Source organism: Vigna angularis, chromosome 10 (genome assembly GCF_016808095.1).
Source record: "Vigna angularis cultivar LongXiaoDou No.4 chromosome 10, ASM1680809v1, whole genome shotgun sequence".
NCBI lineage: Eukaryota > Viridiplantae > Streptophyta > Magnoliopsida > Fabales > Fabaceae > Vigna > Vigna angularis.
Genome location: NC_068979.1, coordinates 10587135 through 10651322, shown reverse-complemented (window position 1 = coordinate 10651322; position 64188 = coordinate 10587135). Strand labels below are relative to the sequence as shown.

Below are 64188 nucleotides of genomic sequence, written 5' to 3'. Positions count from 1 at the left end.
TAACTGAAGAGGGAGATAATGTTGAGGTTAAGGAAATTCAAGGTGAAGGTGACGGTGGAAATGTTGAACTAGTTGAACTAAATTCAACATGTCCAACTTTAGATGCACTTGATCTCGATCATATAGTTTTTTTGTCAACATAGACTATGCAGACTTTTCATTGCAGGAAGTATTGGATGGTGAAGATGATGATGATGATCTTCGAAACGATGTGATTAGAGGATGGAAGACAAAATTTTGACTAATCTATTCGGTATAGTTTGAGCCTATATTAGTCATGCACTACTAAGCCAAGTTAATATATAGTCATAGAATTATTGTGTACTATTTTTGATTAGTTATGGTGTTCAAATGTTGAATTAGCATGGTATAATTATTTTTCATGATAGACTAGGCTCTAGAGTATGATAACCACGACATTTCACCACTACATAAATCATAAAACATGACATTATCAACATTTATCATATATAAATCATAAATCACAACATCAAGACATGTAACATTCTAATCACCCTATTCCTTCTTAACATTCATTGCTTTAGCTTTTCTTTTTCGTCCTATTGATAGATCAACTTAAAATGTCACGTTATCCCCTCTTGTTTATGCCACATCTTTCCCTTGTAGAAGGACATTGTTGGAAGTCGCAATATACGGGAGATAAGGTTAATTTACTGTATATGATTGGGTGAAGACCTCACCTTACAAGCCAGTTTTATAAAATTGAGTTAGGCTTAAGCTCACTTCATGATATCAGAACCCTGGGCTAAAATCTATCTTAGCAAAATTTGTTATTTGTTGCATCTATTGTTCCACCCGCTTTCGGACCACCTATTAATGTCTAATTTCATACTCGAAATACATGTCTCGACATGAGGGTTAGGGTGTTGGAAGTCCTACATCAACTATAAATAAGACCAATCTATAGTATATAAGTGGTTGCAAACATAACCTTACAATTCAATTTTGTAAGATTAAGTTAGGCTTAAAGTCTACTTCTTTACCGGCATTAAACTAACTCTTTGAGAACCAAAGGAGACCTATATTCCTCTTTGTCAAAAGAGATATTATGTTTTATCATTAAAATTTATCTAAGCCTGCCATATTTAACAAAACATGCAATTACCATATCATCAACAATAATATTACAATAATCAATGCACAAAATGTAGAATATTACGTTGAATATTCAAACAAGAAAAAAATAGGCTAATAAATCATAAAGTTCTTTTATGGTCATTAAAACCTTCCAATTATGAAAAAGAATATATATATATATATATATATATATATATATATATATATATATATATATATATATATATATATATCTTCTAACAAATTAAAGATTATAAAATTCTTCAACAAAATCATCAACTATGTATGAATTTTACTTCAATCCCAAACTATATTTTAGGTTCAAGGTAATAAGTTAATGTGACGAATAGGATTATAGTTTTATCTATTGGGTATCATGACTTATCATATTGGGCATCTCATATTCAAATAATTTTATCACTTTACATGTTAAGGAGTGGACTTTAAGTCTAACTCAACCCCACAAAACCGACTTGTAAGGTGAAGTTTGCACCCACTTATATACTCTAAATTGACCTTATCTCTAATCAATGTGGGACTTCCAACATTACTTATAATTTTCTTATATTTAAATATCTTTATCTTTTTCTGTCTCATTTATCTCATACACTAATATTCTCATTAATATCATATTTTACTCTCTTTATCCTTTGATTAAGCTCATATTTTAATATCTTAATTTAACTCATTCTAACCTCTTAGGATGTAATTGTTTACATCATTTAATTAAAGTTCTTCCTAATAATATAAACATTCATAATAGTTGTTCATTTATTTTAGCGGCATGTTTTACATCTCTCCACTTCTAGTCCCAACCCATTTTATCCACTTTAAGAGTTGTCCTAAATGTAAAACAATGCTAGGGTTGCAAAATCCTATGAATATGAACAAAGGGTTTATTGTTCTATTGCCCCTCAATTCCTCATTTTTTATTCTGAAGGTGTTCAATCAGTCAAATGAAACTAGTTGGAAATAGCTATGAATATGATTAAATGGTTTATCGTTCTATTGCCCCTCAATTCCTCCTCATTCTTTATTCTTAAGGTGCTCTCAATCAATCAAATGTAACTAGTTGCAAATAGCTACGAAAATGATTAAAAGGCTTATCATTCTAGTGCCCCTCAACTCCTGCTCTTGTGATTCTAAAAGTGTTCTATCAATCAAATGTAACTGATCAATATTTGACACATACCTTCCAAGTATCCTCTTCCACTGAATAAGTATAATACTCTCCATGTTACCAACTAGAGTAATATACACATACATCCACTAAACCATAATTACTCCTTTGCATTATCTTTATATGAATAATTCCTGTAGAGGATGAAATGCACATTGTAACCACCACTGGGTGCGTTGTCACTGTCCCTAGAGGAAGTCCGTCCATCACACTCTTTATCAACCATCTCTCAGGATAGGACCCAGAAAAACAGTCAGAATTGAATGCAAACAAATTAAAAAGTAGTAAACCCTGTATCACTCAATCAGGACCACATCTTTCTATTTAAGTAAAAATCAAAATGAGCCACAAAAGGTAAACAAATACATAATCATATAAGAGCAAGTATTAAAACCTAACAAACCCTTTCCTACTAAGTGAAGAATCAAATAAGTAAAGAGTCAGCTCCAAATAAATGATAACAGTGCTTCTTTATTTAGTTCTATTCAGCAAATTGTAACCATATAAAAGTGCAATCAAGTAGAGTTCCTACCAAAATTTAGCAACCTAATTTAAAAATACGTATATGTAATCCATAGAGATGTAGATTTTAAGGCAAAACATATAGTATAGGTATGTGCTCAAAACATACAGTATAGGCAAAAGATATAGGTGAGCAATCGTGTAGGCAAAAATTGCAGGCACTCTTAAATAGCTAGATAGACAGATGGATGGATAAACATATAGATACCAACCAAAAGAGAAATGAAAATTGAAGCAACAAATGAATAGGAACATATAGATATCAGGAAAAACAGACATGCAAATCAATGAAATCAAATTTGAACACAAGTCAACAAAATAAAAAAGACATGAGAGCAACAGAAATGAACCTGGCATGAAGGGTGTGCACACACAGCTCTAAACCCAGATGCAGAAAGTGTGAAGGAGTGTAAACAAGTGACAAAGGGAGGCACACATGTGACCAGCAGTGAGAATTTTGATTTCTGAATTTTTTGTTGGCATTGAATTTCTAATGTTTTTATTAATAAATATATAAAGATAAAACTACTACAATTTCAAATGCATTTTAAATACCCTATCCAGACAAATTATTGTACTGCCCAACATTCCAAGTGCACTAAAACATTAATTACTTGTTAAAAATTCCTCATCCAAACAGTGCATATAAATTAAAGATCTGATTTAAACTAAAATACATAGTACACTTGTACAACGTAACATTTATGCACAGACCTAATAGTTATTAATAGGTGACTTCATTGGTATGACAATGGTTGACCTCTAAGAAGGAAAAAGCCATGCTTCCACGAGAGGATGAACAAACCAGGGCCACATTATATCTTGATACAACTAACCACAGTTCTCTTCTGCTTTCACATCTACATTGCCTTCATTAAATGGATGAATTTCAACCGGAATGTGGTCCATTGATGGTAAAACTTCCATGCTATTAGACTCGTGGACTGGTTTCTCAGATGAAGGGTGAGCAGTCATGCTACCATGGGCAGAATGTAGTGAATCTATATGCTCCAAATACAAAGGATCACATTCAACTGATTTATCTCTCTTCCATCCTAAATCCTGTGGAGCATCATTTGTTTTAACCTTTTCTGGAGCTGAACACATTAAAGTTAAATCAGGCAAGGCTAGTTCACGCAATTTCGCCTTTAAGGTAACTTTTCCAGCATAATCAAGTTCCTGAAATTGCTTGTGCAAAGCATCAATTTCACGTTGCAATGATACCTCAGACCCCTCTTCGTTCATTACTTCGAAACTGAAGTTTAACCTCCTCCAATGAATATGAATTGCCTGCAATGGTACTGGTTGAAATGATACTTCATACCCCTCTTCATTCATTTCTTGGAAACTGAAATTGAACCTAGTCCCATGATATTGAACTACCTGCAAGGGTATATTGTAACTAGCAAGTTCACATGCACAAGGTAGACCATGTGTAGTTCTAATTGTGCAACCACATACAGAACTATCAGTGCCAACGGTCTTAATTCGGTCATATTGGTCAGATATATAACCCAATGCACTCCTTGATACAAATCCCACCAACATTTTGTAGAATGGAGTATTGTATTCCACAGTGTTTATGCTTTTCTCAAATGACAGCTTAATCTCGTTGTGTTGCAATTTAATCATGTTGTTCATAGCATCCCAACAACTACAAATGTCTGCCCCACTATCTTCAAGCAAGTTCTCCAACCTCCAATGTGCTGTTTCCACTCTGTATAGTAACACATAAGAGTTACCATTTATATATATATATAATCATATTAATAATTAGCATACTAAGTAGCATATTGGCACATAATAACTAGCATAATCATAATTAAATTAATATTTAGCATAATAGTAGTAGTAGTGGTAGCAGTTGTAATCCACATAATTATAATTTTAAAGCATACCTGTTGAGAGTTGTGTTACCCAAATGCATCACTCGATCTATCCATGTCGTGACAAATTTTTCCTTGTGAGGAGTAAGCCAAGTATTTTTCACATAATCACCAAAATTTGGAAAATCGGAGCAAACTCTGTCAAATAGTGCCAAACGTTGCATATACTCACCCTCGTTAGGAGAATTCATAACATTGTGCCATGCATCCATCACCAAGTCATATTGCTCCTTCGGATGAACCATCATCTTGCATTTGGCCTTCACATTCTTGATTATATGAAAACGACATAACAAATTAGAAGAGCTCGGAAAGACTGCCTGCACTGCATTCATCAGAGCAGTGTCTCTTACAGTTACAATTACTGGAGGCATCTCACTGTCTTTGGCAATTAATCCTCTCAACTTCTGCAGTGCCCAAGTGAAGTTATCAACTTGCTCAGACTCTAGATAAGCAAATGCCACAGAGAATGTTAACTCTGTCGAAGTAACACCAACAATCTCAAGTAGCGGCAATTTATACCTATTGACTTTATAAGTATTATCAAGGAGCAAGACAGTATGGAAAGCGCTTAGAAGTTTGATGGCATCTGGATGTGCCCAAAATATATCCCTGATAGCATCAGAACCATCCATCTTTCTATTCCAATATACATAATGATCATATTCCAATAACTTTTGTAGGTGTTGCATTTCTGTCCTAGGACCTTTCTGAGAAGATCGATAAGCTTGTCGAGCATTATAAATATGCCTAATAGTAGTCTCATTATTATGATCTTTCAAAGTTAGTAGTATGTTTCTCGGCTCCACCATGTTTTTTGTCATATCAATGACTAAAGACTTCTCTTCAGCACTTAATCGGCCAGCATATGAATGTCCTACCACTAATGTTTCCCCTAAGTCGTGGTTGTGGTGACCACACATTACCTTAACAACCCATCTTTCATTCTTTTTCAAAGCTTTTGCCCTTAGCTTGAAGGGACACTCACATTTTTTGGTACTAGTCACCTTAGATAATGTATTCTTATATGGTCTATATTTTCCACTCCTTTCACAACCCATTATTACATATGTCTTCCCTTTGTTATTCTTTTTATTAGTTCTTGTACTTGTTTCTGACCTCAAAATAGTAAGAACAAATCCATTCTCTTTTGCTACTTCTCGGGCCCAATTCAGCATCGCATCTCGAGAAGGGAAAACCTGAAATATATATAAATTTTTAGATTTTTATGATCACATGCTGGTAACAAAAGAAGATTAATTAACTCTTCAGATACCTCCGTAGTATTAAATGGGTCATTAGAATCACGGGTCTCAATAATTCCTCCATCATTCAGATTCGACCACTCCTTATACCTCTCACGAACATGGTCTTCTATGTCTAGCCACAAGTTAAAAAGAAAAGTAAAGTTTGCAAAATATTAAAAAAAATTAAAATATATTTAAACCAGACTTTATGTTGGTCAACTATAGGTAATACGTTCTTACATAGACATGGACTACTATGTGAAAGTGAAGAAAGAATTCATTTTCTAGGAACAAAACAATTGCATAAAATCTCATTGAGTTCCTGAACAAAAATGAAGAAGCAAAATTGCATTGGAGCTACATTCAATATAATTGAACTTTTTGTTAGAAAACCACCAGTTGCTTTTGATATATGAACACCAACAATTTATACATTTCCCATTACCTAAATAAAAAATTGCTATTGACAATGTATGAAGATGTGTCACCCGAAATAACCTGACCCAAAATCCATGGAACAACTTAAGATTCCACTCACCACTTCTCCATTCAGTGAAATCCCTTTCTGTTCTCTTGGGTCCAGAAACCTCTTCCGCATCAGGAATTGGAATTGCACTTTCTGCCAAAGAAAATAGCAGAAACACTTTGATTTAGAATGACATTTTAGGATCTTTGATTGAATGATGGATACAATTCAATGTAAAATGCAACATAATTTGCACAATAAAACAAATTAGTCAGCCTTCACTCCACTCAGACGGGAAGAAGAACTAAAACCCACGCAAAAACTCAATTCAGAAAATTGTCAACTGAGGGAAAGAAACCAATGGCCAAACAAAGACAAGGAAACTAATGCACAGAAATAGTAAGGTGAATATTCAAAATACAAAAAATCAACATATTAGATCTCAAAAGTAGGATTGTCTGGAAGACAAACAAAACTACATAACACTGTACTAAAGAATAAAATGCAGTAACAGCAGAGAAAATGATGGTCAAGAAAATAAGAATAGATACAACACAATCATAAGTACATATATACATTCATAAACCAATCAACTAAAATATTAGAATAAGCACATACCCAAGCGGTCCTTGTATTGCTTCTCACTAGTAGATACTAGCTTCAACACCTCATCCTCGGAAGGCAAGATTAGTTGCAGAACTTCTCCATCAGTTCCCCATGTATCAAGCTGTTTATAAAACATGACCATACAAAAATTATGATCAAGCCGTTTATTCTCAATAAAGGATAGAATGAAGCACATTTTTTACAGATGCTTTCTATACATGAGTTTCAAAATCATTGAAGTGTCATCTCACAGAGACATACATACCATTGCACCCCCACCCAGCAATAATTGAATATGCAGGCGTCGTTTAGGCCTTTCCCATGATCCTTCCGTTTTGTGTACACTCACAGTAACAACTGATGATTTAAGATTAGCCACATAATGTGTTAATAAATAATTGCCTTCTGTGAATCCGTATCCATCACCATCATCCTCAAAGAGAACACCTTCAGCTTTTCCTGCCAGTGATTAAGAGTTCATTTGGATAAACAACTTAATCAAACACTGCTTATCCCATAAATTTCTCCATCAAATTTATTTTCATTTGTTAAAAAGAGCTTATTTTGATAAATTGCACCAAGAAGCATATCTATATAAGAAAAAACTTCTAGGGATAATGTTAGGTTTATACTCAAGAAACCTCTACGATCAATCTCAGATCACACCCAAACACACACCGAAACCAAAGAATAACCTCTTCTTGTATTAACAGAACAAGAATGCAATGTACAGAAAAACAATGAGAGCCTAACCTCCCCCACAGGATTAACAATTCCTGTTAGAAAACTCAACAATCAAAACTCCCGCCTAACAACTATACAAAAGCTATTTATACAATCTTATTCCCGCCTTTCCTAACTGCCAAGGCAGTTAGGCAATACTGCTTAATGTTTATTCCTTCTCTCGTATACTCTCCATGTCCTAACAGATAAACTGTTTTCACAAGCTCAAATTATCCCCCTATAATTTCTTTGAAACGCTCAGTTAATTATATCTGTACTTCCTTAAATGAGCAAGGTGTTATATGAAGAGTAAAGACCAAACCAAGATAGTTGTGTTTGAAGCGAAAATTTAATGCATTGACTTACCATTTTCGTCTAAAGCCAAGAGAAGAGTCAAATCATCTGAAGGGTTAGCTTCTTCAACATGCTGAAGAGAGAGACCCACAGGAATGATAGAGCCACCTTTTAAGTATAAGGCTGGCAAATCCTGACATGCCCCCAACAGAAACAAAAATAAAAATGAAAGAAAATCAATTAAAATACAACAAAAGTAAAATACAAATAAAAGGTGCAGGAAAATTAAAGTACCGGATGTGCATCATTGAAATCAAAACGCAACCATATCCCCTTAGGCAAAGTAATCTCCAATTTATCCAACCCCTGTGCATGTATGGTGCTGATCAAGATAAAAACATGTTAAATCAAGCACAAATTGCACAACATGGGGTGTGATAGCCTTTTATCAAACTTCTAAATATAATTAAACTTGAGGGCTGTGAAACAAATAAAATGAAAAACCAGAGATCATAAGACCACGCATACTCATAAATACGCAGCATTAATGAATAAGAGAAAATATTACACAATTTTAATATTTACATCACCTAGAATTGCTTAACTTGTTTGAATAGGTTATCACCTGTGCGTAGTATTTTCAAATCTTCTGTGTATATCTTATGGAAGGACTTCTATAGATCATGTTAAAAGATATGATATCAAAGGAAAAATTCATTATATTACATCTCGATTTCTCTATTCTTAACATGGTACCAAAGCAGTACCATCCTCCATGACCTGTTTTGTCACCAATCCTTTCAACCAATACATGAATAAGCTAATAGATGCATTGATCTCTAGATGGTATCAAAGCGAGGCCATCTAACTCTGTCTATTATAATTTGGTGACAATAGCAACCATAGGCATACATCCTAGGCCAACATGATTTTTCTTTGACAAGCACCAAGTCATCTTTGCCTCATTCCACAATAGAGATCCCACAATTCACCACCCATAGCCACAATCAGTTTTCTCTACCAGGCACCAAATTTGGTGTCTTGTTTGGTGACAAAGAACCTAGCTCATCACGGATTGCCTTCACACACAACATCTTTTAGCACCCCAACCAAGAGTGTGAAAGCCATGCATAGCCTTTCGTCACTAGAACTATGTTGCCAATGTCCATAGGGTTCACTAGCTTCCCTTGTCCCTATTTATACCCTTGGTTCTTGTTTTATACTGGTGTGTTAGAAGTAATGGGCTTAGGCCCATCCCCTTGTATATTTTTATTTATAAACACATAATCCTATATGCTCTATACACATTAGGGATATGTGTCTCTCTTTATCTCTTATTTTAACATGGTATGATGGTCATTTAAAAGTTTTGGAGAATTAAGAGAAAGAAACTCTCTTTTTCTTATTATTATCTTCACACTAAACACATACTTATACAATAATGAAAAACAGTAATCAACAATAAACAGTAAACAGTAGGCTCCTACAGAGCCTATATCTAAAAACATATTACATTTCAACACTCCCCCTCAAGCTGGAGCATATAAGTCATATGCCCCAAGCTTGGAACATATGAATTGAATTCTAGGTCCCCTTAGAGATTTGGTCAACATGTCTCCGAGTTGTTCATTAGAATTGACAAATTCAGTAACCAGTTCCTTTGACAACAACTTCTCTCTAATAAAATGACAGTCAATTTCTATGTGTTTCGTCCTCTCATGAAACACAGGATTGGAGGAAATGTGTAGAGCTGCTTGATTGTCACAGTACAGTTTCATTTGCTCATTTGCACAAAACTTCAATTCTAGAAGAAGTTGTTTAATCCACACAAGTTCACATGTAGTCAGAGCCATAGATCGGTATTCAGCTTCAGCACTAGATCGAGCAACAACGTTTTGTTTCTTACTTTTCCAAGATACAAGATTCCCACCAAGTAAAACACAATATCCTGTAGTAGATCTTCGATCAATTGGACTACCAGCCCAATCTGCATCACAATATCCTTCGATCCGAGTGTTTCCCTTGTTCTCATACAATAGTCCCTGTCCTGGACTTCCTTTTATGTATCTGAGAATGCGAAGTACTGCATTCCAATGATCAACATGTGGATTTTGCATAAATTGACTCACAACTCCAACTGGATAAGAAAGATCAGGTCTTGTTATGGTAAGATAAATGAGTTTTCCAACTAGTCTTCTATATCTCTCTGGGTCTGAGAAAGGTTCACCCTGATCTGTCATTAACTTTTGATTTGGGTCCATGGGATTGTCAATGGGCTTGCAATTTGTCAGACCTGTTTCCTCTAAAATGTCAAGAGCATATTTCCTTTGTGAAATGATGACACCTTCTTTTGACTGTGCCACTTCAATACCAAGAAAATATTTTAGACGACCCAGATCTTTAGTTTGAAAGTGATTGAACAGATGATTCTTTAACTGATTAATTCTAGTGATGTCATTCCCTGTAATAACAATATCATCAACATACACCATGAGATAAACACATTTGTCAGGAGAATAGTGACCATAAAACACTGAATGATCCGCCTCACAACGTTTCAGTCCAAATTTTTGCACCACCTGACTAAATTTACCAAACCAAGCTCGAGGTGATTGCTTTAATCCATAAAGGGAACGACGCAACTTACAAACTAATCCAGACTCCCCCTGAGCAACAAATCCAGGAGGTTGCTCCATGTATATCTCCTCTTCCAGATCACCATGAAGGAAGGCATTTTTAATGTCTAACTGATAAAGAGGCCAATGACGAATGGCAGCCATAGCAAGAAAAATACGAACGATATTGGTTTTAGCCACAGGAGAAAAAGTATCACAATAGTCTTGGCCATAAACTTGAGTATAGCCCTTAGCTACCAGTCGAGCTTTAAGGCGATCAATTTTACCAGTAGGACCAACTTTAACAGTATAAATCCATCTACAACCAACAGGTTTCTTATCAGGAGGAAGAGGGACAAGATCCCAAGTGCCATTGTGTTCAAGTGCCTTCATCTCATCAACCATGGCTTGTCGCCATCCAGAATGAACAAGTGCCTCATGAATATTATTAGGAACCTTAGTCGATGATAATGAGGAAACAAAGGAGAAATATGTAGGAGACAAGTTATGATAACTCACAAAATTATAAATAGGATATGGATTGCGAGTAGAACGAATACCTTTACGGAGGGCAATGGGCCAGTTATCATCTGAATCAGTAGAAGGTGAAGATGATGAAGGATCCATGGTCTGAGGATCTGATGCAGAAGGATCTGAGTCTCGAGGATCATCAATGTTAGGAGTTCGAGATTGGGTTCGACGTTGATATGTGATAAGAGGTGGAGGAACAATGTTATTTGGATTTTGATTTTGAGGTACAGAATCAGGAATAATTAGAGGATCACATGTTGGTAAAGGAAACATTTGTTGAACAGAGGAACGATCCTCCATGGAGGAAGAAAAAAAAGGTGTATCCTCAAAGAATGTGACATCAGCTGACATATAATATCTCTTTGTGGAGGGAGAATAACATCTATACCCTTTCTGAAGACGAGAGTATCCTAAGAAAACACACTTGATAGCTTTTGCTGAGAGCTTATCAAGACCTGGAGAAACATTATGAACAAAACACATACACCCAAATACACGTGGGGAAACATGGTATAAAGTGTCGTTGGGAAAAATGACAGAGTGAGGAATTTTATTATTAAGAGAGGAAGAAGGCATCCTATTGATAAGAAAACAGGCAGTGAGGACTGCATCGCCCCAATGATGTACAGGAACATTAGTATTCAAGTACATCGAGAGAATTCATCAATAAAGGTTACAAAATAATTAAAACCAAATGAAGTAACACGACTTGGTCCCCAAATATCTGAATGAATTATTGAAAAAGGAAAATCACACTGTGTCTCAGATCTTTTAGGATAGGAAGATCTAACATGTTTTCCTAATTGACAAGATTCACAATCTAAGACTTGGATGTTTTTGAGACTTGGAACCATCATCTTCAACTTGAACAAACTTGGATGGCCTAGACGATCATGCAGAAGTTTGGGGGATGAAGTGGTAAAACAGGAAACTGAGGAATGAGGTTTTAAGAAATAAAGTCCTTGAGACTCATGTCCTTCTCCAATCAGACGACCTGTCCCATGTTCCTGTATAACAAAAGAATTGGCCGTAAAGGTTATGGAACAATTTAAGGTACGAGTCAACTGACTCAAAGAGATTAAATTGTATGGACAATTGGGAACATATAACACAGAATTTAAACTTAGTGAAGGAGATAAGGAAACTGTTCCAATTCCCTGAGATTTCACTTTTGATCCATTGGCAACGGTAATGAGATGAGGAATTCTTGGAGAAGACAATGAAGAAAATGAAGCAATGTTACCAGAGATATGGTCTGAGGCACCTGAGTCCAGAATCCATGGATTATGACCTTCCACAGATTGAGATAGGCTGGCTGTAGGCACACTAGTCATGACAGAGGATTGGCCAGGATTAGACGGTTTTCCAGACTTGTAACGTAAAAATTCTTCATATTCTTCATTTGAAATTCTGGATTCTAGATCACCAGATTTAGACACATGAGCAACTTTGTCTAGATATCCATGTAGAACATAACATTTGTCTCGAGTATGGCCTAGTTTCTTACAGTATGTGCATTGAGGAGGAGGACGTATGCTACGACCACCACGTCCTCGCTTGCTTCTGCCTCCTCCTCTTCCTTGTGGCACTCCTCTTCCTTGTGGCATTATCATAGCTGATGTTCCAATAACATCGATTGAATTCTCATCTTTCACCAATGGAGGTACTCGAAGAAGTCGAGTAACCAACCCATCCATTGAAGGGATTTGATCACCAGCTAAAACTTGATCACGTACATGATCATAATCGGAGTGTAAGCTTCTCAGAATTAGGACCATGTAAAACTTGTCAAGCTTTTTATTGATCCCTTCTAATGAATCAGCTACAAAGAAGTTCTTTAATTCTTCTACAGCAGCCCGAGCCTTTGCTATATGAGAAACCATGTCATGGTTGACTTGTTTTAGAGAAGCTACTCTTTGGGTTGCATCAAAAAGACGTTGTACGTCATTAGCAAAAATATCTTCTGCCCTTTTCCAAAATGATGAACATGTTTTATAGGGTCTCAAGATATCTAAAACCTCTTGCTCCACTGACTGCCACAAAATTGCACATAACTGAAAATCCAATTTTTGCCATTGAGATTTTTCTTCATCTGGAACCATAGAGATATCTTGTTCTAGATGATCATGGTGTCCTTGACCAAGAAACCATAATTCCACTGCAGAAGACCAAGATAAATAATTTTTCCAGTTGAGTTTTGCAGATGTGATGATAGGAGTTGCAGATAGAGAGGAATTAATTGCAGTAGATGCCATTACAGATCAGAAAATGAACCAGACTTGGAGAGATATTCAACTATTCGGAGAGAGAAAACCCTAGGTATCAATTACACCCACTGAAACAGGGAAGTAAGGTCAGATATAGGCTCAGGAGAGTGACGCGAGCGGAACCCTAGATGCGCGGTGAAATTCCGACCAGCGTAGGGCGGCGCGTGAACAGTACGCGCGCGAGATCTAGCGGGCTGCGGCGGCGCGTGACGGCGCGTGAGGGAGATGCAGGGACGGCGACCACCAGGGTTGGGTCGCGCTCACGGAGGCGCACAAAACCCCTAAATTTTCCTGAGAAAATGGGGTACCGGCGACGGCGAAAGCGGCGGCGACGACGGCGAAAACGGCGGTGGCTGGTGGTTGATGGCGTCTACAGAAGAGAGCCCCGGTGCTTGGCTCTTGATACCATTTTGGAGAATTAAGAGAAAGAAACTCTCTTTTTCTTATTATTATCTTCACACTAAACACATACTTATACAATAATGAAAAACAGTAATCAACAATAAACAGTAAACAGTAGGCTCCTACAGAGCCTATATCTAAAAACATATTACATTTCAACAAAAAGTTTATCTTATTATTTGTAAAGCCTATCAGACCATCTATTAATATTTAATCTCACACTCTAAATGTATGTCTCAACATGAAGGACGGGTGTTAAAGATTCTACATAAACTAGAGATAAGGTAAACTCACAATATATAAATAGGTGCAAACCTCACCTCACAAGCCAGTTTTTTAAAGTTGAGTTAGACTTAAAGTCTATTTCCTAATAGGGCTTAAGCCCATCACTTTGTATTTTCATAGTTATAAATAGATGACCCAATGTGCTCTATACACATTAGGGATTCAACCTATGTCTCTCTTATTTTAAGAGTTTGTTTCAACCAGTAGGGGGCAGCACCTTGTCCCCCTCAAATCCCTTTTTTTTACCTTCTTCCCTCAAGAATGTCTTTAGGATTTCTTGATCTTTGCTTTCTTGACCAGGTCTCCATGATCACTTGGAAGATGCCAATAGTAAAATACCCTCAAACAATGTTGCACACCAGAAGAAAATAGATTTTCAGCTTTGGGTTTAGTTGTGGTAATTTGAAAAATCCAATATACAAGGAAATATCAGAGCATTCAAACCTTGGGACTCTTTCTGGAAGAAGTCCAAGAGTATTTTCACCAATGATACTAAACGCCTTAACGATTCTGCTCATAAACTGACAACTTTTACACAAGCAAATCACAACATGACTTGCTTCACTGTTGCAGCAGAATCATTTGTTGAGAAGATAAAGTTTATTTTAGGAGTTGATTCGTCGGAGGCAACTAAACTTGGATAGGTTCTATACGGTTATGATCCATATTGCCAAGACAAGTTTAAAGGAAATGGGTGAACTTCAGGCAACCCTAGAAGGTATCATAACTAAGACAGTAAACCAGAAATGCAAAAGCAGGGATCCCAAGATCAGGGAGCTTTAATACCAACTAGAAAGAATTAATATGAAAGAAATGTTAGTTTTATTAAATTGATTAATTTGAAACAGTACACCAATCTCTAGAATCTTCTAACAACTTCTATTAGCTTCTAGTAATACATTTAGTATTCTACCAACCTTTAGTAATGCATTTGATATCCTACTTACAACAAATAGTGGTGGGCCAAGAAGGTATGTCCCACTCGTCGCGCAATAGCCAGTGTTGTTGAGACCTCCTAAGCCCATTACAAGGAGTGGTGACGCCTCATTTGACTTCAACTTGAGTACATTTAAATTTTTTTGGTTCATTTGCCAAACCAGTTCTCTTTGTTAAAAGTCAAAGCAACAAGGGATAATCTTTTTTTTTTAATATCTACTCTAGCGAGATTTATTAGATCTTTATTATCGGCTCACCATCAAATCACCAAAAACATATAGTCACCCACGCAAGATGTTTAATCCTTAACATAAAGGGCCACATTAAAGATTCCGCATCAACTAGCTATGTGACCAAATTATAGTATTATAGTATATAAATGAGTGTAAATATCCCATCACAAGACAATTTTGTAGAGTTAAATTAGGCTCAAAGTCTATTTTCATAAGATGGTATCAAAGTCTATCCAAATGAAGTTTGTTGATCCTATCATGTCATCCTCCTAGCCACTATTTCAAATGCACAGAAGCAACAGGTAGATAATATCCATAAATAGAGAATATAAAACCTCAACAAACATATAGATTGGTGGGGCTTTATATTACAATTATTTACTTTTGCTTTGCTTGTGCTAACTAATACCACTGAATATCCATACTAATAAATTTAATGTTTCCTGCTTATTTAAATATTCGAAGGAGGAACGTTAAAGGAGATTTACCATGAGTAGATTTAATTGTTTTACAAATTAGAAAAGTAAAATGTTAAAAAATATTATCATTCACCCTTTGTGAGTGACTAAAAACTACATCAAATTTGCAGCCAGCATGCATAGCAGCACTAGGATAACCAGCCTATTCCATGAAAAGGCATCTCCAAAAAAATAATGGGGGTATCTAAATTGGTGATAGTCAAGTATAGTAAAAGAACCTTGCATACACTAAGACTGGACCGAGCAAAAATGAATTTTCAAGCTTCCTCAGACTAGGATCTTTTGGATCTGCAAAAGCATAATAAATAAGTATATAAAAATCGTGCAGATGAAGAAAGATCAAATATCAAAATAAAACCAACGACATTAGAAGTAGTAGACAGAACATGAACGCACCAGCAAAGAAAGTAGGGGTTGCCACTGGTGTGCCCCGTGTATGAGCAAAATAAAAAAGAGTGTAGATAAGTGGGATTAGGCGGTATCGCCTCTTCAATGCCAATCGGCAAACTTCTTCACACTAAGTTAGAGCTGAGGTTAGTGAGGCAGAAATTACAGAACACCATTGCAGTATGCGAGAATCATAAGGGCTGTAAATTGTCACATCTTCTCATTGATCACATAAATGTGTTCTAAACCTTTATCAGACAGTGCTAGGTTTCCACAGATTAGAATTAAAAGTTTTCTATTAAAGAAATATACTAGGCATGCATAATATAGTCAGAAGGTCCTAGCAAAATCTAATAACAAATTACCACTACAAGAATAACATCCGGATTAGGCAAGTAACAGGAAAAAATCACAGGTAAATGCTCTTTAACAGAATTCACGATGATGAATGTGGTATTTTTTCACATCCTCCATCCTAGATACTTTAAATAGAATTAAAATATATATATATATATATATATACACATCCAATGGATACCAAGCACCAATAAAGGGGGAAAATAGCCCTAGAAAAATTTGAAAGTTCTTGGAATTATTGTTATGACCTAAATCAACCTCACAAACAAGTTTTCAAGACAAGGGTTACTCAATTTTATTAAGGCTTAACTCTAGTTGGTGTGGGAACCCACACTTGAGTTTGCAACTATGGCTGGCTACAAGGAACCTCAAGGCAGCTTTAACACTCTGAAGCGTGGATGCAAGTTGCTCAAAAACAGATCTGAGAAATATTGCGATACCATCTTGGAATTTGGGTTTAGCACCAAACTTAGTCGTACAAATCTAGCTTGAAAGGTTAGAATTGTCCAAATATTTTAAATTTTATGCAAGTCATTTATTTAATGTGAGACTCAACTGTAATTCAGGTAGCCACCAAAAAGGCAGCAACTAAGGTAAGCTTGGGTTGCCCTCGATTAAGACAACTTTTCAATAAAAATAAAAGTGAAATAAATTAATAAGAAATGCACACCTATAGCATAAAGCATGAAATGAAATGTGAGATTATGTAACTTTCTTCCCACTAACTCAATCATTAAGTTGATACAAAGGTAATGATCAAGCTCAATATTCTGCCTTCATCATTTCTTCCTCCGAGTGATACATATTAACATGAAATTTCAACTTAGAATTTAGATAAATATCCAGCATACAAGTTGCAAAGCAAACTACATGAATATTGATTTTACAAAGATGAACTAACCTCTTCCCCAAAAGCCCAAGGTACATGATCAGTGGTGCAAGCTTCAGAATGCCCTCGACAAAAGGGAAACAAGGAACCAACACCCATCCACCTTCCAAAAAGTTTAGGTGTAGCATTTCCAGCAAATCCACCAATATCAGCACCTGAAAATGGCTGACCACTAAGTCCCTGAATAAAAGAAAAGAATATTATTAAGGGAAACTAAACATATATACTCAAAGGAATTATTTAATGTCTTGAGCCAACAATTACAAGAGCTTAAACTACAAGGTGAAGACAAATGAACAAGTTTATAGTATATATGTCTAACAAACAGACCACGCAAATGTCCTTTTAGACTTCAAGTGTAAACAACCTTTTATTAGAAAAATAGGGCAGTAAGGTTTGGACCATATACCACTTGATGTCAGATACTTCAATACCAAGCCATGAACCAATGTTAGTATACTATCGTTACCTATAGTTGGCTTGTATGAGTTATTTTTCAATTGTACAGTTGTAGGCTATCTTCTATTGTATCTTTTTCATTTTCATGTACGGCTGTCAGTATATGACAGTTGTCAGTAACTGAATGTATAAATAACTCAGTGTACATATAATTCTGAGTGTGATGCTAATAAAATAATTTCAGTTCATTCTCTCCCTTTCCTCTGCTTACTTCATCTAATAACCAATAATCCCAAATCCATAAACTAATACACGAAGACACACCATGATTTTGTTTCACTAACACATACACCCCAATGTCAAGAATTGAACATCTCTAGTGTGGGACTAAATATTGTGAGGGGTCTGATAGTGGCTGGAAAGCCGATGGCACTATAGGTACAACAAGCCTCACTAGGATAGGATATAATATCATCTTAGGAAGTAGACCTTATGCATTGCTCAAACTCACAAAACCTACCTGTAAGATGATATTTATACTCACTTATATACAATAATTTAATCATATTTCTAGTCGATATGAGATCCTTAACACATCTCATAATGTCAAGGATTGGACATCGTGAGCGTGAGCCTAGATATTTGTGAAGGTGGCCCGATAGTGGCCTGATAGTAGGTCCAACAAATTTTGCTAGAGTAGAAACTTGAAGCTGAACTTTAAATCTACTTAGAATTGAGAGAGAAACTAAAATATTTTATTATTATTGTCTCACTTTTCCCTAATACACATACTACCCTATTTAAGGGACAGTATATCAACATAAAAAAGGAAAAACATAAGACTCCTAAAAAGCCCACTCTAAAAAGCCCACTAGAAAATATATTATATTTCAACAGTCCCCCTCAAGCTAGAGCATATAGATCATATGCACCAAGCTTGAAACATAAAAATTGAATTCTAGGCCCCCTTAGAGATTTGGTCAGAATGTCTCCGAGTTGTTCATTAGAGTTGACAAACTCAGTAACAAGTTCCTTGGAGAACAACTTCTCTCTAATAAAATGACAATCAATTTCTATGTGTTTTGTTCTCTCATGAAACACTGGATTGGAGGCAATATGAAGGGTTGCTTGGTTGTCACAGTACAGTTTCAACGGCTCATTTCCACAGATCACAGTACAGTTAAAGCCATAGATTGATATTCAGCTTCAGCACTAGATCGAGCAACAACACTTTGTTTCTTACTTTTCCAAGATACAAGGTTCCCTCCAAGTAAAACACAATATCCTATAGTAGATCTTCGTTCAATTGGAGAACTGGCCCAATCTGCATCACAATATCCTTCGATCCGAGTGCTTCCCTTGTTCTCATACAACAATCCCTGTCCTGGGTTTCCTTTTACGTATCTGAGAATGCAAATCACTGCATTCCAATGGTCAACATGTGGATTTTGCATAAATTGATTCACAACTCCCACTGAGAAAGATCAGGTCTTGTTATTCTAAGATAGATGACTTTTCCAACCAGCCTTCTATATCTCTCTGGGTCTGAGAACGGTTCACCTTGATCTCTCATTAACTTTTGATTTGAGTCCATAGGACTATCAATGGGCTTGCAATTTGTCGGGCCTGTTTCCTCTAAAATATCAAAAGCATATTTACTTTGTGAAATGATGACACCTTCTTTTGATTGTGCCACTTCAATACCAAGAAAATATTTTAGACGATCCAGATCTTTAGTCTGAAAGTGGTTGAACAAATGATTCATTAACTGAGTAATTCTAGTGATGTCATTCCCTGTAATAACAATATCATCAACATACACCATGAGATAAACACGTTTGTCAGGAGAAGAATGACCATAAAACATTGAATGATCCGCCTCACATCGTTTCAATCCAAAAATTTTCACAACCCGACTAAATTTACCAAACCAAGCTCAAGGTGATTGCTTCAAGCCATAGAGGGAACGGCGTAATTTACAAACTAACCCAGACTCCCCCTTAGCAACAAATCCAGGACGTTGCTCCATGTATATCTCCTCTTCTAGATCACCATGAAGAAAGGCATTTTTAATGTCCAACTGGTAAAGTGGCCACTGACGAATGGCAGCCATAGTAAGCAAAATGCGAACTGTATTGGTTTTAGCCACAAGAGAAAAAGTACCACAATAGTTAATGCCATAAACTTGAGTATATCCTTTAGCTACTAGACGAGCTTTTAGACGATCAATTTCACCAGTAGGACCAACTTTAATAGCATAAACCTATCGACAACTAACGGGCTTCTTAACAGGAGGAAGAGGGACAAGGTCCCAAGTACCATTGTGGTCAAGGGCCTGCATTTCATCAACCATGGCTTGTCGCCATCTAGGATGATCAACTGCCTCATGAATATTATTTGGAATCTTAAGGGATGATAAGGAGGAAACAAAAGAGATATAGGGAGGAGACAAACGATGATAACTCAAAAAATTATAAACAGGATATGGATTACGAGTAGAGCGAATACCTTTTTGAAGGGCAATGTCGTCTGAGTCAAGAGAAGGCGAGGAGGATGAAGGATCCATGGTCTGGGGAGCTGATGGAGGAGGATCTGAGTCTTGAGGATCTTCAGTGATTTGAGTTCGAGATTGTCTTCGACGCTTATATGTGAGAAGAGGTGGAGGAACAATGTCATTCGCATTTTGAGTTTGAGGTACATAAGCAGGAATAACCAGGGGATCACATGATGGTAGAGGAAACATTTGTTGAACAGATGAACGATCTTCCATGGAGGACAAGAAAAAAGGTGTATCCTCAAAGAATGTGACATCAGCAGATATATAATATATCTTGGTGGAGGGAGAATAACATTTATACCCTTTCTGAAGACTAGAATATCCCAAGAAGACACACTTAATAGCTTTTGCGGAGAGCTTATCAAGACCTGGAGAAACATTATGGACAAAACACGTACACCCAAATACACGTGGGGAGACATGGTATAGAGTGTCGTTTGGAAAAATGATAGAGTGAGGAATTTTATTCTCAAGAGAGGAAGAAGACATCCTATTGATTAGAAAACAAGCAATGAGGACTGCATCACCCCAGTGATGCTCAGGAATATTAGTATTCAACATCAGGGAGCGTGCAGTTTCAATGAGATGTCTATTCTTTCTCTCTACAATACCATTTTGTTATGGAGTGTGAGGACATGTTGACTAATGTAAAATTGCTTGGGAAGATAAGAATGAAGAAAACGCTGTAGAAAAATATTCCTTAGCATTATCACTACCAAGGATCTTAATTGTCTTCCCAAATTGGTTCTTAATTTCATTAAAAAAGGACATAAATATGGACAAAAGTTCAGATCTCTCTTTCATTAAATAAACCCAAGTACATCGAGAGAATTCATCAATGAAGGTTACAAAATAATTAAAACCAAACAAAGTAACACGACTTGGTCCCAAAAGGAAAATTACATTGTGTCTAAGACCTTTTAGGATAAGAAGATCTAACATGTTTTCCTAACTGACAAGACTCACAATCTAAGACTTGAATGTTCTTGAGACTCGGAACCATCATCTTCAACTTGGACAAACTTGGATGGCCCAAACGATCATGCAAAAGTTTTGGGGATGAAGTTGTAAAACAAGAAACTGAAGAGCTATGTTTTAAGAAATAAAGTCCTCGAGACTCATGTCCTTCTCCAATCAGACGACCCATACCATGTTCCTGTATAACAAAGGAATTAGTAGTAAAGGTTACAGAACAATTTAAGGAACGAGTCAATTGACTCAAGGAGATTAAATTGTAAGGACAATGAGGAATATACAAAACAAAATTTAAATTTAGTGAAGGCAATAAGGAAACTTAGCCAATTCCCTGAGATGCAACTTTGGATCCATTGGCAACAGTAATGAAATGAGGGTTTTCAGAGAAGACATGGAAGAAAATGAAGAAATGTTACCAGAGATATGGTCTGAGGCACCTGAGTCAAGGATTCATGGGCTGTGACCTTCCACAGATTGAGATATGCAGGCAGTTGACACGTTGGACATGGAGGAGGATTGTTCAGGATTAGAAGATTTTCCAGACTTGTACCTCAAAAATTCTTGGTACTCTTCATTTGAAATTCTAGATTCTAGATCATCAGATTTAGAAACATGAGCAACTTTGCCTGGATATCGTAAATGGCCTATTTTCTTACAATATGTGCATTGAGGACACATACTACAACCACCACATCCTCCTCGGTTGCTTCTACCTCCTCCTCTTCCTTGTGGTGCTACCATAGCTGATGTTTCAATACCATCAATTGAATTTTCGTCTTTAACTAATGAAGGTACCCGAAGGAGTCGAGTAACTAGGTTGTCCATTGATGGGACTTGATCACCAGCTAACATTTGATCACGAACATGATCAAAATCTGAGTGTAGACTTCTTAGAATTAAGACCATGTAAAACTTATCAAGCTTCTTGTTTATGCCTTCTAAAGAATCAGCCACAAAGAAATTCTTCAATTCCTCTACAGCAGCACGAGCCCTTCCTATGTGAGCGACCATATCATGATTGGCCTGTTTGAGGGAAGTCACTCTTTGAGTTGCATCAAAGAGACATTGCACATCATTAGCAAAGATATCATGTGCTTTTTTCCAAAAGGAGGAGCACGTTTTGTAAGGTCTCAAAATTTTTAAGACCTCTTATTCGACATATTGCCATAGGACAGCACATAATTGAAAGTCAAGTTTCTGCCATTGTGATTTCTCTTCATCGAGTACGGTGGAAATATCTTGTTCAAGATGATCATGGTATCCTTGACCAAGAAACCATAACTCCATGGAAGAAGACCAAGATAGATAGTTTTTCCAATTGAGTTTTGCAGAAGTAATGGTAGGGGTAGCAGATAGAGAAGGTGTTCCAAAACCAGAAGCCATTCTAAAGCCAATCAGAAGAGGTTAAAACCGATTTGAGAAAAGAAACCCTAGATCGGAGCTACTGTCAACGGAACAGCAAAACAGTGACGACAACACACTCAGGAGACTGAGGCAAAACGATCAGCAGTGATGCGGTGATGTTCCGGCACAGGAAAGGCGGCGCGTGAAGCCCACACACCCGAGACTGGCCGGAAAGAAGCGGCGTGTGACGGCGTGTCAAGAGAAGAATAAAGTGGTGACCAACAGGGATGGGTCGCACTCATCGAGGCACACCTAACCCTTGACTTTGCCGGAGGAAAAGCTGCGACGGCGGCGGTGGAAGACAGCGGCACTGGACAATAGTAGAGAACGGCAGCGGACAACTAAACCTAACTAGCTCTCGATACCAACTTAGAATTGGGAGAGAAACTGAAATATTTTATTATTATTGTCTAACTTTTCCCTAATACACATACTACCCTATTTAAGGGATAGTAGATCAACATAAAAAAGGAAAAACATAAGACTCCTAAAAAGCCCATTAGAAAATACATTATATTTCAACAAATCTAACTCAACCTCACAATTATAAAATGATGTTTTGATAGGAACCCAGAATTGAAAAGAGACAAAAGAGTAATATTATTTATTGTATAGAGTGTATAGAACACAAAATAGGAGAGCACTCTCTCCTCCAAGGGTTTCCCCTTCACAAAGAGCCAAAGCTCAATCTACAAGATTATCCCAAAAGTGTCCTGACAACAAGAGCTCCCTACCTTCTTATAAAGGCCCCCCAACCAACTAACAATTAATTCCTAAACTGTTTCCTCTACATCCATTACCCATTATAACCTATCACATTATATCCTATCATGTTTGCACCCACTTATATATTATAATTTAGTCATATCTCTAATCAATGTGGACAATAATAATAACATCTTAATTCTTCTGAAACTGAACCACATTTTCAAATATTACGTGCAAGTTGAAAAAATTCAATTTCAATAGCACCATAAAGAATAATACACATCACAACTCAAAAAATGGAAAAGGATGATCCACATCATTACGAAATGCAGACTTCATCATCAAAACAACTACTTGTTTATCTTATGAAAGCACTATCATGTAACACTAATGAAAAATATCATTTGCAACAAATATTTCCAAAACTTAAGCAAACAAAATTTGTAACAATCTTGCAACATGTATACTGTGTATCTAGAAATGTTTCAAAAGAAATTACCGAAGTTAATTAATGGAACAATGACAACATAAGATCGCAATGCTAATCAAGGGAAGTAGCATTCATGCTACAATTGTAACCATACCAGCTGAAGTACCATGGAGATACTCATATGAAGATGCTCCCAGGTCGAAAGATTATCACCAGTCCATGTTGCTGCATACCGTTGGCTGCCAATAAATCCAGCTCTTGTAAGAACAAAAGGACGTTTCTCTTCACTAGCTAGTTTCATGCCTTCATAGGTCGATCTTGCCATCAGAAGACCATACACCTATAGTGAAACAATCATAATAATTGACATAAATTCATAACTAAACAGTAAGCATCAAAACACTCAACTTAAAACTCAAACACTAACAACAGAATCAACATGCAGACCATATCTAATTATATAATCCAACAGAATCAAGACTCGAAACACTTTATATACATTCTCCACAAGTTTATGGTAAAATAACATGTGAGTCCAAAATCACAAAAAGGGTAAAATATATTACATTGTGATAGAAAGAATGATTCTGACAGCCACCAAGTTCACTATCTCCTCTATGAACATTGCTATCAGGCATTGTATTTGTTTCAACCTGGAAACGGAACAAATCAGGAGTCACAAAGTGGGATTTGTATCAAAATATTGTTGCATATTATTTAATGAAAAGAAACGAAGGATATTAGAATTACCTTAAAAATAGTCGGTTCGTTCATATCATTCCAAATACCATCAACACCATTGGAAATGAAATCTTTGACTAAATTTGCCCACCATGCACGAACTTTTGACTGAGTATAGTCGGGGAAGACACAAGGGCCAGGCCACACCTCCCCTGAGAATGCATATACGGTATCATGAGACACGCAGGAAGGACAAAAATATTTGTGTAAAAGAAAAACAAAAGGCATACCTATGAAAGGAGTTTGATCTTCATTTTGGATCCAAACATCACATTTAGAACCACTGTCATATACAAAATAACCCTCTTCCAGCTTAATTCCAGGATCAAGCATCCAAATGACTTTACAACCACTACTTCGGAGATCTTTCACCAATGACATGGGGTCTTCGAAACGCTTCTGAAAGATATCACAATACTTGCTTTTCTAAATTAAAAACTATTGCCAGACTTTAAAATGGCTAAGCCAAAATTTAACTAAGTATTTTGAAATCAAAAGTGCAGGTTACAAGCATTCAAATGACTTTACAACCACTACATTACACCAAAAACATGGGATCTCGGAAACGCTCCCGAAATATATCATACTACTTACTTTTCCAGACAAAAAAACTATTGCCAGACACTAAAATGGCTTGGCCAAAATTTTACTATGTATTTTACAAATCAACAGAAATAGTGCAACAATAATGCACTGATACTTCAATTTATGTCACGTATCCATATCCAACACGTATTTGTATCCGATACTTTACCCAATACTTATCAATAAATCATTCAATGATTTAGAAATTTTTATGTTGAAAACATTTAATACATTTGATTTTAATTTGGAATCACATGATAGTAAACATATATTTATCATGTTTTTAAGAATTTTGTACATTTTTCAATATGCATATATCTCGTATCTTGTCCTATTATTTTCAAAATCAGCATATCAAATACATGTCGTATCTAATACAAGTATCGTATTTGTGCATCATACTGCTGGTTACAAGCTATGCAATACATCACTTTAACATATGAAACACAGGACATGGAAGACGTGTACCAAACATTAATCAATTCAAGTGCATAATTAGAAAGATCTGAAGTAAAAAAGTATGATAATGTAAATTAATAATTCATCATTTTCCACAAGTAAAATAAACCTGCCTTGTCAAATGTGAAAACACGAAGACCATCCATGTAATCGGTATCCATCCATATCACGTCACATGGTATGCACTTCTTCTGAAACGTTTTTGCAACCTGCAAAAATTTAATTGTTAACATATCAAAGACTTAACATGCTTTGGGATAATTGAACCAAGTGTTAGAATGAAATGAATGAAACTAAGTTGATACCGATGCAGAATTCCTAAATTCCTAGGTATTTTGAATGTCTGCATAACAATAAAATTATCTGTGATACATGAAAATTTGTCATTGATGTTAAGTATGAAAGGTTAAATTTATTACAGATGCCCTAAATGATGTCATGGTGTAATGACAACGCTTTTCAGTTTCTGGATTTTCATATTCAAATACAAGTGCATTAGCTAAAATAGGTTTATATCCAAACGATTCCTAATCATCTCAGATTCCCTTGTATATTGGATGGTATACCCATAAATGAAGAAATCTGATATCCTACCACATTCTTCTGCTTGTGTCAAGCACATGCATATTATCATCTCATCCGAAAATCCCAGATATCTTATGCATTAAAATACAGGTTTACTAAACAAAGTATAAAAGGATTTTCGTTTTTTCATAACCAAAAAAATTGAAAAAGCCAAAAAGCATATATAGCAATAAAAGGCATAACTGGGGACACGTGTCATATTCAGAGTATTGCACTTTAACTTCGAAAATATATGAATGCAACTAATACCACAATCATCACTATAGATAAAGAAACAAGTACCTCCAGAACTCCCTGATCAGATAAATAACTCGAATGGCACTGATGATAGCCTAAAGACCATTTCGGGGGCATAAATACAGTTCCTGACAAAGAAAAACTTTTAAGTTTTGCAGAATAATGTTCATATCCTAATACATGCATGAAATTTTAATTTGAAAACGATCTTTTCTTCAATCTTGTACATAAATTTTAGTTATGCAGATAAAAAATGGAAGATAATAGTAAACTCACATTACTCGCCTTCTAAATTTGAAGAATATAAATAAATAACCATAATATTATGAATACAATTGATTGATAATGTCATTATTTTTAGACATAAATTTAATTAGGTCCAAGTAAAAGCATACTACACATATTACAAACAAATGTTTATGTACACACATAAAACATTAACATATGCTATATGAAATCAATAATTGTGGGTCAACTACAGGTAATAGGTTCTCTATAGATATGGACTACTCTCCATGAGTAAGGACGGACTTCAATTTTTACACATAAAATAATTGCAGAAAATCTCCTTATGTTGAATCCCTCGACCAAGATGAAGAGGCATAATTTCCATGGAGCTAAAATAATTATAATTTGATATTTTTTATTAGAAAATTACCAATTGCTTTCGATAGAGAACTTAGCACTGCAGTGGGTGAAGCAAAAGGACCAAATGTAACGACAGGATATGAAGATGGAGAAACAAACTGTATTGTTGATTCTTTCCTCAGATCAATCTGCTTACAAACAAACAAATGATCACCAAACAGATTAATATAACAGCATAAACATCTCTTCAAGGTTATAGATGAAAAGAAGCCAAATGGTACAGCACCTCACAGCGCCTTGTAGTGTCAGCAAGGATTCCTAGTCCCTCACCACTTGGAAGAACAGCTAACACCCACGGATGTGATTGGTACAAGGATGTATTTCCAGGTCCATAACCCCATGCATCAGTGTTCCATGTGAAAACCTGCAAATGAAATTTAACTGATAAGCACCTAGATAATAAGTAAATATTTCTAACACAAAAATTCCATGAGATTGACTAACTCTTTGGCCCGTCCTCTCAAGCTGTCCGCTAACTTCTCCAGTTCCATAAAGGGAGGAACCTACAGGCAGCTGGTACAAAAACAAATTCAATCAATTTCTGGAGACAAGAAATTGGCATTAACAGAAAATTACGCCAGGAAAAAAAAAGATAATTAATAAACACCTCTTAACAAAAAAGATAATCAGCACCGGTAAGATGAAAAGTTGACAACCAATAGATATGAAGATATACGCTAATAAAGTAACTGACCTCAAGTTTTACAATCTGCTGCTCTAATCGTATCTCAAACGTAGGGTTATACAGAGGAACCTTCTCAGTAGAGATAGGTGTGTCTCTGTCCTTGCCGTTCACAAAAGATATACTAGGATATGCTGCTTCTCTATCCTTTACAGAACAATCAAAACGAAACACTCCATCCTCCAGAATAGGCTGAAAAATCATTTTCGGTCTGATATGGCTGGCAACAATGCCCGAACGTCGTCGTTTAGATCTAGCCATTTACGATACGGCCTCTCAGAAACCCCCTTTCTTCTGCACGTAAGAAAAATTGCCCTAGTGACAACCAAGCAAGTGTTGAATACAGTTGTTTAATCACGAAAGTACTTTCACTGCCATGAATGAAAATCGGAAATAACAGTAAGCAGGTAAAAGCAGTAAGCGAGGTCGAATTAGATAGCTCGCTCCCACTCAATTCCAAGGAAATTTCTTAATGCTAAAGAACGATTGGCGACTAAATAGGGAAGAACTAAAAACGACGCTGACATTGCAAAGAGAAATTACAGTTCCACAGTGTGACGCGGAAGAACGATAGAGCAAACGAACCTGAGAGAAATTGTGGTAGATGAAAATGGAGTGTTCGGAAGAAGAATGTGACGGTGAAAGTAAAATTGAAGGGTAACGGCTTCGGCGATGCTGCTACTCCGCACCACTAGGGCTGTTCCTGGTTTGCTCTCGCTGATTTGCCCGGCTCACAAACTAATTTTGACTGGTTGGGTTTAGAAAAAAAAACAATAATATAAAAAATTGTATGCTAAATATTTTCTTTTAATAAAAATTTACATATCTATTAAATTTCAATAATATATTATGTTGGTATTACTCTTGTAACTACTTAAAATTAGGCCTGAGCATTTTGGATGGATTCAATTCGTATCCCAACAAAACAGTAAATTTAAGTTTAATAATTTAAAATTTTATATTTAATTATTTAAATTATCGAGTTAGTTGAATAAGAGTTGTTCAGATAACGAATTAATTTAGCTGGATTATTTAGATTGCGTGTTTATATTAAAAAATAAATAAATATTTTTAATAAATAAAATAAATATAGTAAATTTTTAATACAAAACCTGTGATATATGTAATTTCAATAGTAATAGTAATTATTATAATGAATAATGATTTTAAATAATATATTATTATATTTCAAAAAAGGATATATGGTTTCAAGAATGAAACTTAAAATATAACTATAAATTTATATTTGTTAAAAAATTAACTTAAGTTAGGTCGAATATTCATAAAATTGTAGTATTTTATGTATATCCTACTGTATTTATCTATTTTATTCAATTAAATTTTTCAATATAATATCTTCATCCTATTCATACCAAGTATACTCGAATTTATTTCATTTCTTTTTTAATTGGATATGAATATATATAACCTCGAAAGGTTTTAGGATTAAGAAATATTTAATTAATATATTTTTAATATTATTTTTTTATTCTAAACCAGAAAGATGAGACTTCTTTTGTCAGACTTCTCTTCCTTCCGACTCATTCATTTCATTCGCAATTAGTATTTCTTTATTTTTCATTTTCTCCCTTCTCTTCTGTTTTCATCTCACATCAAATAATTCCTTTTCTTTCCTCATCCCACATCATTCAACTAAAACAAAGAAAGAAATGGTTTATGGTATGAATAATAATAAAAGCTAAATAATAACATATTTACTAAAATAAAACAAATTTAAATCATAATTATTTGTAATATATATATATATATGGGAAATGATATTTTGACAACAACAACATTTTGACACGGGCCACGTGTCAAAATGTGAGTGGTGCACATGGAAAATAATTTTAAAAGTTGAGAATGACGTGGCAATAGAATTGGGGGCGGGGATTTTCACTTTTGGTTCATTTTCTCTGTTCAGATTTCGAATTTGAGGAAGCTTTGAAATAAAACCGAGAGCGCGAAACCTAGAGAGAGAGTCTCATCTTCCCTCCACCCATTGTCGTCGGAGTGTCATCGTGGTGTCGTTGTGTCAAAGGCAAAACCTAGAGAGTCTTCTCTTTCCTCCACCCAGCCACCCATTGTCGCCGGACTACCGTCGTTCGTAAGCGAAACCTACAGAATCTCCTCTTCCCTCCACTCACCCACTCATTGCCACCGGAGTGCTGTCGTAGTGTCGCCGTTCCTACACGAAACCTAGAGCTTCCTCTCACCCACTCATTGCCGCCAGAGTGTCGTCGGAGTGTCGCCATTCCTAGAGAGAGTGTCGCTTCCTCCCACCCACCCATTTTCGTTGTCCGCCGGAGTGTCGCCTGAGGATTTAGGTGATTGACAATGCAAAGAAAAGAACATTTATTACACAACTAAGTAATCCACTGAAGTGGTGGACGACTACCATTAATGGGTTTTAAATTGAGCATCATTGATGGCAATAAAAATTTAAATTAACCATCATTTACGTTGAACATAATTTTCATGGTCTAGTAACAGAATTGGTACCAAAGGCAAAATAAGTGGGTACATTAGGTTTTTTGCACACGAAGTTAAACTATGAACATGAAACTCATTTTGGAGTGCCTAATTTTGTTGTCATCATTTTTTTGCACTTCTAACTAATATGGAACCAATTTTTATACGATTTATGAAGAAATGGGTGGCAAAGGAACCATATTTACTAAGTCATGGTGTAGGAACAAAACCGGTACCAAAGACAAAATAAGTGGATACTTCAGGTGAAGGTTTTGCACAACAAGGTCAACTATGAACATGAAACTCATTTTGGAGTGCCTAATTTTTTTGTCATCATTTTTTGTACTTGTAACTAATGTGGAACCAATTTTTATACAATTTATAAAGAAAATGGTGGCAAAGGAACCATATTTCCTAAAAGTCATGGTGCAGAAACAGAACTGGTATCGAAGGCAATCAAAAGCTTCCAACAATGTCGGTCACCGGAGCAAGATGTGTGGGTGGGAGGAACACTCGCGAAAATGTCTCTTTTTCGGTGGCTGTTGTAATCAAAGCTTCCAACAATGTCGGTCACCGAAACGGACAATACTTCCTCAGGCGGCACTCCGACGGACAACGAAAATGGGTGGGTGGGAGGAAGCGACACTCTCTCTAGGAACGACGGCACTCCGGCGACACTCTGATGGCACTCTGGCGGCAATGGGTGGGTAGGAGGAAGCTTTAGGTTTCGCGTACGAACGACGGCACTACGGTGGCACTCCGACGACAGTGGGTGGGTGGGTGGAGGGAAGAGGAGACTCTGTAGGTTTCGCCTATGAACGACGACACTCCGGCGACAATGGGTGGCTGGGTGGAGGGAAGAGGAGACTCTCTAGGTTTCGCCTTTGACACGGCGACACTATGGCGACAATGGGTGGAGGAAAGAGGAGACTATCTCTAGGTTTCACACTCTTGGTTCTCTCTCGAAGCTTTCTTAGATTTCAAATATGAAAAGAGAAAATGAACCCAAAAGTAAAAAACTTTGCCCCTAATTCCATTACACATCATTCTCGGCTTTTAAAATTATTTTCCACGTGCACCGCTCACATTTTGACACGTGATATGTGTCAAAATATTGTTGTCAAAATATTATTTCCCTATATATATATATATATATATATACTGAATTGAGTATCTATCAAAGTTGATTGTCTAAGCATGAAAGAGTTGATTTTTTGAATTAGAATCAATTAATCATTTAATTAATTTAAATATGTTAATAATCAAATTTAAATGGAATTGAACTGTGATTAAATTAAATTAAATAAAATATTTATGGAAAAAATTATAAATACAAATCAAATATATGGATGTTATAACTTTTATTACTCCTTTATTACATACTGATAATTTAACTAATTGAATTCAAATTGATTTTAACTGTAGCAAGTATCTTTTATATGTTGGAGAAGGATTTAACTGTAGCAAGTATCTTTTATATGTTGGAGAAGGATTTACCCAAAGAAGGAGAAGGATTTACCCAAAGAAAAATAATATAACATCAGAGCACGTAACTGGAAACTATTTTAAGTGAATGTCTGATCTTCAATTAATCATTTATTTTACAAATGCTTTAGCATTTGACATACATTTTCTTCTTCTTTAGAAACAAATTATTTAAAATTTAATTTCAGGAAAGAGTTGTATATACAATATATTAACTTTGTTTCAATGTTTCATGAGCACTACGGAGTCGTATAAAATTTTGCAATATGATTTTCTTTTTAGAAGAAAAATGTGTAAAGTTCATCGAGGACTCTTGACTTGATAAAACTATTTATCAAATAAACAAACAAATGAAACATTTTGAAACTTAAAAAATGTAATGTTGTAACCAAACATTTATTTTGGTTACTTTTAAAATGATATGTCTAATAATTTTGTGAAAAGGGCATTATATAATTGGACTATGTCTAATGCTATTTTCTTTTCTATTTATTTATTGTTTGAAGAGTTGGAAAAATGTGAATTTTGTTCTTTTTTTTCACATCTTTTGCGAAGATGGAAATGTGCGAATTTGCAAAATAGGTGGAAGAATGGATTTGCACTAAGGTGTGAATATTTAAATGTGTTTACCGTTTAAGAAAGTGTTTTTCTAGTCCCACATTTTCAGAGGTGTTGATGGAAGGGAGAAAGGTGCATTACGAACAAATAAGTGTAAGGTTGGAGTTTTGAAACAGTTGGGAATCGGTTTTGAATTGCAGAAATCGATTCTTCGTCCTTCAAATTCATTATTTGTGTGTTAGTGTTTTGAAGGTTTTAGTAATAATAATAATATGTTAATTTTAATTATTGGAAAAAAATAATAAATTTTTTTATCACATCACTCAAGTCACTCATACTTATAAACTTTATTTAAAATTCACTTATTTTTACTTTAAAATTTCTAAAAAAACACAAAAAAAAAGTGGGAGCATAACATGTCAAGTTAGTCAATAAAAGGATAAAGAAAATCATGACTCAACCTATTAAGTGTGACTACATTTGAAAATTGTGCATTTCCTAAAAAGGAAGAAGTTTAAACTTTGAGGAATGAGATATGGATCTTTTAAACATATTGGAGATGATAAATGATAATATGAAGTTTGGGAAGATCTTAAAATATTTTCTCTTAAAACTATGTGCTATAAAATTTTAAAATTAAGAGAGACATTACTTGATTGACTCAAATTCAAATGACAATTGCAGCCTATTACACCAAGTTAAAAAAAATATAGGATGAGTTAAATTTATATGGTAATGCAACTTGCATTTGTGTAGTAAAGAATAAAATACGCAATTTGATGTAGTTTCTTATAGAATTGAATGACTCTTGTAGTGTTATTTGTGGCCAACTCTTCTTATTGAATCCATTGTCTCATCTTACACAAGCTTGTTCTTCTACCATTTAAGAAGAAAAACAACAACATTTGGACACCACATGTGACAATAGAAGCTTCAACTATGGTTGTTCAAAAAAAAGAACCAACAATCCTTGTTATTCGACGCAAACAAAGTCTTTATTCTTGTTACCTTTCATCTAATCAAAAGTCGCTGCATTGTTCTCTTTGTGATAAAAATCATCATACAAAAGAAACATGCTCAAAGTTGCACGGTTATCTTCATGAACACACAAAGCACGAAGCAACTGAGAATGCTTATTCTAAGCACAATGGGAGTAGTTAATTTTCAACTAATAATGTCACACCGACTCCAATAATGCAATACGATAAATAGATTAACTGAATTACAACTTTAAGAGATGTTGTCTATCATACATGATAATGAATTATCTCATTCAACTAATCCTAAGACCAACAACTCTGGTCACCAATATTTTTGTCATTCCTAGTCACATCACATTGTTACATTACATTAATAATGTCACGTGATAGAGTCTCGATTTAGTTTTTATTTTTTTTTCTAATTCAATTTAATCATATTTTTATTAAAATAAAAAAATGTAATATCCTTTCAAATTGAGACAATTTTTTTTGTATAAATCTTATAATACTTTTTTTATTAAATATTTTTAAACTAACTTTAAAATCTATATAAATTTATTTAAAATAGCTTTAGTTAGAGTTTAAATGTGATTATTAAATCTGACATGAAACATAGATCGTACAATTAAAAACAAAAAAAAAACAAAATAAATTAATAATTTGAATAGTTTAATTTCTTAATATATATATATATATATATAACTCTAACATCTCAAAATATAGTATAAATACTATAAAAGAGCTATCACAATTTTAATAAAATAAACCAGTCGATAAACAAAAATATTAAAGTTATTTACGATCATGAGTAACCATAAAAAAAAAACTTTATATACAAACTAACTAAACACAACTACATACATGGCAGCTAGTTTAAGATAACTAAACATATGTAGATCCTCCCTTCAAAGCTTGCTCCATCATGACCTCATCACCCTCTACTCACACTCATAGGATGATCACAGTCAAGACATGTATGTAATGCACAAGAACATATCACAAAACATAAAGAAAATGGTAAGCTAGTATTACAAAACAGTTCATAATATACTTATACATTTCATGCATGAATAGTATATCACATAACACAAACCAAACATCTTCCGCATCTTAGGCCATACTGAAGCACCTTCTGTTACTTTCACCACATGTGTCAATCCTCTCTACTTGAGAATGAATGACCATCAAAATGTCAGGATACCCCCCAAGATTGAACTCCCTACATTCATACTAATAATACTTGAAACCATCACCAAGAAGCTTTTCCTTAGAACTTATTTCCACAACTTTTAAAACCATAAATATAACTTCACATTTACATTGCATACTAACACATGAAACCACTGTGTAAGACCCAAAAATAAATTAATACTATAAGATAATTTATTTTGCAACTAATATTTAGCTAGTAATAATTTCTTATTTTGTGATGGTAATTGTGTATTTAAGTGTTTAAGATGTAATTCTATTATATTACTTACTTTGTTAAATTAGTATGGTTATTGAATTAAATGGCTTTAGGATTCTGTAAAACTTGTCTTGCTTTTCTTAATTTAATTGCATGCGAGAACTTTGCCTATTTATGGTTGTCATAAAAGTTTGGAGTGTGATGGTTAGTCAGATGATCACGTGAAGTGTTAAGGATTTTGTGCCATATATGAATAAAGAGTGAATAAAAATAGCCACATCAACATACAGTCCTTTCGGGGCACATTTAAATTTTTTTTAGTAAAAAGACATACTTGGATGAAACAATTCTTGATGCACCAAAAGTTTGTTCCTGCTTTTGTTTATTTTATTTTATTTATTTTTTTGACAAAGGTTGGAAACTTTTCATTCAATTCCTTTAAATTTTATATTTTTCCACTTATTTGAAAGTAGTCCATTTTGTCTGCCATGCGGATCATGGGTTAGATTACTTTATGTCTTTCAAATATGAAAAGTTTGTTATTTCAAGAGTGGAACAAATTTCTTATGCAATAATTGTCTTAATACGTGAATCTGGTTTCATTTTTTTTTTGTTGTTCTAAAAGCTTGAACTATGATGTATATACATTAGCCACATGAAGAATTTATATTCGTGCATACTAAGGGCCATATTGAGTAGCATGAATCTTTTCTTCTTCAACCATGATCAATCTTTTCCCCCACTTCATCTGATAATTTTTTTATTGTTGTTGCTTTCTCCACTCTTCACGGTTATGGTCTATTTCCTTTACCCTGGGGTCACTTTTGTGAAAGCATAGCACAATATCTTCTTAAGTGCACACATCAAGACAAAACTTTCATCATGAAACGACTATGTGGGAAACATTGAACGAAATTTTGACCTTAAGAACCAATATTATCCTTTTCTAGTGACCAACATGATTCCTGTCTAGAAATCGAGGGACCGTCTGTTTGTTAATAAATCATAGGATTTCATTAGGAAAAGGAAAGAAAATAAAAATAGCAAGAACTGAAAGAGTGAATGGGAGAGATATCTGAAATTGGAGTGTTGCCGGAGAAGTTGAGAAACTAAGGGAGAAGGAGACTTAGATCAACAAAGTAAGGGCTGAAAAACTTAAAGAACTAACCAACCTCTGCTGGAGAAAGAGGTAGGGGAGCTAAACCATTTCTTTTATTCATTGTAGAAATTGTATGATTACCTTGAATTGTATTCTATTGCATCTTGATTGATCGGTAGAGATGCATATCGTATCTTGAAAGCTGGTCATGAATCTTTTTGCTGTAAGATATACTCGTTATCAACTCTCATAGCAAGAACTGAAAGAGTGAATGAGAGAGATATCTGAAATTGGAGTGTTGCCGGAGAAGTTGAGAAACTAAGGGAGAAGGAGACTTAGATCAACAAAGTAAGGGCTGAAAAACTTAAAGAACTAACCAACCTCTGCTGGAGAAAGAGGTAGGGGAGCTAAACCATTTCTTTTATTCATTGTAGAAATTGTATGATTACCTTGAATTGTATTCTATTGCATCTTGATTGATCGGTAGAGATGCATATCGTATCTTGAAAGCTGGTCATGAATCTTTTTGCTGTAAGATATACTCGTTATCAACTCTCATAAATATGATACAATCATAAATCTAGTTGAACAAGTGTTGATTCACGGTTCTGCACAAAGTGTGTTTCCAGTCATATGATTGTTGTAAGCCGATGTCTTTCTTTAATTTATGGTTACGCTTGCTGACTTTGGTTGGGAGGCATGAAACAATTTGGTAATAGAGAATAATCGAAGGCTATTGCTTCATATATATTAATATGAGTATATCAGACAATGAATAATTTGGATGTGAATTATACTTTTATGAGGCGTGCATGTTGGTATTGTCGTAAGTCTTCTCTTTTGTCTAGTTATATATTTCTTTTTCTTTAGGGCCATGCTTCTTGTGTCAGACTTACCATACTTACATGTTTTTAAATTTATTCCTTTATACCATACCACGACTTTCCATTCATTTATTCATTGTTGTCGGAAGCAAGTTTCTTTACTATTGGAATTCCAATTCCAGTCGTAATGGTCTATAGTAGTATAAAATTTTAGAATAGTTTAATTGCTATATTTTCCTTATAGAACCTCTCTCACGGTACTAAATTCTCTTGGTATGTGTACCCTGAACATAGTAGCAGTAGCATATTCATTTCTAAACTATGGTAGAATAATAATTAAATAAGCTTACTGATACGACTGTCGTGGTCATACAAATTTGATGTGCATTAAATAATGCAGTATAGTACTAGGAAGTGACTCCTAGGTCGTCTCTCAAGGACTAATTTGTGGCGGTTCAATCTCAGATTTTTTTACACGAAGTGGGGGGGGGGGGGGGGGGGGGGGGGGGAGTAAATTTTAAAGATAGTAAAATCAAGCAAACTTTAATCAAACCAACTTCCCTTACCTTACACCAAAGTTATGGAGCTCTAAGAACACACTACTCTGCTTTCCGTGCAAGGAACTGTAGAAACACCTATAAATCACCAAAGTGTGATAGAAAAGAGTCCTTATAACCACAAATAGACAAGAAATCAAGAGATAAACACAAATGATACATGCCAAAAGAGTTTCTTAAGCATATCACAAACAAATGATTAAAGGAAAAATGGTAGAAACTTATGTGCTCTAAACCAAAATCTAATCGGTAGATAATGAAGATTACTTTGTCATGATATTCTAAAAACTTTTTGATCGTCAAACAAATGATCGAAGAGTAAAATATCTTAGAGGGGAGAGACATAAAACTTAGAGGAAAAGTTTTAGAGATATAATTTGTGTTTTAAGTAATGAGAAGAGTTTAAGAAATTATATTTATATTATTAAATCATTTTAACATTAAAACATTTGATCTCATTTAAAAAAAAAAAAAAAGTTTTTAGTTTTAATTAGGTAAAACCTGTTTAAAAATATTTTCAAAAATATTTAATAAAAATTTCATCATAAGATTTATAAAAAAAATATAATTTTTGTTCTAATTCAAAAAAAGCAACATTATTTCATTTTAATAAAAAACAAGACTAAATTGAATAAAAAAATAAATGTAAAAACGAAATTTAAAATATGAAAATATTACGTTACGTGATATAATTTTAAAATGAATTGTGAATTTTTTAAAAAAATATAAAAAAGTTTTAAAAGTAATAAATTAATGCATGATACTGAATTTAACTCTGTCTGTATAATATAAAATATCAAATTATGTTATTTTTTTCATAATTGAACATTACACTGACACAAAAATTTTGGAAGGAAAAAACAAACTAAATGAATAATTAAACCTAAAAGTAAATATATCTGAAAACATAATCTCATTAAAAAAAAAAAATAATCTTGAGAGTTGCATTGCAGCACATACTTGCATAGGCGAATTTTGCACTGCAAAGTAACCTAACCATCACAGTTCAAACGAGGCAGTTGGTGTAGACCGTCGCTTTTAGGGTTGTCTTGCGTTGCTCTCTCACTTGAAACTGTTCCGTGATGGAGAGCAACGAGATTCTAGAGGAGCTTCTCAACATTGAGGTCGAGATTCAAGATGTTCAAGGTGCTTCTTCCCCAATCCTTTCAATATCACAATGTTAATGCCACGAACTACTCGCCTAAATTTGTCGCTATACTTGTCACGATAATGCAAACAGAACGGTTTCGCTTCATCCTGATGATCATGTTCACCAAATGGTGCAGGCGAATTTGGTATCGTTTTTAATTTAAAAATAGTATGATTTCCCTTTGCAGAACAAATAAGGGCGTTAATTGAGAGACAAGAGAATCTGTACGAGAGAAAATCGGAGCTGAGTGCTATTTTAGAGGCGTGTAAGGAATCTGGAAACGAGGCCAGTAATGTGGCTTCAAGCGCCGTGGAAGATTGGAGTGGGACATTTGAATGGGATTCTGAAGCAGATGATGTTAGGTTGAATGTTTTTGGCATTTCATCTTACCGTGCAAATCAAAGAGAGGTAACTAAGAATGAAACATTTAAAAAAAATAATTGAAAGGGGTAAAAAAACAAATGTCCTATTCTGGTTCCTTTGAAGACACCTTTTCACTGTTTTGTTCTGAACTGAACTGAAGTTGAGTATCGAGATTGTACATTCTCCATTTCCTTTATTGTATAGTACACTCACATTCCCGTGGTTTCTTGAGATTGCACACAACCCCCTATTTTTTTAAGCAATGTCCCTATACACTCGATGTACAGTGTAATGCTCTGTTATTCGATTAAGAAAGTTATTGTGAGTTTAACTCTTAAACACCTTTCCTCTTTAAATGTGTTTCACTCTTATTTTAAAGTGCTCTGATTAATGTTGCTCTCAATTTTTAGACACTATTTGCTTTCTATAAGTTGGGCAGTGTGTTCCTTTTGTTTTCCCGTGCTATCATATTGACAATCAAACAATCAAAGTATTAGTTGTGGATATTTTTCTTTTGTATATATACAAAAGGATTATGTCGTTTGGGTAAATTTTTGTTAACCGGTAGTAGTGTCGATGACAGATAATTAACGCCATTATGAGTGGAAGAGACGTTCTGGTTATTATGGCTGCAGGTGGTGGCAAGAGTCTCTGCTACCAGCTTCCTGCTGTTCTTCGTGAAGGAATTGCTTTAGTTGTCAGTCCTTTGCTTTCCTTAATTCAAGATCAGGTGCATTTCATTATGTTAAAATCCTGAACGAATTTTGGTCAATGATTTTTAATTATTTTTTTAAATTTTAAAAGGTTGTTTTCTTCCTCTTTTATTCCCCTGGGTGGGGCGATTGCTTCAGGTAATGGGTTTGACTGCACTGGGCATTCCTGCGTATATGTTGACTTCAACAAATAAGGGAGATGAGAAGTTCATATACAAGGCTTTGGAGAAGGGAGAGGGGGACCTCAAAGTATTGTACGTCACCCCAGAAAAGATATCAAAAAGCAAGAGGTTTATGTCAAAACTTGAAAAATGTCATCATGCCGGTCGTCTCTCTCTAATTTCAATTGATGTGAGTTCATAGTGAGATGCTATATAGGCTTGTTTTGTTTTGAATTATGTTTGTCAAATTCATCTTGTTTATGAATTTATGTGGTTTTTGACTTGTGTGTGTGTGTATTGCTTCATTTGCTGGTCATTAGCCTCTTTTGACTAAATGCAACTGGGCAACGACCAAGACAGTTATCTGGAATTTTGATTGTTAGTCACTTATCTTTTGTATTTGTATTGAGGTTTAGAAGGCCCTGATAAAACTTTTCATGACTGAGATATAACAATGCTGCATTGGTTGTAAGCCAATAAAATTTCGGGTTGGTTTGCATTGCAGGAAGCACATTGCTGTAGTCAGTGGGGCCACGACTTTCGACCTGACTACAAGAGCCTCGGTATTCTCAAGACACAGTTTCCTAATGTTCCTATGGTGGCTTTGACTGTAAGTTTTTATTTATCCTAAATTTGTGTTATGTATTACAAGTGAAATTATTAGACTTGGTTTTGCTTCATACTTAATTTTGGTTTATATCAATGGCATTTTATTTGTCAGGCAACTGCTACTCAGAGGGTCCAAAACGATCTGACAGAGATGTTGCATATTCCTAGATGTGTCAAATTTGTCAGCACAGTCAATAGGCCAAATTTGTTTTATATGGTATATTTGTAGCTAATATCTGTTTACAGATTTTTTAACTTTCTATAGAGTGCCCTTTTCCCCGTTTCCCAAGTTAACAAAACTCTTCACTTTAATGTAAAGTCTAATGGACTTTCATATTTTAAACGGCAGGTAAAGGAAAAGTCATCAGTTGGGAAGGTAGTCATTGATGAAATTGCACAGTTCATTCAAGAATCTTATCCAAATAATGAATCAGGGATTGTTTATTGCTTCTCTAGGAAGGAATGTGAACAGGTATGCTTGATTGCGGCTATCTTCAACAATTAGGCATACATATTTTGAATGTCAAATATTGCCCTCAAGGAAGCACAGTGCACACGATTTTATAGTATCTCTTAAACCTTAAATTTGCTTTGGGTTGGCATCGTGTTTTCACTTTTCAGCTTCTTTCTGGGGTTGTACCTGGCATTTTTGTAACGTCAGCATAATTAATCTTAGAATTTTGGTGATAAACATCAAACAACACATGTACTATATTGTTTGAGAATTACAGAAATTTCCTTCCATAAGGATATACAAGGAACCGTTCACTTGACCACATCAAAACGTTCTTTTATAATAGAATACTAGAATACAAGTATTCTCACAAATCTATAATGTTTTTATACATAGAGACTGCATTAATAAGCTTTTACCATAGGTCACCTAAGTGAGAATTATCTACACATAGAGACTATATATCTTTAACCATTTTTCATTTTTTCTGTAATTTTTTTTTTAATTTTTTTCCGAAGTTTTGTAAATATATTTAGTTATCATGACTTAATTTTATAGTTTATTTTAATTTTATTTCCTCTTTTTTTTATTATTTTAGTATCATATTATTATTATTTTTCCATTATGATTTTGTTTTTCATATTTTCAATTCTAATTTGTGTTATAGGTCTTGCAATTATTGAATATATATACACAATAATAAAATTCTAAAATATTATTTGTATTGGCAGTCAATATTTATTATCAATATATAATTTTTGTTATTAAAAATGGCTTTTCAATTTAGTGTAATTATTAATGGTCATTCCAAGATTCTCCTGCTTTCCTTATAGGTATTGAACAAATTATTTGGACATTCTGGTGTTGAAAGAATTTGTTCACAAACTGTTGAGGATTTTATGTGTATCTTTATGGGTCAGTTACAGAAATTGTTATGATAATTGTAATTATTTTGAGGGTGTATAGTAGTCCCCCCAGTAAATGAAAAATGTAAGGAAATATAGCACAAGATGGAAATACCAAGAGCTAATTGGGAACTTACCCTTGCTAACTGTGTGCCTTTCATTTAATTGGGAGAATGTGTCCAAAAAATTGTTTCATTGCATCCTATCTTCTGCTTCTAATGCAAAAATACCTCCAGCATGATCTAGAATTCTGATATAGCATCTACTCTATTTTCTTCAAATGTCAATATATTTGTGCCCTTTGTCATACGCACCTTGTGAGGAAGAATATATACTCACCCCTTTTGTTGTCAAGACTATTTTAGGTTGCGAAGGAGTTGAGGGAGAGAAGAATTTCAGCTGATTATTATCATGCAGATATGGATGTAAATGCTCGGGAAAAAGTTCACATGCGGTAAAGTAATCATCTGAATGTTGTAATTTTTACATATTAATTATAATTTTCTCCAAAGATAACTCCTTTTCTTTTAAGTGTTAGTGTTGAATATGTCACTGAATGTTAAAATCTTAGATGCCAGTGTTTTAGGAACTAAATGAATACAGTTGGCTCAATTTCAGTATAGTCTGTGACTTGTTAGCACTGTCTTGTACACTAATTTATGAATACTTGTTTTAGACGACCTTGGCTGAATTTGAGTGAAGGCTGAATTTGAGTGTGGGTTTTCAATTGCCAGTCTTTGGCCCTGTTAAGTAGTACGAAAGAGTTTCAGAGACAACATATGGCTCTTCTATTTATTATATCTCATAAATTTTGAGACCGCCCCTGGTTTTTGCACATCATTCGTATATGTGAATATATAATAGTCTGTAAATGATATGATGATGGCACTAGCAAATGAGTTACTTAATGAAGACTTTTATCACACAGGTGGAGCAATAATAAGCTGCAGGTCATAGTTGGCACAGTATGTATCATGAAGACTATTTCTATGAGAGGCTGACACATGCTTTTTTTGCCTCTAGCCTTTACTACATTGGAATTTTTTATTCATTTCAGGTAGCTTTTGGTATGGGAATCAATAAACCAGATGGTTAGTATGCAAAACATTTCTCAGCTGTATAATTGATGTGTTTATGCCATCAATAACATTTTTTGCAACTGCAATTGTTTCCTGTATGAAAACATAATGCAGTTTATTTTCTCATGTTCACTATTAAAATAGGATAGACTCAGATTCAGTGTCATACTACTGTAATATTTTCGAAGCTTTTAATGCAGATTTGGACACTAATACTGGCTTAGTTGTTTTTTTTTTTCATTGTTATGTGCATTTGCATTTCATTTATTTGCACTGGACGTATTGTTGACAAGGGTTCTTTTTATGACAGTCAAAATCAATGTTTTTTTTTTTTCTGAGGGGCATTATTGATGTGATGATTTGTAATTAATGCCTCTTTGGATCAGAATTCTGCTGGAGTCTTAGAGATATCTTTATCAAGATTCTTTACATGATTTAATTGTTTTAAACCGATGCTTGCATTGGTGGATAACGGAGTTTGCAGCACTGAGAAGCTTGCTTATGAGTATTTTTACTAGTGACATCCCCAGTGGATGTGCACATTGTATTTGCTTTACCTTCATTGAGCTGATAACATTTAACGCTAGACATTTTCATGTAGTCAGGTTTGTCATCCATCATAGCTTGAGTAAATCAATGGAAACATACTACCAGGTTTTGCCCTAATCCTAATAAGTTTTTCTTCTATTAGATAACCTTTCTATTTTCTCTAGAAGCTTAATTTGTTGGGTGAAGACCTAGGAATGGTTTTTATCTAAACATAATGTTGCATGCAAAAGTTTTTTGGGCTTGAAGCATCGATAACGCCTGTGCTTCTGTTAGAAGTCTCACATCGACTAGAGATAAGACCGATTTATAATATATAGGTGGGTACAAACCTCACCTTACAAGCCGGTTTTGTGGGGTTGAGTTAGGCTTAAAGTCCACTTTTTAACATGGTATAAAGTCCACTTCTTAACATTTTAATTACTTGATCAAATTGATTCTTGATTTCATTAAAAAAGAAGATAAAGATAGCTAACAATTCAGAATGATTTTTCATAAGATAAATCCAAGTTCATCTTGAATATTCATTAATGAAAGTACAAAATATCTAAAACCAAAAGAGGAGATACGATTAGGATTTCATATATCAGAATGGATGATGGAAAAACTAGAATTACATATTGATTGAGACCTTTCAGGAAAGAAAGATCTAACATGTTTTCCTAATTGGCATGCCTCACATTCTAAGGTCGGGAGACCACTAAGTTCAGGACACATCTTTTTTAATTTGGACAAATGAGGATGACCAAGTCGATCATGCAGTACTTTAGCATTAGGAGCAGCAACACAAGACACCCTTGGATGAGATCCAAAATGGTATAATCCGCCAACTTCATATCTTTCTCCAATCTGTCTCTCCGAACCACGCTCATGTATAACAAAAGATTTGTGATCAAAGGTTATTGAACAATTTAGCATTTTGGTCAACTGGCTTAGGAAAATTAAATTAAAAGGATAATTAGGGACAAAAAGGACAGAGTTGAGATCGAGGGAGGGAGACAAGGAAACATGACCGACACTTTGGAGGAAGTTTTAGATCCATTTGCAAGAGTTATGAAATGAGGTTTTTCTCAAAGGAAATAGATGAGAACAAAGAGGTATTACCAGAAATGTGATCAGAAGCACCTGAGTCAATTACCCATGAATTTTGACCTTCCATTGATTGAGAAATGTAGGCTGTTGATGTACTGGGAGATTAAGATGGTTGTGCTAAGTTGTTAGACTTTAACCTTAAATATTGTTGATATTCATCCTCGGTGAACTTAGAAGTGGAAGTTTCAGTCTTCGAAATATTGGCGGTTTTGGAAGGCAAACCATGTAAGGAGTAACAATTCTCTTGAATGTGACCCATCCTTTTACCGTATGTGCATTGAGGACGTCCCCGACCTCCTCGTCCTCCTCCTTTAGTGCCATGTCCTCCCCTTCCTCGTGTGGCAACCATGACAGATGGTTCCACTAGTTGAGTTTGAGATACCAGGACACGCAGAAGGCGAGTGGTCAATGTTTCCATGGAGGGGACCTCATGCTGGTCAAAAGTTGATCTCTGAGATGATCAAAATCGGGATGTAAGGCACGAAGGATCAATATCATATAAAATTTGTCTAGTTTCTTTTTAATATCCTCTAATGGGTCCGCTTCAAAAAACATCCTGAGTTCTTCGACAACAGATGGGGCTTCAGCCATGAAGGACACCATATCATGGTCTGCCATTTTAAGAGATGCAAGCTTGTTTGCAGTGTCATAGAGATGTTGAATATCGTTGGCATAGATGCTTTGAGCTTTCTTCCAAAAGGAGTGACAAGTTTTGAATGCCCTCTAGAATTATTTTATAGTTTCATTCTCAAGTTAGTATTAGAGCGGGTCGATCTCGCTCTAGTTTCTGTCTCGTAGCATCTGTATCAGAGCTATGGTTAAAGTCTATCTTAGCGATATTTGTTGTTTGTTGGGCATGTTGTTCCACCCGCTATTGGACTATTATCGGACCACCTATTAATGTCTAGTCTCACGCTCGAGATGATGTCTATACCTCAGTGTGAGGGGTGTGTGTTGGAAGTCTCACATCGACTAGAGATAAGGCTAATTTATAATATATAAGTGGGTGCAAACCTCACCTTACAAGTCAGTTTTGTGTGGTTGAGTTAAGCTTAAAGTCCACTTCTTAACCGCTTCCAAAGCCTTTTGCTATACACCAATTTATTGAAGATGAATTGGGGTTGCAACGAGGGTTTAATACAAATGACTATTGATCCTAAATGCTTAAGTAGACAGGTTAAAGAACGCCCACAGATGGTTTTCATGTAACTTTTTTTTACAGGAAAGTGGACGAGCTGGCCGAGATGGACTTCCTTCGGAATGCCTACTGTTCTTTAGGCCTGGTGATGTTCCACGGCAGGTGAAACTCTGCCACACTCTTGATTATAAATTTGTGCATATTTCTGTCCGTTTATCTTTTTCTGAAAAAACTAGAGCATGCTGGACATAAGACCTTTACATCTTGAGCTAAAACATTTTGCATTGGATTTTGAGGTCTATTTTTGCACTAATTTCATTTAAGAATATAGTATGAGATAAACATGTAATCAATCTATTTCAAGTTTGGAAGTAATCTAAATGTTGCATATAAATTGCTGGATTATGTGAGCAAATATCATACCAATTTTTGTCAGAGTTCAATGGTCTTCTATGAAAATACGGGGCTGCAGAATCTCTATGACATAGTACGATATTGTCAGGTAATTTCTTCTGTAATATCCAGTTTTATTAAGTAGTTGATCTCTTCTCAGTTGTTTGAAGTTTTAAAGTTAGAATATTGATTTCTTTCTCCTTCCTCTTCTTGTTTAGGTGGGGTTTCTTGATTGTTTAGGTGGGGTTCCCTAGCCAATCTGTTGAAGTGTGAATATAGGAAACAAAGTTGTTAAAGTGTGGATATATACGTGCAGCTTTAGTCCTTTCTGTATGCTGGATTGAGTGCCTTTCTTTCTCCTTTTCATTTGTCTGATTATGGAAAATGATTATGACCATTAAGTCATTGAATTATTAAAAGTTAAATTCAAAGAATATCTACAAATAAAGTAGTGTGTAATTGTGTTATCTATTTTTAGGGTTTTCTTTAAGAGCCTTGGGGATTTTATCTTCGGGAAGTTATGAGTTTCTTTAATTAATCAGGATTCGGAGTTATTTAGTATAAATAGAACTATTTGGTTTTTATTTTGTATAGTGTCACAATACATAAGAATGTTATTTAAGGTAATGTTTTCCTCTTTTTTCATCCTTATCCACCAAAACTCTTTACTTGCATCACTAATTGTAATTTTCATTCCCTTTAATGCAGTCCAAAAGACAATGTCGACGAAGTGCCTTTTTCCGGCATTTTGCTGAGCCACTTCAAGAGTGCAATGGTATCTCTTTCATTCTTGTCACTTACTTTTCTTTTGTTCTCTGTTCTGATGTTGCATGCTTTATTTATATACTCGATGTTACAGGGCTGTGTGACATCTGTGCATTATCAAGAGAGGTGAAAGAAGTGGATGTCTCTGGTTCGTTGCTCTGACTTTTAGTTCAAGTTTTACCTTCTACACTTCATTTACCATATATTTTGTATCAAACTGATTGATTTCCTTTGTTTTTTTTTTCTTCCTTTTGCTATCTCAACTTTTTCCTACTCTCATCCTCCCATTTTATTTACACAACACATGGGTATACTTTACAGATCTTGCAAAACTGATGGTTTCATTCATGCAAAATATGCAAGCAAATGATCAGAGGTCAACAATGTTGCAATTAGTTGATAAAATGAAAATAAAACAGAAGGAACTAGGTTGGTTTGTTCTCTACTCTTTTTATACTTTATATTTGTCTGGCTAGATTATTTGCTATGAAGTACTAAGACCTTTGGGCCTAATCAGTCCTTCCCTCTGGTCTTGTCTTGCCACTTAACATGGTTTAACAGTAAGGTTGGAGGAGTAACCCATGGCTCAAAAGTCAACCAAACCGTTGTGTGTAGAGACAAGATAAATAAATAAATAAATAAGAACACAACACCCAAGCTGCTGGATGGATGTGTTAACTGCTCTCCTAAACTTCATTGAAAATAAAGATAGCTCTCCTCCTTTCCTTTTCATAATTCATGAAAATTGCAATATTTATCATGTACCAATCTTAATTAGTTTCTCTAATGTAATTTATCACAAAAATGAATCTTATATCCTGCGATATTAATTGTCCAGGTTCTGAATTGAAGCGAGAGGAAATTGAGCAGCTCATCTTACACCTTTTATTGGGGCGGTTTTTGGTAATACGTTGTTCCTTCATCACTGAAAGTTATAAACTTGCTCGTAAAATTAGCTGTGCATATTGTAGACAAGGCAAGACAACCTCATTACATTTAGGAGTAAAAATGGAAGAGCAAACACTGTGTAGAATATTAACATATATGATGACTCTGATTGAGTTTTGTGATTTATCTTTTCATCTACTTTTGAGGCTAAACTGTATGATTAATATCAACGTCCTTTTGTTTCGCTAAAATGTTTGATCGTTGTCCTCGTCCATTTGTTAGTTTGTTGTTCTGTTACGGTACCAACAGAACCGAGCTGTGGAAGTCGTTGTGGGTGATAAACTTATTGTCTATACGAGGCAAAATCAATCCCACTTTCTTTGCAACATTTGAAAAGCACCAGTCTTAACTTTCTGTTCTGCAGTGAAACTGCACATATTTTTCCATGATTCGCGCTAAACAGCTGGAGTAATCTTCATTTCAATTAGTTCCTTAGATAAAGTGCGATTCATTTGAAGCATGGATTTATGTCAGTCCTCAAGCACTCAACTGTGACCCGGATGAATCCATTCAAGTCAAAGACAATTAAAAATTCTTTAGAATTGCCTCAGTGAACAAAGAGCTTCTGCTTTTCGTTAACATCTACAGACATGGAACCAGTTTCGCAATCACAGTGTTGGAAGTTCCACATCGACTAGAGATAAGGCCAATTTATAATATATAAGTGAGGTGCAAACCTCACCTTATAAGCCGGTTTTTTGGGTTGAGTTAGGCTTAAAGTCCACTTCTAATATGGTATCAGAGTCATGGTTAGAGCCTATCCTAACGAGTTTTAAATGGACATTTTTGTTTCCACCCGTTGTCGGGTCGCTATCGGACCACCCATTAATTTTTACTATCACGCACGAGATGTCTATACCTCGGCGTGAAGGGGGTGAGTTGGAAGTCTCACATTGACTAGAGATAAGGCCAATTTATAATATATAAGTGAGATGAAAACCTCACCTTACAAACCGGTTTTGTGGGGTTGAGTTAGGCTTAAAGTCCACTTCTAATACATAGTATCATGATTATGCTAACCGTTACTTAAAAAGGAAAAAAAAAACTGTGAAGAAAAATTAAGGGGATGTAGTCCATAGTTATTTTACTTTGGATTGCATTAACTGTCAGTTCTAATTTTGAAGTTCCGAGCATTCATATTTGATCTATCAGAAGAATAGCGGGTGATTTAGAACAAACCTTTTCTTGATGTAGAAAGAAGAATTTCAGCATACAGCTTATGCCACAAATGCCTACATTGCCGTGGGGCCATTGGCCAAGCAAATACTACAAGGTACTCATGATTTCCTATCAAAGATGCTAATCTATGATAAATCCAATATATCACTGAAAATCCTATTAATGTCTTTTATTACATCTGTGCCATGTTATTTCTTTTATTCAACCCTGAAATTCATTAATGATAGCCTGTTTCTTTCAACGAAGTCGGTTGATTTTTCTGACTTATGGCCAAGCTTGCACCAATTTGCATCGCAGCACTGAACAATTTCTGATTCTTAATCTAAAGTGCTGGTGTGTGTCTGAATTTGATTTGCCAAGTGTCATCGTCACATGTTGATTACCTACTTGTAATCTTTTTTGTTACTATTTAAGCTGCCCATGGTGCTATTACCCCATAGAGTTGAAAATATCAGATTTTCCATGTTTTATTTGTTGGCACTATTTGTTGCACGGTGTCTAGATGTACTTAACTCCCCGCCCCCACTGTCATTGTTTTATGTGCAGGGAAGAAAACTGTGACACTTGAGATTTACACTGAACAGAATGCTGGTGTAAGATCAGTGAAGCGTCGCTGCCTTGGGTCCTCTGGTTTGGAGCTAAAGCTTGATGAGCTGAGAAAAGAGCTGTCCTATGCTGGAGGAATACTCCCACATTCAGTCTTATCCATGGAACAAATCCGCTTATTAAGTTCTCAAAAACCAAATTCACTGGAACAGGCAAGTTTTAAGTATGTTTGGATATGTAGTGTTGAGTGGATTAAAATGAAACGGGGAATAGAAAAAAGGTGTAATAATAGAAAAATATGAAACAAATATACTATTTATCATTTAGATATTTTTGTAATTGAAAGGAAAGAATTGATACTTCCATCCTCTACCCCCTCTGAAGCATAGAGAAGAAACAGGAAAGTGTATGAATGACATCAAGTTCCTCTCCATTTCATTATATTTTTAACAATCCAAATAATGTAACTCAATTTCATTCACTTCGATTTCACTCCATTCTATTATTCTATCAGTGCTCATCCACACCATATGTAATAGTTGTTGATGTTATCCAGACCAGAGTTATGATTTCTGTTTGTGTGTGCAGTTGGAGAAGGTAATTGGAAAATTGAAGACAGAAAAGTACGGAAGTAGAATACTTAAGCAAATTAAAAAGTATTCGGATTCCGAGCCGGCTGATAAACAAGAAACTGATGGTAGAGCAGCAAAGAGGTCAAAAACCAAGAAAAATCTTGTTCTCATTGACAGTAATGAAGATGAGGATTGATAACTGGTGCTGCTGTCCCCTTGACAATTTTTGTTTTAGTTATTAAATTATGACACAGTTGAGGAGAAAGAAGTTATTCAATTACAAACTGAGTTTCTAGGGCATCAAAATGAAAAAATGGAATCTTTATGACAAGTGCCAAAGGGTCTTGATTGTTTCTATCATTAAAAACAGTTGATAAAATCGAAATTAGAGTAGAAACCGTATCCTGTAGATCAACATTTAAACAGAAAATTTGGTACTCTGTAATTTAATTAATCATAACCCTGATTTTATTTCTCTATCTGTTTTCAAATGTCATTTTAAATGAAGAAAGACTACTGAAACTATTTTGTTCTTCCGAGACGATTCATTAGAAAAAGAACCAGAGTTTACCTCGTGATTTAATATATACAAATTAAACAAGTTTTAAATATATGTTCTGTCAATGTTGCATTTTAAATTTTATTTTCAAATGGGTGTTTCCATTTGTGAAGAATTATGATGTGTGTCTAAAACGTGAATATTAATATTAACACATCATATTATGATAGTATTTGCACGAGGGATATAGTTTACTCTTACATTATTATTTATGAACAAATATGTTGTTCATTCACCTATGTTTATGATACGATTAAACCAAGCTTCACTACAGTATAAGTCTCTACAAATGTATAGTATTGATTGTATGTAAAAGGATTAAATGTTATCTTATATTCTCGTAAATTGTTTCCATGTGAAAACCAGAAATTTAATCTAATAAACTTAGGGTTCATAGTTTTAATAAAGTAAAATATCAAATATTGCATTGAAACCTGTAACAGGGATAGTTGGTTTAAATATAAACGAAACATACATAGTTTTATGAAATCTCAAGAATAGTTGGTGTAATTTACTGTTTTTAAATGTTCTATATATTTAACCACCACAAATTAAATTAAAGACGGGTAAAATTAACTGAACGGTGCTGAATCAGGAAAAACAAAAAAATACAGTTCGCCTTAACTGGATCCAATCATAAAATAATTCAGACAAACTAAACTCCTATTAAATCAACAGAAGTATTTATAACTGAATTGTTCTTGTAAGTTTTCTAAACTGAACTAAAAATTTTAGAATTGTTTTTGAAAAGAAAGATTGTGCTGTTTCTTTAGCGCATACAATGTTTTCTTTGATGAACACGAACATCACAACAACAGAATTGGGATTGAAAAACCAAACATAGTTAAAAACATCTTAGAAATCATTGAGAAATTCGCCTCCATTGTGTACGATAACTATTCCACTGGAGATTTTTTCCACCAAAGTCCACCCTATGAATGAAGACATTTTGTTTCCGACACGCCATCATTTTTTTATGGCAAAAATTAAACAGTATATTTTGTATATATTTAGTTTTGATTACCCGGCAAATGTTTCTCTATTTTGTAAAGAATAGGATGTGCAATAAATTAATGGTTGGTTAATTATTAAATTATATAACGAGAGATGGTACTCTTTGACATGAGATTTATATTTTTGTGAAAACTTAAAATATTTTCTTTACATCAATATTATAGATTATCTATAGTTTTTTTTTATATGAGATTATTAGAAAGAGATTATATATATGACACAAGTTTTATTATACACAAGATATTTGATACTTATTTCAATTAAAAAATTTATGATTTTTTATATAGTGTTTAATTTTATTATTTTTATTTAATATGAGACTTTAACTTATATTTATATTTTTTTAACATTTTCAATCAAAGAAAATTTTTAAATCAGTCAATAAATCCTGGTAAGGTTTTTTTTTCTGCCCTTATTAAAATTATTTAATTATTTATTATTGCGTAATTTTAACATAAATTTAAGTTTGCAAATTTGAATTACTTTGTCCTTTCATGTTAGGAAGCGCCATAACTAAACAAGTGGGTGAAGGAGCATGAAGGAATGCATAACTGAGGGAACTATTTTGGAATTCATGCATATTATATTAAATCTCTCTCCCTCCACCATTAAAGTCACTAATTTTTTTCTTATTTTCCTTTTTCTACTCTCTAAGTATTTATTGCACCTTTTCTTAGTTCAAGTATGAACTTACACTCTACATTAAATAAAAATAGTTAAATATATTTTTAATCAAATGAAATTGGAATTTGTTTTTAAAACATTAATACATTTTAATTTTTAACTTTTAAAAATAAATGGATATAATTAAAATTTTTTATTTATCAAATGCGTTTTTCTAATGGATTAAACAGTGTAAGTAATTAATATGCTAACATAAAATACGTTTTATATTATCAATTTCTTTTTCAAATTTAAAATTTAAAATATATCAAAATTTTGAATTAAAATGAATTTCAAATTTTGTGTCAAATTCAAATATTAGAAACATATTTAACCTTTAAATGAAAAAAACTTATGAATTTATTGGTTTAATATTTTGAGTTAAAGATAATATAAATTTCTTATAAGGTGAGATGGAGCCTTGTTTTATTTCCCTAAACATAGTATATAAAGAAATTCCCATTTGCAAAAACCTTCATGATGAATGTAACCAATCAATCAAGCAATGTTTAAAGATTAAATATTATGTTTGATGTTGGTTCTGCGTTACATCATCTTTGTCCTTCTTGATGGTGACATGATTGCTCATGTTGTTGATTTTGGCAAAGCAAAGACTGTTTGAACCACTGATGGAATTGGAATAAAGGGGTTTGTTCTAAATTCTTTGACAAATATTTCTTTCAAGTTTGAATTTCCTTATCTTTTAGTGTAAAGGGTTTGGCTTGGTCAATGGAATCACCAAAAGAAAGAATGGAAAGAATGAATATGGTTGATATGTCACCACAGAGCTAAGCAAAATCACAAAAACCTTTCTTGCTGCTCACAGACACAAAAGCATTTTATTCTTTGCATATCTATCATTGCCAGAGAACAAGTACTGGAATTTTTTAATTCATTTTCATGTTTTTTTTTCTTCATATTATTATATCAACGCTTTTTATAATGCGATTTGGCAGTAAAAAGGTATTATTAATTCTTCAACCAACTCTCTTGCTACAGTAATTTTTAGTAGCTGTAAAATCCTGATTGGATTTAGGCAATTCATAATTAAATATAGCGTTATCTGTATAAATAGTTTTTTAATCTAAGTGTCTTAATCATTCATGCCTATATTGTTAGTGGGAGCCATCAAGTTTAGTCTCATGACTAAAATAGATGACAAAATGGATTATTTCGACTTGTTATTTTCAAAACATTGTTTATAATACTTTTACTATTTAAAACATTATCAGAATACAAAATTTAAAAATTTATCCAAGATAAAAGAAACATGTTTAAAGTCAATTTTTTTTTTAATTTAAACTTGCCTTTTGTAACTGAGTTTTCAATTTATTTCTCTCTCACATGTCATGCTTTTGGAAAGTAGGAATTAAGTAGGCATTAGATGCACTATGTCAGCCTTTTGTAATACTAGAATTAAAATAGCTGCTCTGGTAAGGACTTTTGAAATAGGAGAAACAAAACCTGTGCTGTATAATCATGTCTTGTTGGCAATTTGCAAATTGCAATATTCTATATTTTCATCATTCACTTAGAAATTATACTTATTCATTTGATTTCTGATACTAGGCTCATCATTAAGATGAAGAGTCCTCTTAATCGTATGTTTACTTTTTTCCTTTTCTGTATGGCCGTTTTCAGATACTTTCCTGTCTGGGTCATTCAAAATTAGACTGTGATATGATAAATTTAATAAAATAAAAAAATATTTCAATTAATAAAATTGAATTATTCCTTAGGATGTATAAAACAAAAAAAAAACATTTTACATTTTTTTGAATTGGTGTGAACAGTAATATCGGAAAAAAATATGGAAGCAGGTGTGGAATTGTGATATGAGAGAAGAAAGCAGCATGCGTGCATTAAGGGTAGTTTTTGGAACCATTCATTCTATTATAAGTCTCTGTACCTTATATTATTATTTCATGTTTAGTTCAACTGCCGCACCAATATCTATGTAACTTTCAAACGCTTACGACAAAACCTTCCTTCCTTCTTACTCAATCTCATTTTATAATGTTTTCATGCTAACTTTAGGTAACTTTTTATGCCATTTATTTCTGTGATGGTCCAAACATTCAATGTGTCTTATCAAATATAAATCCTTTTATATGTCAATTATGAAAATTTTCGATAATACACAATTTTCAACTTTTAAATATAAATAAAAAATTATTAAATCAACAAAATATTTACAAATGTCTTATTTATAATAATAAATACAATTAAAATTTATTTCTCATTTCCTATAATTTTGTAACGAGGACGTCACAGTGATTGAAATAAATATTAATGATATTGACATCATTATCATCGATGTTAATTTCATACAGAAAACATATAAATTGATTTGGTGGATACATCGTTATCATCAATTGATGATGACAAAAAAAAACTTTTAATTTTTAGCCATATTCTAAAGTTATGTATCGTATAATATCAAATGACATTCAAATAAACCGATTTAATATTGAATTTCACAGTAAAATAAAATTTCATGTTGAAATACAATGTAAAATCCAGAGCAAGATAAGCTGTTATTGATATGTAAAGTGATGAAAAATAAGAAATAATAAAGAAATATATAGAAATTGTAAATGTGAAAGTGGTGTTGGAGATCGGTCAATGTCAGAATTGAAAAGAAGATTCAAGAATTTTGTTTGTGTGGTTCAGAAATTTTGAAGACACTAAAGAATCGAATAATAGTTGTCCCACATAAATTTTAGTAATAAGAATGAAATTATTTTTATATTTTACATAAAAACAAAACTATTTTATGAAATGTATATGTCACGTGACATGAAGCAACTATACTAATGGATCTGGTTAGTCTCACGTCACTCGGTTTAAAGTTTTATGATGGATGTAATGCGAAGAAAATGAATTTGATAATTATTATGTAATTAAATAGTAGTTAGACCTGTTAAAGTAAAATATTCATTCAAAGGTTAATAAATATGATATGTAGATAAAATATTTAATATTTTTTAATATATTGTGTTTATTAAATTCTGTTTTAATTAAATATTAATTTGAGAATTAAAGTCATTTTGACAAATAGTGGATCGACCGAATGAAAGAGAAAAACATCATAAAAGAATACAAAAGACAGAAAACAAAATGAGTGGTAGTGTATCCCTAATCTTACAAAAATATAAAACAAAAAATTTACTTTTTTGAAAAATATAATTGTGTATAAAACAAAAATAACATATTAGATCGATTTCACCGAATACTATTATAAAAAATAAGTAAATTAATATTTGTGAGATCAAATAAAATAAGTAACACTGTAATATTTTTTTTTTCTTTAAATCTTTAACACGGTTACACATTTGAACATTGAACTCAAGATTTTAAACCAAAACTAGTATGTGACCCGTGCCTCACGGGTTGTTGTTTCTTTTATTTGTATTAAGAAAATTAATATAATTGTTATTATATTTAAATAAATTATGTATTTATATAATTTTATTAAATGTTATAATTATGTATAATTATAAATATAATATCTAGATAACGTAACATCCAAAAATATAGTCGAATATTATATAAAACAGTTATCCAATTATAATATGAAGTACTAACTTTACCGTTATCCAAAATAACCATAGAATTTAAAACTTTATATACAAGAAACTAACCAAAACTATATACAAACTACTCTAAACCTAACTACTCAGCAACATCTCCTCCATCCAATGTATGTTCGGGAGACACCTCATCTCCCTCTACTCATACCCACAAGATGATCATTGCAAAGGAAAGAACGCCAACACATACAAAACACAAACAACAAACAACATGGTAGGCTAGTTTAAATAAAAGATCAATCAACATACTTATCAAGCACATAGTGTACAATCATACCATTCAATTAAATTCTAAAATATTTTATGCATGACACAACACTGACTTTGACTGTCCGGACTTAGAATGATTGCCGAGCTATGGCGGGTCGTGCACTCGTGGTGGCTTCTACTGCTTTGCAAAGCCATTGCCAATGGTTTCATCCTACCACACTCACGAGGTTAGTCTGTTTCGGGCCTTAGAGCATACTGGAAGCCTCCAAGACTAAGACCTCCTGCTACTCCTCACGACATGGATCAATCCTCTCTACGTGAGAATGAAAGACCATTGGAGTTTCAGGATAACCCCCAAGACTGAGCACTTGCATTCATTCTAAACATACACTTGAATCTGACCAAGAGATTCTATTTTGGAACTTTACTTTCACCACTTTGAAACCATACTTTCACTTTGAAACTTAATGCATGACATGATTAATCACCTACTATAATACACATTCATACATACTGAGCAATGAATCCCAAAACTTCATTTAAACAAACTAGAACAAGAAATTAAAGAGTAAACAAGACTTGAACCAGTCGCTCAACGCATACTCTCGCTGAGCGACTACAGAGGTTCCTCGCACAGCGACTCAACTGCTATGTGGATAAACTCCCAGTGATTCCAGACCCTAAACTCACGCTTAGCGACACTATTGGCTTAGCAAAACTCATTAGACAGTGGACCAGACCCTCAACTTGTTTGCTCAACGCATCCATTTGCTATCCGAATAAAACTAACAGTGCTCCCAGACCTCAACATTTCGCTCTGCGCATCCTTTCGCTGAGCGAAAGTCCTCAAACAGAACAACAACCTCTACAACCACTCACTGCGAATCCACTCGCTCAACGAGTCTACATAATCTGCAACACCAAAAGTTGCAGAATTACACTACATACACCAAGTTTACCAATTTCAACCATTTTCCCAACTTTTAACTCTTCTAGATTGTATTATATACCCAATTATACTTAACCAAGGTTATCTAAACACTTCTAACCTAAATATAAACAAGAGAACTAAAAATCTTCCCCAAAAACTCTAAAAAACTCAACTTAGAGACCCAAATTGAATTCTACCATTTGTGGCACAATTCCAAGCAACTTAGGGACTCTAACAAGTCCCAAATGACTTACCAAGACTGCACAAACTGACCATTTGCACACAGAACCCCAAACTCAAGTTTTCACTACCTTACTTCCTCAAAATTGAGTTCTAACACAAGTAGAACTCTACCTCATTACCACCACCACCCTACTAACTCAATTCTTTAACATCACTAAGTATTAAACAAGTTCAATCTAGTTCAAAAACAACCCCAACCTCACCCAATCAGTTCAACCACCCCTTTCTCCCATTTCACTACCTTAAACCTCCACTTTAGACTTGACAACCACTAACAAGTATTTCTCTTCCACTATAGCAGTCCAATTTTCATATAATTCAGCTCAATCACATCAACTAAATTATTATGAACACATATATAACAGATTCCACACATGATCAACATTCATCAACATACAAACATGCATTCCATCAAATTACTACTTACAAGATTACATTTTCTTCAATTTAAACAGCTTAAACATAATCACTATCAAATTCATGCAGCATATTAAAAATTTAAAAGAGCTAACTAGCTTTCCTTACCTCTAGAAACCTTGCACCATTCTAAAAATACTCGACTGTGACTTGCACCGCAAGGAATCTCTAAAAACACCTACAAATCACCGAATGGTGATAGAAGAGAACCTTTAGAACCTAATTTGAGTTAGAAATTGAAGGAAAGGAACTCTTTATCCATGCAAACAAAATCATTTTGCAGGATCAAGAACCCTAGACACTAGAGAAAAGGGTTAACCGCTTACCCACTTGATTCGCCCAATTGATCGGTCAGATTTGTAGCCCTTGACGCAGTGATCGTATGGGTACATCCTGATCGTCAAACAGAAGATCCAAGCGTGAGAATTTGTAGAGAGAAGTGAGACATAACGAAGAGGAAAGAGTTTAGAAAGATAAACAATGTTTTATATAATGAGACGAGCTTGATAAAATTCTATTTATATTATAAGATTATTTTAAAATAAAATACTCAGTCTCATTATTTTAATACACCTATCTACTCTAATACTCTATTTTCTAGGTTTTTATAGATAAAGAGTTTGATAGTATAAAAAAAAAATAATGAATTGTGGGTATTTTTATTTTTTCTTTTACAATAAAATAATTAAAATAATATATTTTTTATGTTAAACTAATGGATTATACTAATAATAACAATAATATTGTTATTAATAATAACAATAACAATAATAATAATATAAATAATAATAAAAAAGATTAAAAATTAATATTTATATTTATTTTAAATTATGAAATAGACTCAATAAATAATTGATGATGTATAGTAAAACAATATTTTTATACCATTAAATTTTTTAGTTATATGTTACATTAAAAAAATATTTATATATGAATTGTTGTTAAAATAAAGGTTTAATCCTTTTCTACATCCCTATTTATGTACGAATGTCTCAATTGGGTCCTCGTTTTTTAAAGTGTATCAAAATGGTCCCTAATTTTGGAAATTGAGATCAATTGAGTCCTTCCCGTTAAGTTGGCTGGACGGCGTTAAAAAAATTGATGAGTGGGATGCTGAGATGACGAAATGTTACTGACGTGGCATTGACCTGGCTTAATGGTGAGGTTCATCTATTTGTTGTTCACAATGTCTCTGAACCTGAGGTGATAAATATGTTAGAATATATTCCTCAAAATACAGATGAAGTAGAAGTTGAACCTGTAGGTATGGTTATGGGTGAAGGTGAAGAGGAAGGCGGGGGTATGGTTGTTGAACCTGTTTTAGAAGAAAGAATTGAGGCTGATGATGTTGTTGAAGGAGAAATTGAAACAGAGGTTGGTGGGGGTGAATGTGAACGCTCGTCCACTATGGACACTCGAGAGGACGCTGGCCAAGCGATAAGAGCACGCTCGTCCACTGTGGACGCTCGTCCCCTGTGTACGCATTAGAGAACGCTCCCTCAGCGACAAAAAAGACGCTCGTCCACTATGGACACTCGAGAGAACGCTCCCTCAGCGACAAAAAAGACGCTCGTCCACAGACTCCTAAAAACACCTCAGATATGCAAACATTTTTTTAGACTCATCACATTTCATAACAAAAATAAAGTTTTAACTAGTAAGAAGTCTGACTTTCATTGAAATGGAAGAAAAGTACAACACGGTTACAACCCATCAGCCCATTCTCATCAACATTGATACGCAAATTGTATTTATTACACATAAAAGAAAAACCAAAAATATCAACACCTTCATCCAGTTCTGAACAACCAACAAAGATTTCTCAAACTTAACTAAAATTTTCCTATAACTATCCATTTCTTCACTGTGCACCGAACTTTCTTTGTTTCCTTCACACTTCAAGCATTTCCCCCTTTCCTCTTCCACAACATCATTGAACCATTTGAAGTAGTTGCAACCACCCTCTTCAGCACCACTCTGTATAAACAACAATCGATTCTCAAAAACACTTCCACATAATACAAACGTCAAATAAATCATACCTTATACTTCGAGCATCCCCAAAATTGCTTGCCACGATTCTTCAGAGTTTTAGCAGTTCTCAGCGCGCATCTCAGTCCACAGTGGCAAATCGGTGAACACAAATTACGGTTTTCCTTCCGCCACACACTACATGTCGATGAACAACAAGAATGCTCCTTCGACATCGTCTTCGAACAACTACGTTCTTAAACCCACCCACCTGCGACGAACAACCACGTTCTTAAACCCACCTAACTGCGTCGAACAACGACGTTCTTAAACCCACCCACCTGCGACGAACAACCACGTTCTTAAATCCACCTACCTGCGTCGAACAACTACGTTCTTAAACCCACCCACCTGCGTCAACCGATTTGGGGATTTCTTCAATTTAGGGATTCCTCCTTCTCATAAAGCTTTCGTTGTTTATGTTAAAAATCAAAACGTTGCGTTTTGATTTACAAATTTCACGTTTTTTAAATCTAAAAAACTCACCATTAAGCCAGGTCAATGCCACGTCAGTAACATTTCGTCATCTCAGCATCCCACTCATCAATTTTTTTAACGCCGTCCAGCCAACTTAACGGGAAGGACTCAATTGATCTCAATTTCCAAAATTAGGGACCATTTTGATACACTTTAAAAAACGAGGACCCAATTGAGACATTCGTACATAAATAGGGATGTAGAAAAGGATTAAACCTAAAATAAAATATAAATATATTATTGTGAAGACCTCGAAAATGATATTTTAGACGTGGTAGTGAGTTAAAAATAATAAGACTCCATTATTTTAATATTAAAAGGTTTTAATATAAAAGGAATTGTTATAAATGAGTTTCATTATTTTAAAACATATCATCTCTCTAGAAACCACTTTTTTAGAGTTCTCTACCTTCTCTCTAAGTGTTCTTGATCCTAAGTCATCTGTTTGACGATCAGGAGGTGCCTAAACGATCACAGCGTCAAGGTCAACAAATCTAACCGATCAATTTCTGTTTTAAAGCAAGTAAGTTTATACTCATTTTTTATCTTTTTGCTTCTGTCCATGATCATGCATGGAATCTGTTTTGCATGTATTGTTTAGCATTATTTTCTTGTTTTTGGTGGATTTAGAGTTCTAAGGACTCTGTCTGTTTCCAATATGGTGATTCGTAGGTGTTTCTAGAAATTTCATGTGCGAGATGTAATCGGGGTGTTCTTACAACTTTGTTTCGTCGGTGTAAGGTAAAGGAAGCTAGTTTTACTTGATTTTGTTTGATAGACGAAATCTAAGTTAGGTTTGTATGGTGAATTATTGATTGAATTGTGAAAATGTATTTGATTGAGAAATTTAGTATGTTGAGTGGATTGTATATAATATGTGTTTACGTGAAAACTAATTTTTATGGTATGATGCAATGTAATTCTGATGTTAAGATTGTATGTGATGAATTTAAAGATGTTAAACTAGGTGTAGTAAGAACTATCAAATTATATAAAACTTTATTTACATATCAACCGAAGAAATGAGTGGTTTTTAGGCTAAAAAGAGGGTTTTGATAGGTGAAAAGTTAGGGGAAGGGTTATTTTGGTTAAATTGTGTTTTGAGAGGGGTCTAAGTGTTGATTAAGACTTGTTTGAGTCTCTTGACAACAAAATTCTGATATGAAATTGGTTGGTTATCTTTTGGATGTGTTTTGGTATGATTTTAGTTCATTTTAGGGGGTTTTCATTAGTGATATTTTGATTTAGGAGGTCTGAACAGAATGTGATGTTTTGAGGTCTATTATTGAGTCATTTAAGACTTGTTCAAACCTTTAGTTTGCAGAGTTTTGAGTTAGAAAGTGTAGATTTGAGTTTGGGTACTTTTGGAGTTGTCATATGGGTTTAATGCACCTAGTTTGGGTCTAATGATCAAAGAGGTGTCTTATTTTAGTTAAAAACATGTTTTCATATAAATTCTAGTGTGTAAGAAACCCTTTTGATCATTAGAACAAGTCTCAAGTGTATCAATGTCCATGAAAGCAGTGTGCTGTCAACTGATATGGCGTTGAGGGACAGTTTCTAGCGCTGAGCGCCACCATGCCAGGGGCGCCAGTGTTGAGCGCCAACTTTCTGGAGCTGAGTGTCACCATTCCAGTGGCTTTGGCGCTGAGCGGTAGCTTTTGGGCGCTGAGTGCTATCGCACCAGTTTTGAAAATACAAAATTCGGGGTTTCGGGTATCAATTTTGGACGTTCTTTAGGTCGTTTTGGAACCTTCCGGAGCTGTTGGTGAGGGTTTCAAAGTTGTTTTCCTTATCTAAGTATGAGTTTAACTGGATTTTGTATTGCTTAATGGTTCTTCTTGTATTGTTCTTGTGTATTAATGTTTATGGAATGGTTCATGTGATTTTTGGTGACTTGTTTGAGTTTTTTATAGTCCTTTGAAGTACAATCAAGGGTATATATGTTTGTATGTAATGTATATATAAATACATGGTTTATATGAGAATGAAAGTGGTGTGGAATGAAATATGAGAATGAGAAAAGTGTGTTAGGAGAAGAATCTCAAGGAGAGATTCTATTTTCTAGCAAGTTGTAAGAGAATGCTTGATAGAGAGACTGCGGTACCCAGGTATCCTGATATTCTACCAACCATTTAATTCATGTAGAGTTGAATGGGGTGGCGGAGAGCATGGCAGGAGGTCTTCACCGAAGCCCTCTGGGTTTTAGGAGTTGAAGATTTACCTCATGGTGAGTAGGTCGAGTTACCCTTGTTTATAACTCTACAGAGTATAAATACTACCATGAGTGCATGCCTGCACTAGTCTATATCAACATCATATCCGGATAAGTGAGTATAGTGGATGGAGTTTGTTCTTGTGGTTGTATGAGTTGCTTGTTCTTAAATGTTGTTAATTGTTAAACTAAATTATTATCTGAGACTTTATTTGTACAGTAGCTTACCCTTGTTGTTGTGTTATTTGTCTTTGTGTATGTTTTCTCTTTTGCAATGATCACCTTAATGGTGTGAGCTTATGGAGGATGCCTTTTTAGTGTTTTTAGCCTGAGATTGAGAGAATAGCAGCAATCATAAAAAGAGTTTTGTTCTCCGAAGTGTAAGCTCTCCTTCGTTGGAAGTTTATAATTCTTTGATAAGTTATCATTTATGTAATGTTTTATTTTAATAGTTTTAAACTACTAAAAAGGAATGTTAAATTATGTCGCATATAAAAAAAAAATAGATGTTAACATTTTTAAATAAAAACATATATAAACAAATTACTTAAAACAAAAATAAAAGAGAAAAGTTAAGATAAATAGAACTATTTTATAAGATAATGGGTAAATCTGTTTTATAAAATTACTATTTTTTCAAATGTATACACATATTATAATTTTTATTTATATATTAAATTATTATTTTAATTTTATTAACATAACTTAAATTTTGAAAATATATATATGTATTGTTTTTATTTAATTTTTAAAAGAAAAATAAAATAACTTGTTAAGCAACACAAAATCAGATTAAATAAAAAGTTTAAGATAAATAATAAAGTTAAATAAAAGTGAAGTATATTAATACTTTTGACCTGATTTGGTAAATTTTGACAGCTTTATGGATGTGTCTGTGACTTTTGGAGGAAGGCATTACAAAAAAAAAGATGGAAAAAGGCAGACCTGAACTTCATTCCAGCAACACCTACCTACTCTCATTCCTTTAATAACCTTCATTTTCAAAATACCTAATACCACCAAAACAACATGCCCCTCCTTTCTATAAAACAATCTACAACTTCTTAACCAACTTTATATAATCAATTTCTGTTCCGTACCACTCTTTAATTTATTTAATTTTTTGAAAGTTTCACGTGAATTAAAAATAATAATAATTTATATTACATAAATCAATATAAATATTATTTTATAAGTTGATTTTATAAAATTAAATTAATTATGAATTAAAATTCATCTTAATAAAATTTATTATTTATTAAATATATATTTTTTTCTGCTATTACTTTTCATGCCTATGAAAAATTTATGTATTTATCTTGCCATGAAAAAATCAGCCTACATATATAGGTATATTAATGTCTTTGAAGATTGAGTTTATTAACACCATAAGAAAAAAGGTACTAAGATATTAATTTGGAATGGTTTGATGAACTTACATGTTAATAGAAGAAGGGTTTTAGAATAGTACACTACAGTTAATGGAATCACTTCACTTTTGGTGTCCACTTTCTTTAAGATTCCTTATTTAGGTCTAAGCCTTTTAAATTTAAACTTCTGTAGTCTTTTTATTTATTTCAATTATTTTTGTTTGAGACACTTAAATGATTATCCATCTTAAAGAAATCTGTTTCTTAAATATATATTATATTTTATATGCAACGGATTTTAATAGAGAATTTAAAGAGGGTTATTTATATATTTATAAAAGAAATTGAAACATTTTATCATAAAATACATTGTTTTTATAAGAAATTTTTAAAAAAAGTTATAAAATTATAAAATTTATCAGAATAACTAAATTAATTGAAATTTAAAAAAAAAATTATGTACAAAATAAGAGTATAAAGTCTTATATATCAAATTGACGTGTTTTTTCTTTATTGTTTTTCCAACCCAATTTTATTTTAAGTGTAATCAACCTAACCTATACCAAAATATTATTATGCTAACTATTTTTGTTTTTTTAATGTCAGAAAGATTATTTTTTCCAAATGTAAAAAAAAAATAATAATTATCGTGATCA

General features: G+C 33.9%; 3 protein-coding genes across 8 annotated transcripts; 1 reads left to right on the top strand and 2 right to left on the bottom strand.

Moving 5' to 3' along the window:
* Nucleotides 1-3444: 3444 nt before the first annotated feature.
* On the bottom strand, nucleotides 3445-28569 carry LOC108335452 (uncharacterized). 3 transcript variants are annotated; one of them, XM_052869784.1, is made up of 22 exons: nucleotides 28399-28569; nucleotides 27826-28184; nucleotides 27576-27644; nucleotides 27358-27495; nucleotides 27142-27259; nucleotides 26529-26611; nucleotides 25775-25870; nucleotides 24848-25016; nucleotides 24627-24769; nucleotides 24443-24529; nucleotides 24031-24216; nucleotides 17416-17583; nucleotides 16167-16287; nucleotides 15989-16058; nucleotides 8317-8404; nucleotides 8095-8215; nucleotides 7271-7464; nucleotides 7018-7126; nucleotides 6472-6552; nucleotides 5963-6066; nucleotides 4699-5885; nucleotides 3445-4517 (listed from the first exon to the last, which is right to left on the bottom strand). In XM_052869784.1, the coding sequence occupies exons 2-22, from the start codon at nucleotides 28072-28074 to the stop codon at nucleotides 3632-3634; spliced, it is 4467 nt and encodes a 1488-aa protein (XP_052725744.1). In that variant the 5' UTR covers nucleotides 28075-28184; nucleotides 28399-28569; the 3' UTR covers nucleotides 3445-3631. The 3 variants fall into 3 exon arrangements, with proteins under 3 accessions (XP_052725744.1, XP_017426963.1, XP_017426962.1); XM_017571474.2 differs by having other exon boundaries at nucleotides 27826-28128; XM_017571473.2 differs by having other exon boundaries at nucleotides 27826-28107.
* On the bottom strand, nucleotides 10653-15982 carry LOC128194342 (uncharacterized). The gene is made up of 2 exons (XM_052869785.1): nucleotides 12412-15982; nucleotides 10653-12175 (listed from the first exon to the last, which is right to left on the bottom strand). The coding sequence occupies exons 1-2, from the start codon at nucleotides 13421-13423 to the stop codon at nucleotides 12138-12140; spliced, it is 1050 nt and encodes a 349-aa protein (XP_052725745.1). The 5' UTR covers nucleotides 13424-15982; the 3' UTR covers nucleotides 10653-12137.
* A 9561-nt stretch (nucleotides 28570-38130) lies between the features above and the next one.
* Nucleotides 38131-50288, top strand: LOC108335857 (ATP-dependent DNA helicase Q-like 2). Of its 4 annotated transcripts, none has more exons than XM_017572042.2 (20): nucleotides 38131-38342; nucleotides 38534-38754; nucleotides 39293-39439; nucleotides 39561-39773; nucleotides 40089-40193; nucleotides 40305-40409; nucleotides 40542-40664; nucleotides 41917-42005; nucleotides 42480-42516; nucleotides 42609-42642; nucleotides 43232-43284; nucleotides 45491-45568; nucleotides 45843-45908; nucleotides 46508-46574; nucleotides 46659-46712; nucleotides 46886-46993; nucleotides 47403-47467; nucleotides 48707-48785; nucleotides 49238-49449; nucleotides 49826-50288. In XM_017572042.2, the coding sequence occupies exons 1-20, from the start codon at nucleotides 38279-38281 to the stop codon at nucleotides 50003-50005; spliced, it is 2100 nt and encodes a 699-aa protein (XP_017427531.2). In that variant the 5' UTR covers nucleotides 38131-38278; the 3' UTR covers nucleotides 50006-50288. The 4 variants fall into 4 exon arrangements, with proteins under 4 accessions (XP_017427531.2, XP_052725585.1, XP_052725586.1 ...); XM_052869626.1 differs by having other exon boundaries at nucleotides 38150-38342; nucleotides 38516-38754; XM_052869627.1 differs by having other exon boundaries at nucleotides 38152-38342; nucleotides 38516-38754; nucleotides 39345-39439.
* Nucleotides 50289-64188: the final 13900 nt, after the last annotated feature.

Coding starts and splice junctions, on each gene's coding strand:
- LOC128194342 (XM_052869785.1), bottom strand. CDS start 13,423: ATGGCATCTACTGCAATTAATTCCTCTCTATCTGCAACTCCTATCATC. Junction 12,176..12,411: donor TGCCTCAGACCATATCTCTG/GTAACATTGCTT, acceptor TTTGTTATACAG/GAACATGGGACAGGTCGTCT.
- LOC108335452 (XM_052869784.1), bottom strand. CDS start 28,074: ATGGCTAGATCTAAACGACGACGTTCGGGCATTGTTGCCAGCCATATC. Junction 16,059..16,166: donor AACCCCTACTTTCTTTGCTG/GTGCGTTCATGT, acceptor ATGCTTTTGCAG/ATCCAAAAGATCCTAGTCTG. Junction 6,067..6,471: donor TTTCACTGAATGGAGAAGTG/GTGAGTGGAATC, acceptor ACTTGTGGCTAG/ACATAGAAGACCATGTTCGT.
- LOC108335857 (XM_017572042.2), top strand. CDS start 38,279: ATGGAGAGCAACGAGATTCTAGAGGAGCTTCTCAACATTGAGGTCGAG. Junction 39,440..39,560: donor TTTCCTTAATTCAAGATCAG/GTGCATTTCATT, acceptor CGATTGCTTCAG/GTAATGGGTTTGACTGCACT. Junction 40,410..40,541: donor GGCCAAATTTGTTTTATATG/GTATATTTGTAG, acceptor TTTAAACGGCAG/GTAAAGGAAAAGTCATCAGT.